The sequence below is a fragment of the Leucopleurus acutus genome (genome assembly GCF_964270905.1).
Source record: "Leucopleurus acutus genome assembly, chromosome: 4".
Lineage (NCBI taxonomy): Eukaryota > Metazoa > Chordata > Mammalia > Artiodactyla > Delphinidae > Leucopleurus > Leucopleurus acutus.
In genome coordinates this window covers 101,838,925-101,911,013 of record NC_139146.1, presented here as the reverse complement: position 1 = coordinate 101,911,013, position 72,089 = coordinate 101,838,925, and positions in this window count along the sequence as shown.

The following is a 72,089-nucleotide window of genomic DNA, read 5'->3' as shown; positions in this document are numbered from 1 at the left end:
ATGGGAATGGGAACCTGGCTGGAGTGTCCTCGCACCACTGGGCGCACATCAGAAAATGGGGGGAGCCCACCATTTAGGGCCTGATGCCAGAGGGCCGTCATCACCGAGAGGAGGAGGCGCCCTGCACGCTCCAACTGCCACCAGAGGGCTCACGTCTCCAAGGTGACGTGTGCCAGCCAGGCAGGAGTGACCTCACAGCAGAGGGCCTACCTCACAGAACGTTGAGGAACCCAGCCAGGATTAGACTCTCGCCAGAGGGCCCACCTCACCAAGGGGATGGGAACCAGGCAGGAGTGTCCTCACACGAGTGGGGTCACATCATCGAAAGGAGGAACGCAGCACATGTGGCCTCAAGCCATAGGACAGTCATCACCAAGGGGCTGGCAGTGAGGCAGGCAGGAGGAGCCTCACAACAGAGGGCACATAGAATAAAAAAGTTGAGGAATCCAGCAGTTGGAACCTCCCAGCAGGCGGCTCAGAGCACCGATGATAAGGGATCCTTGCCGGAGTGAACTCACAGCAGAGGGCCCACATCTTGGTACTGTGAGCAAGCCAGCCGTTTTGACCTCAGAGCAGAAGGCCCATATCGCCATGGGGATGGGAACCTGGCAAGAGTCTCCTCACTCACTTGGCGCACATCAGAAAATGTGGGGAGCCCAGCAGTTATGGCCTAAGGCAAGAGGGCCCTCATCACCGAGGGGAGGAGGATCCCAGCACACTCCAACTGCCACCAGAGGGCCCACGTCGCCAAGGTGACGTGTGCCAGACAGGCATGATTGACCTCACAGCAGAGGGCCCACCTCACAGAAGGGTGAGGAACCCAGCCAGGATCAGACTCTCACCTGAGGGCCCACATCAGCAAGGGGATGGGAACCAGTCAGGACTGTCTTCCCTCCAGTGGGGTCACATCATCGAAAGGTGCGGAACCCAGCACATGTGGCCTCAAATCAGAGGACACATATCACAAAGGGAATGGGAGTGAGGCAGGCAGGAGTAGCCTAAAAACAGAGGGCCCAAAGAATAAGAAAGGTGAGGAATCCAGCAGTTGGAACCTCCCAGCAGGCGGCCCAGAGCACAGAAGCTATGGGATGCAGGCAGGAGTGAACTAATACCAGAGAGCCCACATCATGAAACTGTGAGCAACCCAGGCTTTGGGACCTCAGAGCAGAAGGCCCACATCCCAATGGGGATGTGAACCTGGCTGGAGTGTCCTCGCACCACTGGGCGCACATCACAAAATGTGGGGAGCCCAGCAGTTAGGGCCTGACGCCAGAGGGCCCTCATCACCCAGGAGAGGAGGCTCCCAGCAGGCTCCAAGTGCCACCAGAGGGCTCATGTCCACAAGGCGAGGTGAGCAAGCCAGGCAGGAGTGACCTCACAGCAGACGGCCCACCTCACAGATGGGTGAGGAACCCAGCCAGGATCAGACTCTCAACAGAGGGCCCACATCACCAAGGGGATGTGAACCAGGCAGGAGTCTCCTAAGACCATTGGTCCCACATCATCGAAAGGTGAGGAACCCAGCACATGTGGCCTCAAACCAGACGACACACATCACGAAGGGGCTGGGAGTGAGGCAGGCAGGAGGATCCTCACAACAGAGGGCCCAAAAAATTAAAAAAGTGAGGAATCCAGCAGTTGGAACCTCCCAGCAGGCGGCCAAGAGCACAGAGGCTATGGGATCCAGGCCTCTGTGAACACCAGAGAGCCCACATCATGAAAATGTGAACAACCCAGCCGTTGGGACCTCAGAGCAGAAGGCCCACATCTCCATGGAGATGGGATCCTAAGAGGAGTGCCAAAGCATCACTGGGCTCCCTAAGAAAAGTTGGTGAGCCCAGCAGTTAGGGCCTGACGCAAGAGGGCCCTCATCACCGGGGGGAGGAGATTCCCAGCACGCTCCAACTGCCACCACACGGCTGACTTCACCAAGGCAATGTGTGCCAGCCATGCAGGAGTGACCTATCAGCAGAGGGTCTCCCTCACAGGTGGGTGAGGAACAAAGCCAGGAACAGACTCTCACCAGGGGGTCCACATAACCACGTGGATGAGAACCAGGCAGGAGTGTCCTCACACTAGTGGGGCCACATCATCGAAAGGTGAGGAACCCAGAAAAGGTGGCCACAAACCAGAGGACCCACATCACCAAGGGGTTGAGAGTGAGGTAGGTGTCTGGACGGGCATATTTAACACTCATTTCCCACCAGGAAGAGGAATTAACCAAAGGCTCAGCGTGCCCTGCCAGAAGCAGATTAGGGCCCGAAGCAGTCTTGCGGTGTTGCGGCCAGCTCACAAGAAAGCGAGTTGAAGAAAGGAGCTCAGGGGCACTGTAATTCACAAACCTGCAGAGTTATAAATGACAGCCATCTTCCAAAAATATATTAAAGTAAGGCTGCCAAGAGGAGTTGAAAGCGGGGCAGAATTGCAGGAAACCGATTTCAGGAGGTAGACTGGAATTGCATGTAAAGCATAGGAAAAGAGGCAGAATGTCCACAATGATGCACTTGGCCAAAAAGGGCGTATGCGTTTTTTCCTGAATATATTCAGGAAAAAACGCATACGCCCTTTTTGGCCAACCAAGCAAGCTTGCAAAGGAAATCTGCACTACAATGAAGTCTCACTGCCCCCCGGTCAAAAGGGTCATCTGTAAAAAGTGTAAAATCCAGAAAGGCAGGACAGGCCATGGAGAACTGGGAACCTTGTTATGCTGATGGGCGGGATGTAAATTGCCAACAGCCACTCTGGAGAAGTGTATGGTGTTTCCTGAAACATCCAAAAAACCAAGCAACAGAGCCTAGGGCATTTCCACTTATGGTCGTATAGCTTAGGGAAATAATAATCAAAAAGACACAGCCTCCCCAAAGTTTGGGATGGCTCTGTTTACAAGAACCTCGTTTACGGTACAGGTTCAATATCGCAGAAAGCGAAAAATGGATAAAGAAATTGTGGTACTTACGTACAATGCAATATCACTCAGCAAAGAAATCTATGTCATCAGGCCCGTGACAGCATAATGAGTGGATTCAGGTATGATGATTCTAAGAGAAATAAGTCACACAGAAAAAGAAACATCATAAGATATCACTACTACACGGAATGTAAACTTGGCTACACAGAAACTGAATTACAAAACAGAACAGCGTCTCAAATGTAGAAAACCAACTTATGCTTGCTTAAGGGGAAAGGTGAGTTGGGGTGCGGCATAAAATCAGAGATTGAAATTAGCACAGATACTGTTCCATAAGCCAAATATGTAATAGACAAGAGCTACTCCTTGCTCAACGAAGTGGACTCAACACCCCACATTAAACGCCTAAGGATATACCTGACTAGTAAGAATCTTAAAACCTATGGATTTATATGTCTCCGAAAGAGAATCAAGCGTGTGTACAGTGGCATAAACGCAGCAGTGATAGGATTGGTGAGGTTCGGTGAGCAAATGCAGACTCTTTGAAGTCATATTGCATGGTACCCATTCCATGGGTCTCAACTCTCCATGTTTAAGGGATTCTTCCTTCAGCTAAAACATGCATGTGGAACCCAGAGTATGATCCACCGTGTGATCGGAAAACGTGTTCAAATGTGTCTCAGTTTTCGTCCCCTGGTACTCGGGTGCAACATTCCAGACGCTTTACTAACACTCTCCCCACTTGGAGAGTCGGTGCCTTTAACCTCCTGTTTGGCCCAGTTTGCAATTTCTGTGGAAAATGAACAGGAATAGGGAGAACCAATGAGAGACTAGGTGGAGGTGTCTGGACGGGCAAATTTAACTCTCATTTCCCACCAGGAAGAGGAATTAACCAAAGGCTCAACATGCCATGCCGGAACCACACTAGGGCCCGAAGCAATCCTGCAGTGTTGCGGCCAGCTCACAAGAAAGCGAGTTGAAGAAAGGAGCTCAGGGGCACTGTAATTCACAAACCTGCAGAGTTATAAATGACAGCCATCTTCCAAAAATATATTAAAGTAAGGCAGCCAAGAATAGTTGAAAGCGGGGCAGAATTGCAGGAAACCGATTTCAGGAGGTAGACTGGAATTGCATGTAAAGCATAGGAAAAGAGGCAGAATGTCCACAATGATGCACTTGGCCAAAAAGGGCATATGCGTTTTTTCCTGAATATATTCAGGAAAAAACGCATACGCCCTTTTTGGCCAACCAAGCAAGCTTGCAAAGGAAATCTGCACTACAATGAAGTCTCACTGCCCCCCGGTCAAAAGGGTCATCTGTAAAAAGTGTAAAACCCAGAAAGGCAGGACAGGCCATGGAGAACTGGGAGCCTTGTTATGCTGATGGGCGGGATGTAAATTGCCAACAGCCACTCTGGAGAAGTGTATGGTGTTTCCTGAAACATCCAAAATACCAAGCAACAGAGCCTAGGGCATTTCCACTTATGGTCGTATAGCTTAGGGAAATAATAATCAAAAAGACACAGCCTCCCCAAAGTTTGGGATGGCTCTGTTTACAAGAACCTCGTTTACGGTACAGGTTCAATATCGCAGAAAGCGAAAAATGGATAAAGAAATTGTGGTACTTACGTACAATGCAATATCACTCAGCAAAGAAATCTATGTCATCAGGCCCGTGACAGCATAATGAGTGGATTCAGGTATGATGATTCTAAGAGAAATAAGTCACACAGAAAAAGAAACATCATAAGATATCACTACTACACGGAATGTAAACTTGGCTACACAGGAACTGAATTACAAAACAGAACAGGGTGTCAAATGTAGAAAACCAACTTATGCTTGCTTAAGGGGAAAGGTGAGTTGGGGTGCGGCATAAAATCAGAGATTGAAATTAGCACAGATACTGTTCCATAAGCCAAATATGTAATAGACAAGAGCTACTCCTTGCTCAACGAAGTGGACTCAACACCCCATATTAAACGACTAAGAATATACCTGACTAGTAAGAATCTTAAAACCTATGGATTTATATGTCTCCGAAAGAGAATCAAGCGTGTGTACAGTGTCATAAACGCAGCAGTGATAGGATTGGTGAGGTTCGGTTAGCAAATGCAGACTCTTTGAAGTCATATTGCATGGTACCCATTCCATGGGTCTCAACTCTCCAGGTTTAAGGGATTCTTCCTTCAGCTAAAACATGCATGTGGAACCCAGAGTATGATCCACCGTGTGATCAGGAAACGTGTTCAAATGTGTCTCAGTTTTCGTCCCCTGGTACTCGGGTGCAACATTCCAGACGCTTTACTAACACTCTCCCCACTTGGAGAGTCAGTGCCTTTAACCTCCTGTTTGGCCCAGTTTGCAATTTCTTCGGAAGATGAACAGGAATAAGGAGAAGCAATGGGAGACTATCTGTAGGTGTCTGGACGGGCAAATTTAACTCTCATTTCCCACCAGGAAGATAAATGAACCAAAGGCTCCGTGTGCCATGCTGGAACTAGATTAGGGCCTGAGGAGATCCTGCGGTGTTGCGGCCAGCTCACAAGAAAGTGAGTTGAAGAAAGGAGCTCAGGGGCACTGTAATTCAGAAACCTGCGGAGTTATAAATGACAGCTATCATCCAAAATTATACTGAAGTAAGGCTGCGAAGAGGACTTGAATGCGGGGCAGAATTGCTGGAAACTGATTTCAGAACGTACACGGGAGTAGCTCTTAAAGCATAGGAAAAGAGACAGAACTTGGAAAATAATGCACTTGGCAAAAAAGGGCATATGTGTTTTATCCAGAGCTCTCATAACTGAGGGGAGGAGATTCCCAGCAGGCTCCAAGTGCCACCTGAGGGCTCACATTGCCAAGGCAACGTGAGCATGCCAGGCAGGAGTTACCTCACAGCAGAGGTCCCACCTCACAGAAGGGTGAGAAACCCAGCCAACATCAGACTCTCACCAGAGGGCCCACATCACCAAGGGGATGGGAACCAGGCAGGAGTGTCTTCACATCAGTGGGGCCACATCATCGAAAGCTGAGGTACTCAGCACATGTGTCCTCAAACCAGAGGACCCACATCACCAAGGACCTCGGAGTGAGGCAGGCAGGAGTAGCCTCACAACACTGGGCACATAGAATAAAAAAGTGAGGAATCCAGCAGTTGGAACCTCCCAGCAGGCGGCCCAGAGCACCGAGGCTATGGGATCCAGGCCACAGTGAACTCACAGAACAGGGCCCACGTCATGAAACTGAGCAACCCAGCCATTGGGACCTCAGAGCAGGAGGCCCACATCCCCATGGGGATGGAATTCTGGTAGGAGTGTCCTCGCACCACTGAGAACGTATCAGAAAATTTTGGGCGACCAGCAGTTAGGGCCTGACGCCAGAGGGCACTCATCACCGAGAAGAGGAGGCTCCCAGCAGGCTCCAACTGCCACCAGAGGGCTGACGTCGCCAAGGCGATGTGTGCCAACCAGGCACGAATGACCTCACAGCAGAGGGCCCACCTCACAGAAGGGTGAGGAACACAGCCAGGATCAGACTCTCACCAGAGGGCCCACATCACCAAGGGGATGGGAACCAGGCAGGAGTGTCCCCACACCAGTGGGACAACATCATCGAAAGGTGAGGATCCCAGCACATGTGTCCTCAAACCAGAGGAACCACATCACCAAGGGGTTCGGAATGAGGCTGGCAGGACTGGCCTCACAACACAGGGTCCATAGAATATAAAAGTTGAGGAATCCAGCAGTTGGAACCTCCCAGCAAGTGGCCCAGAGCACCGAGGCTATGGGATCCAGGCCGCAGTGAACTCACAGCAGAGGGCCCACATCATGAACCTGTGAGCAGCCCAGCTGTTGGGACCTCAGAACAGAAGGCCCACATCCCCATTGGGATGGGAACCTGGCAGGAGTGGCTTTGCACCACTTAGCACATATCAGAAAATGTTAGGAGCCCAGCAGTTAGGGCCTGATGCCAGGGGGCCCTCATAACTGAGGGGAGGAGACTCCCAGCAGGTTCCAACTGCCAACAGAGGGACCACGTCTACAAGATGGCATGCGCCAGCCAGGCAGTAGTGACCTCACAGCAGAGGGCCTATCTCACAGAAGGGTGAGGAACCGAGGCAGGATGAGACTCTCACCAGAGGGCCCACAACACCAAGGGGATGGGAACCAGTCAGGACTGTCCTCCCACCAGTGGGGCCACATCATCGAAAGGTGAGGAACCCAGCACATGTGGCCTCATATCAGAGGACATACATCACAAAGGGGATGGGAGTGAGGCAGGTAGGAGTAGCCTAAAAACAGAGGGCCCAAAGAATAAAAAAAGTGAGGAATCCAGCATTTGGAACCTCCCAGCAGGCGGCCGAGAGCACAGAAGCTATGGGATGCAGGCAGGAGTTAACTAACACCAGAGAGCCCACATCATGAAACTGTGAGCAACCCAGGCATTGGGACCTCAGAGCAGAAAGCCCACATCCCCATGGGGATGGGAACCTGACAGGAGTGTCCTGGCATCACTGGGCTCACATCAGAAAACGTGGGGAGCCCAGCAGTTAGAGCCTGATGCTAGAGGGCCGTCATCACCGAGGGCAGGAGGCTCCCAGCAGGTTCCATGTGCCAACAGAGGGCCCACGTCGCCAAGGTGATGTGTGCAAGTCAGGCAGGATTGACCTCACAGCAGAGGGCCTACCTCACAGAAGAGTGAGGAACCCAGCCAGGATAAGACTGTCACCAGAAGGCCCACATCACCAAGGGGATGGGAACCAGGCAGGAGTGTCCTCACACCAGTGGGGCCACGTCATTGAAAGTTGCCTAACCCAGCACATGTGGCCTCAAACCAGAAGACCCACATCACGAAGGGGTTGCGAGTGAGGCAGGCAGGAGGAGCATCACAACACAGGACCCATAGAATACAAAAGTTGAGGAATCGAGCAGTTGGAACCTCCCAGCAGGCAGCCAAGACCACAGAGGCTATGGGATCCAGGCCACAGTGAACTAACACCAGAGAGCCCACATCATGAAATTGTGATCAACCCAGCCGTTGGAACCTCAGAGCAGAAGGCCCACATCCCCATGGGGATGGGAACCTAAGAGGAGTGCTTGAGCAACACTGGGCTCACTAAGAAAAGTTGGGGAGCCCAGCAGTTAGGGCCTGACGTCAGAGGGCCCTCATCACAGAGCTGAGGAGGCTCCCAGCAGGGTCCAATTGCCACCAGAGGGCTCATGTCAACAAGGCGAGGTGAGCAACCCAGGCAAGAGTTACCTGATAGTAGAGGGCCCACCTCACAGATGGGTGAGGAACCCAGCCAGGATCAGACTCTCACCAGAGGGCCCACATCACAAAGGGGATGGGACCCAGTCAGGATTATCCTCACACCAGTGGGGCCTCATCATCTTAAGGTGAGGAACCCAGCACATGTGTCCTCAAACCAGAGGACCCACATCACCAAGGGCCTTGGAGTGAGGCAGGCAGGAGTAGCCTCACAACACAGGGCACATAATATAAAAAAACGTGAGGATTCCAGCATTTAGACCTTCCAGCAGGCGGCCCAGAACACCGAGGCTATGGGATCCAGGCCACAGTGAACTCACAGCAGAGGGCCCACATCACAAAACTGTGAGCAACCCAGGAGTTGAGACCTCAGCGCAGAAGGACCACATCCCCATGGGAATGGGAACCTGGCTGGAGTGTCCTCGCACCACTGGGCGCACATCAGAAAATGGGGGGAGCCCACCATTTAGGGCCTGATGCCAGAGGGCCGTCATCACCGAGAGGAGGAGGCGCCCTGCACGCTCCAACTGCCACCAGAGGGCTCACGTCTCCAAGGTGACGTGTGCCAGCCAGGCAGGAGTGACCTCACAGCAGAGGGCCTACCTCACAGAACGTTGAGGAACCCAGCCAGGATTAGACTCTCGCCAGAGGGCCCACCTCACCAAGGGGATGGGAACCAGGCAGGAGTGTCCTCACACGAGTGGGGTCACATCATCGAAAGGAGGAACGCAGCACATGTGGCCTCAAGCCATAGGACAGTCATCACCAAGGGGCTGGCAGTGAGGCAGGCAGGAGGAGCCTCACAACAGAGGGCACATAGAATAAAAAAGTTGAGGAATCCAGCAGTTGGAACCTCCCAGCAGGCGGCTCAGAGCACCGATGATAAGGGATCCTTGCCGGAGTGAACTCACAGCAGAGGGCCCACATCTTGGTACTGTGAGCAAGCCAGCCGTTTTGACCTCAGAGCAGAAGGCCCATATCGCCATGGGGATGGGAACCTGGCAAGAGTCTCCTCACTCACTTGGCGCACATCAGAAAATGTGGGGAGCCCAGCAGTTATGGCCTAAGGCAAGAGGGCCCTCATCACCGAGGGGAGGAGGATCCCAGCACACTCCAACTGCCACCAGAGGGCCCACGTCGCCAAGGTGACGTGTGCCAGACAGGCATGATTGACCTCACAGCAGAGGGCCCACCTCACAGAAGGGTGAGGAACCCAGCCAGGATCAGACTCTCACCTGAGGGCCCACATCAGCAAGGGGATGGGAACCAGTCAGGACTGTCTTCCCTCCAGTGGGGTCACATCATCGAAAGGTGCGGAACCCAGCACATGTGGCCTCAAATCAGAGGACACATATCACAAAGGGAATGGGAGTGAGGCAGGCAGGAGTAGCCTAAAAACAGAGGGCCCAAAGAATAAGAAAGGTGAGGAATCCAGCAGTTGGAACCTCCCAGCAGGCGGCCCAGAGCACAGAAGCTATGGGATGCAGGCAGGAGTGAACTAATACCAGAGAGCCCACATCATGAAACTGTGAGCAACCCAGGCTTTGGGACCTCAGAGCAGAAGGCCCACATCCCAATGGGGATGTGAACCTGGCTGGAGTGTCCTCGCACCACTGGGCGCACATCACAAAATGTGGGGAGCCCAGCAGTTAGGGCCTGACGCCAGAGGGCCCTCATCACCCAGGAGAGGAGGCTCCCAGCAGGCTCCAAGTGCCACCAGAGGGCTCATGTCCACAAGGCGAGGTGAGCAAGCCAGGCAGGAGTGACCTCACAGCAGACGGCCCACCTCACAGATGGGTGAGGAACCCAGCCAGGATCAGACTCTCAACAGAGGGCCCACATCACCAAGGGGATGTGAACCAGGCAGGAGTCTCCTAAGACCATTGGTCCCACATCATCGAAAGGTGAGGAACCCAGCACATGTGGCCTCAAACCAGACGACACACATCACGAAGGGGCTGGGAGTGAGGCAGGCAGGAGGATCCTCACAACAGAGGGCCCAAAAAATTAAAAAAGTGAGGAATCCAGCAGTTGGAACCTCCCAGCAGGCGGCCAAGAGCACAGAGGCTATGGGATCCAGGCCTCTGTGAACACCAGAGAGCCCACATCATGAAAATGTGAACAACCCAGCCGTTGGGACCTCAGAGCAGAAGGCCCACATCTCCATGGAGATGGGATCCTAAGAGGAGTGCCAAAGCATCACTGGGCTCCCTAAGAAAAGTTGGTGAGCCCAGCAGTTAGGGCCTGACGCAAGAGGGCCCTCATCACCGGGGGGAGGAGATTCCCAGCACGCTCCAACTGCCACCACACGGCTGACTTCACCAAGGCAATGTGTGCCAGCCATGCAGGAGTGACCTATCAGCAGAGGGTCTCCCTCACAGGTGGGTGAGGAACAAAGCCAGGAACAGACTCTCACCAGGGGGTCCACATAACCACGTGGATGAGAACCAGGCAGGAGTGTCCTCACACTAGTGGGGCCACATCATCGAAAGGTGAGGAACCCAGAAAAGGTGGCCACAAACCAGAGGACCCACATCACCAAGGGGTTGAGAGTGAGGTAGGTGTCTGGACGGGCATATTTAACACTCATTTCCCATCAGGAAGAGAAATTAACCAAAGGCTCAGCGTGCCCTGCCAGAAGCAGATTAGGGCCTGAAGCAGTCTTGCGGGTTTGCGGCCAGCTCACAAGAAAGCGAGTTGAAGAAAGGAGCTCAGGGGCCCTGTAATTCACAAACCTGGAGAGTTATAAATGACAGATAACGTCCAAAAATATATTGAAGTAAGGCTGCGAAGAGGACTTGAAAGCGGGGCAGAATTTCAGGAAACCGATTTCAGGAGGTAGACTGGATTTGCATTTAAAGCATAGGAAAAGAGGCAGAACATCGACAATGATGCACTTGGCGAAAAAGGGCGTATGCGTTTTTTCCTGAATATATTCAGGAAAAAACGCATACGCACTTTTTGGCCAACAAAGCAAGCTTGCAAAGGAAATCTGCACTACAATGAAGTCTCACTGCCCCCCGGTCAAAAGGGCTATCTGAAAAAGTGTAAAATCCAGAAAGGCAGGACAGGCCATGGAGAACTGGGAGCCTTGTTATGCTGATGGGCGGCATGTAAATTGCCAACAGCCACTCTGGAGAAGTGTATGGTGTTTCCTGAAACATCCAAAAAACAAAGCAACAGAGCCTAGGGCACTTCCACTTATGGTCCTATAGCTTAGGGAAATTAAAATCAAAAAGACACAGCCACCCCAAAGTTTGGGCCGGCTCTGTTTACAAGAACCTCGTTTACGGTACAAGTTCAATATCACAGAAAGCGAAAAATGGATAAAGAAGTTGTGGTACTTACGTACAATGCAATATCACTCAGCAATGAAATCTATGTCATCAGGCCCGTAGCAGCATAATGAGTGGATTCAGGTACGATGATTCTAAGTGAAATAAGTCACACAGAAAAAGAAACATCATAAGATATCACTACTACACGGAATGTAAACTTGGCCAGACAAGAACTGAATTACAAAACAGAACAGGGCCTCAAATGTAGAAAACCAACTTATGCTTGCTTAAGGGGAAAGGTGAGTTGGGGTGCGGCATAAAATCAGAGATTGAAATTAGCACAGATACTGTTCCATAAGCCAAATATGTAATAGACAAGAGCTACTCCTTGCTCAACGAAGTGGACTCAACACCCCATATTAAACGACTAAGAATATACCTGACTGGTAAGAATCTTAAAACCTATGGATTTATATGTCTCCGAAAGAGAATCAAGCGTGTGTACAGCGGCATAAGCGCAGCAGTGATAGCATTGGTGAGGTTCGGTGAGCAAATGCAGACCCTTTGAAGTCATATTGCATGGTACCCATTCCATGGGTCTCAACTCTCCAGGTTTAAGGGATTCTTCCTTCAGCTAAACATGCATGTGGAACACAGAGTACGATCCACCGTGTGATCGGGAAACGTGTTCAAATGTGTCTCAGATTTCGTCCCCTGGTACTCGGGTGCAACATTCCATACGCTTTACTAACACTCTCCCCACTTGGAGAGTCAGTGCCTTTAACCTCCTGTTTGGCCCAGTTTGCAATTTCTGCGTAAGATGAACAGGAATAGGGAGAACCAATGAGAGACTAGGTGGAGGTGTCTGGACGGGCAAATTTAACTCTCATTTCCCACCAGGAAGAGGAATTAACCAAAGGCTCAGCGTAGCATGCCAGAAGCACACTAGGGCCTGAAGCAATCCTGCGGTGTTGCGGCCAGCTCACAAGAAAGCGAGTTGAAGGAAGGAACTCAGGGGCACTATAATTCACAAACCTGCAGAGTTATAAATGACAGCTTTCGTCCAAAAATATATTGAAGGAAGGCTGCCAAGAGTACTTGAAAGCGGGGCAGAATTGCAGGAAACCGATTTCAGGAGGTAGACTGGAATTGCATGTAAAGCATAGGAAAAGAGGCAGAACGTCCACAATGATGCACTTGGCCAAAAAGGGCGTATGCGTTTTTTCCGGAATATATTCAGGAAAAAACGCATACGCCCTTTTTGGCCAACCAAGCAAGATTGCAAAGGAAATCTGCACTACAATGAAGTCTCACTGCCCCCCGGTCAAAAGGGCCATCTGAAAAAAGTGTAAAATCCAGAAAGGCAGGACAGGCCATGGAGAACTGGGAGCCTTGTTATGCTGATGGGCGGGATGTAAATTGCCAACACCCACTCTGGAGAAGTGTATGTGGTTTCCTGAAACATCCAAAAAACAAAGCAACAGAGCCTAGGGCACTTCCACTTATGGTCCTATAGCTTAGGGAAATTAAAATCAAAAAGACACAGCCACCCCAAAGTTTGGGCCGGCTCTGTTTACAAGAACCTCGTTTACGGTACAAGTTGAATATCACAGAAAGCGAAAAATGGATAAAGAAGTTCTGGTACTTACGTACAATGCAGTATCACACAGCAATGAAATCTATGTCATCAGGGCCATAGCAGCATAATGAGTGGATTCAGGTACGATGATTCTAAGTGAAATAAGTCACACAGAAAAAGAAACATCATAAGGTATCACTAACACAGGGAATGTAAACTTGGCTGCACAGGAACTGAATTACAAAACAGAACAGGGTCTCAAATGTAGAAAACCAACTTATGCTTGCTTAAGGGTAATGGTGAGTTGGGGTGCTGTATGAAACCAGAGATTGAAATTGGCACAGATACCGTTCCATAAGCCAAATATGTAATAGACAAGAGCTACTCCTTGCTCAACGAAGTGGACTCAACACCCCATATTAAACGCCTAAGAATATACCTGACTAGTAAGAATCTTAAAACCTATGGATTTATATGTCTCCGAAAGAGAATCAAGCGTGTGTACAGCGGCATAAGCGCAGCAGTGATAGGATGGGTGAGGTTCGATGAGCAAACGCAGACCCTTTGAAGTCATATTGCATGGTACCCATTCCATGGGTCTCAACTCTCCATGTTTAAGGGATTCTTCCTTCAGCTAAAACATGCATGTGGAACCCAGAGTATGATTCACGGTGTGATCGGGAAACGTGTTCAAATGTGTCTCAGTTTTCGTCCCCTGGTACTCGGGTGCAACATTCCAGACGCTTTACTAACACTCTCCCCACTTGGAGAGTCAGTGCCTTTAACCTCCTTTTTGGCCCAGTTTGCAATTTCTGTGGAAAATGAACAGGAATAGGGAGAACCAATGAGAGACTAGGTGGACGTGTCTGGACGGGCAAATTTAACTCTCATTTCCCACCAGGAAGAGGAATTAACCAAAGGCTCAGCATGCCGTGCCGGAACCAAACTAGGGTCTGAAGCAATCCTGCGGTGTTGCAGCCAGCTCACAAGAAAGCGAGTTGAAGAAAGGAGCTCAGGGGCACTGTCATTCACAAACCTGCAGAGTTATAAATGACAGCTATCTTCCAAAAATATATTGAAGTAAGGCTGCCAAGAGTAGTTGAAAGCGGGGCAGAATTGCAGGAAACCGATTTCAGGAGGTAGACTGGAATTGCATGTAAAGCATAGGAAAAGAGGCAGAACGTCCACAATGATGCACTTGGCTAAAAAGGGCGTATGCGTTTTTTCCGGAATATATTCAGGAAAAAACGCATACGCACTTTTTGGCCAACCAAGCAAGCTTGCAAAGGAAATCTGCACTACAATGAAGTCTCACTGCCCCCAGGTCAAAAGGGCTATCTGAAAAAAGTGTAAAATCCAGAAAGGCAGGACAGGCCATGGAGAACTGGGAGCCTTGTTATGCTGATGGGCGGGATGTAAATTGCCAACAGCCACTCTGGAGAAGTGTATGGTGTTTCCTGAAACATCTAAAAAATAAAGCAACAGAGCCTAGGGCACTTCCACTTATGGTCCTATAGCTTAGGGAAATTAAAATCAAAAAGACACAGCCACCCCAAAGTTTGGGACGGCTCTGTTTACAAGAACCTCATTTACGGTACAAGTTTAATATCACAGAAAGCAAAAAATGGATAAAGAAGTTGTGGGAATTACGTACAATGCAATATCATTCAGCAATGAAATCTATGTCATCAGGCCCGTAGCAGCATAATGAGTGGATTCAGGTACGATAATTCTAAGTGAAATAAGTCACACAGAAAAAGAAATATCATAAGTTATCACTAATACACGGAATGTAAACTTGGCTACACAAGAACTGAATTACAAAACAGAACAGTGTCTCAAAAGTAGAAACCCAACTTATGCTTGCTTAAGTGGAAAGGTGAGTTGGGGTGGTGCATAAAACCAGAGATTGAAATTAGCACAGATACCGTTCCATAAGCCAAATATGTAATAGACAAGAGCTACTCCTTGCTCAACGAAGTCGACTCAACACCCCATATTAATCGCCTAAGAATATACCTGACTAGTAAGAATCTTAAAACCTATGGATATATATGTCTCTGAATGAGAATCAAGCGTGTGTACAGCGGCATAAACGCAGCAGTGATAGGATTGCTGAGGTTCGGTGAGCAAATGGAGACCCTTTGAAGTCATATTGCATGGTACCCATTCCATGGGTCTCAACTCTCCAGGTTTAAGGGATTCTTCCTTCAGCTAAAACATGCATGTGTTACCCAGAGTATGATCCACCGTGTGATCGGGAAACGTGTTCAAATGTGTCTCAGTTTTTGTCCCCTGTTACTCGGGTGCAACATTCCAGACGCTTTACTAACACTCTCCCCACTTGGAGAGTCAGTGTCTTTAACCTCCTGTTTGGCCCAGTTTGCAATTTCTGTGGAAAATGAACAGGAATAGGGAGAACCAATGAGAGACTAGGTGGAGGTGTATGGACGGGCAAATTTAACTCTCATTTCCCACCAGGAAGAGGAATTAACCAAAGGTTCAGCATGCCGTGCCGGAACCAAACTAGGGCCTGAAGCAATCCTGCAGTGTTGCGGCCAGCTCACAAGAAAGCGAGCTGAAGAAAGGAGCTCAGGGGCACTGTAATTCACAAACCTGCAGAGTTATAAATGACAGCTTTCGTCCAAAAATATATTGAAGGAAGGCTGCCAAGAGGACTTGAAAGCGGGGCAGAATTGCAGGAAACCGATTTCAAGAGGTAGACTGGAATTGCATGTAAAGCATAGGAAAAGAGGCAGAACGTCCACAATGATGCACTTGGCCAAAAAGGGCGTATGCGTTTTTTCCGGAATATATTCAGGAAAAAACGCATACGCACTTTTTGGCCAACCAAGCAAGCTTGCAAAGGAAATCTGCACTACAATGAAGTCTCACTGCCCCTGGTCAAAAGGGCTATCTGAAAAAAGTGTAAAATCCAGAAAGGCAAGACAGGCCATGGAGAACTGGGAGCCTTGTTATGCTGATGGGCGGGATGTAAATTGCCAACACCCACTCTGGAGAAGTGTATGTTGTTTCCTGAAACATCCAAAAAACAAAGCAACAGAGCCTAGGGCACTTCCACTTATGGTCCTATAGCTTAGGGAAATTAAAATCAAAAAGACACAGCCACCCCAAAGTTTGGGCCGGCTCTGTTTACAAGAACCTCGTTTACGGTACAAGTTGAATATCACAGAAAGCGAAAAATGGATAAAGAAGTTGTGGTACTTACGTACAATGCAGTATCACACAGCAATGAAATCTATGTCATCAGGGCCGTAGCAGCATAATGAGTGGATTCAGGTACGATGATTCTAAGTGAAATAAGTCACACAGAAAAAGAAACATCATAAGGTATCACTAACACAGGGAATGTAAACTTGGCTACACAGGAACTGAATTACAAAACAGAACAGGGTCTCAAATGTAGAAAACCAACTTATGCTTGCTTAAGGGGAAGGGTGAGTTGGGGTGCTGCATGAAACCAGAGATTGAAATTGGCACAGATACCGTTCCATAAGCCAAATATGTAATAGACAAGAGCTACTCCTTGCTCAACGAAGTGGACTCAACACCCCATATTAAACGCCTAAGAATATACCTGACTAGTAAGAATCTTAAAACCTATGGATTTATATGTCTCCGAAAGAGAATCAAGCGTGTGTACAGCGGCATAAGCGCAGCAGTGATAGGATTGGTGAGGTTCGGTGAGCAAATGCAGACCCTTTGAAGTCATATTGCATGGTACCCATTCCATGGGTCTCAACTCTCCAGGTTTAAGGGATTCTTCCTTCAGCTAAAACATGCATGTGGAACCCAGAGTATGATCCACCGTGTGATCGGGAAACGTGTTCAAATGTGTCTCAGTTTTCGTCCCCTGTTACTCGGGTGCAACATTCCAGACGCTTTACTAACACTCTCCCCACTTGGAGAGTCAGTGCCTTTAACCTCCTGTTTGGACCAGTTTGCAATTTCTGCGTAAGATGAACAGGAATAGGGAGAACCAATGAGAGACTAGGTGGAGGTATCTGGACGGGCAAATTTAACTCTCATTTCCCACCAGGAAGAGGAATTAACCAAAGGCTCAGCGTGGCATGCCAGAAGCACACTAGGGCCTGAAGCAATCCTGCGGTATTGCGGCCAGCTCACAAGAAAGCGAGTTGAAAGAAGGAACTCAGGGGCACTGTAATTCACAAACCTGCAGAGTTATAAATGACAGCTTTCGTCCAAAAATATATTGAAGGAAGGCTGCCAAGAGGACTTGAAAGCGGGGCAGAATTGCAGGAAACCGATTTCAGGAGGTAGACTGGAATTGCATGTAAAGCATAGGAAAAGAGGCAGAACGTCCACAATGATGCACTTGGCCAAAAAGGTCGTATGCGTTTTTTCCGGAATATATTCAGGAAAAAACGCATACGCCCTTTTTGGCCAACCAAGCAAGCTTGCAAAGGAAATCTGCACTACAATGAAGTCTCACTGCCCCCTGGTCAAAAGGGCTATCTGAAAAAAGTGTAAAATCCAGAAAGGCAGGACAGGCCATGGAGAACTGGGAGTCTTGTTATGCTGATGGGCGGGATGTAAATTGCCAACACCCACTCTGGAGAAGTGTATGTTGTTTCCTGAAACATCCAAAAAACAAAGCAACAGAGCCTAGGGCACTTCCACTTATGGTCCTATAGCTTAGGGAAATTAAAATCAAAAAGACACAGCCACCCCAAAGTTTGGGCCGGCTCTGTTTACAAGAACCTCGTTTACGGTACAAGTTGAATATCACAGAAAGCGAAAAATGGATAAACAAGTTGTGGTACTTACGTACAATGTAGTATCACACAGCAGTGAAATCTATGTCATCAGTCCAGTAGCAGCATAATGAGTGGATTCAGGTACGATGATTGTAAGTGAAATAAGTCACACAGAAAAAGAAACATCATAAGATATCACTAATACACGAAATGTAAACTTGGCTACAAAGGAACTGAATTACAAAACAGAACAGTGTCTCAAATGTAGAAAACCAACTTATGCTTGCTTAAGGGGAAAGGTGAGTTGGGGTGCTGCATAAAACCAGAGATTGAAATTAGCACAGATACTGTTCCATAAGCCAAATATGTAACAGACAAGAGCTACTCCTTGCTCAACGAAGTGGACTCAACACCCCATATTAAAAGCCTAAGAATATACCTGACTAGTAAGAATCTTAAAACCTATGGATTTATATGTCTCCGAAAGAGAATCAAACGTCTGTACAGCGGCATAAACGCAGCAGTGATAGGATTGGTGACGTTCGGTGAGCAAATGCAGACGCTTTGAAGTCATATTGCATGGTACCCATTCCATGGTTCTCAACTCTCCAGGTTTAAGGGATTCTTCCTTCAGCTAAACATGCATGTGGAACCCAGAGTATGATCCACCGTGTGATCGCGAAACGTGTTCAAATGTGTCTCAGTTTTCGTCCCCTGGTACTCGGGTGCAACATTCCAGACGCTTTACTAAAACTCTCCCCACTTGGAGAGTCAGTGCCTTTCACCTCCTGTTTGGCCCAGTTTGCAATATCTGCGTAAGATGAACAGGAATAGGGAGAACCAATGAGAGACTAGGTGGAGGTGTCTGGACGGGCAAATTTAACTCTCATTTCCCACCAGGAAGAGGAATTAACCAAAGGCTCAGCATGTCGTGCCGGAACCAAACTAGTGCCCAAAGCAATCCTGCGGTGTTGCGGTCAGCTCACAAGAAAGTGAGTTGAAGAAAGGAGCTCAGTGGCACTGTAATTCACAAACCTGCAGTGTTATAAATGACAGCTATCTTCCAAAAATATATTGAAGTAAGGCTGCCAAGAGGAGTTGAAAGCGGGGCAGAATTGCAGGAAACCGATTTCAGGAGGTAGACTGGAATTGCATGTAAAGCATAGGAGAAGAGGCAGAACGTCCACAATGATGCACTTGGCCAAAAAGGGCGTATGCGTTTTTTCCTGAATATATTCAGGAAAAAACGCATACGCCCTTTTTGGCCAACCAAGCAAGCTTGCAAAGGAAATCTGCACTACAATGAAGTCTCACTGCCCCCGGTCAAAAGGGCCATCTGAAAAAAGTGTAAAATCCAGAAAAGCAGGAGAGGCCCTGGAGAACTGGGAGACTTGTTATCCTGATGGGCGGGATGTAAATTGCCAGAAGCCACTCTGGAGAAGTGTATGGTGTTTCCTGAAACATCCAAAAACAAAGCAACAGAGCCTAGGGCACTTCCACTTATGGTCCTATAGCTTAGGGAAATTAAAATCAAAAAGACACAGCCACCCCAAAGTTTGGGCCGGCTCCGTTTACAAGAACCTCGTTTACGGTACAAGTTGAATATCACAGAAAGCGAAAAATGGATAAAGAAGTTGTGGTACTTACGTACAATGCAGTATCACACAGCAATGAAATCTATGTCATCAGGGCCGTAGCAGCATAATGAGTGGATTCAGGTACGATGATTCTAAGTGAAATAAGTCACACAGAAAAAGAAACATCATAAGGTATCACTAACACAGGGAATGTAAACTTGGCTACACAGGAACTGAATTACAAAACAGAACAGTGTCTCAAATGTAGAAAACCAACTTATGCTTGCTTAAGGGGAATGGTGAGTTGGGGTGCTGCATGAAACCAGAGATTGAAATTGGCACAGATACCATTCCATAAGCCAAATATGTAATAGACTAGAGCTACTCCTTGCTCAACGAAGTGGACTCAACACCCCATATTAAACGCCTAAGAATATACCTGACTAGTAAGAATCTTAAAACCTATGGATTTATATGTCTCCGAAAGAGAATCAAGCGTGTGTACAGCGGCATAAGCGCAGCAGTGATACGACTGGTGAGGTTCGATGAGCAAACGCAGACCCTTTGAAGTCATATTGCATGGTACCCATTCTATGGGTCTCAACTCTCCAGGTTTAAGGGATTCTTCCTTCAGCTAAAACATGCATGTGGAACCCAGAGTATAATTCACGGTGTGATCGGGAAATGTGTTCAAATGTGTCTCAGTTTTCGTCCCCTGGTACTCGGGTGCAACATTCCAGACGCTTTACTAACACTCTCCCCACTTATAGAGTCAGTGCCTTTAACCTCCTGTTTGGCCCAGTTTGCAATTTCTGTGGAAAATGAACAGGAGTAGGGAGAACCAATGAGAGACTAGGTGGACGTGTCTGGACGGGCAAATTTAACTCTCATTTCCCACCAGGAAGAGGAATTAACCAAAGGCTCAGCATGCCGTGCCGGAACCAAACTAGGGTCTGAAGTAATCCTGCGGTGTTTCGGCCAGCTCACAAGAAAGCGAGTTGAAGAAAGGAGCTCAGGGGCACTGTCATTCACAAACCTGCAGAGTTATAAATGACAGCTATCTTCCAAAAATATATTGAAGTAAGGCTGCCAAGAGGAATTGAAAGCGGGGCAGAATTGCAGGAAACCGATTTCAGGAGGTAGACTGGAATTGCATGTAAAGCATAGGAAAAGAGGTAGAACGTCCACAATGATGCACTTGGCCAAAAAGGGTGTATGCGTTTTTTCATGCATATATTCAGGAAAAAACGCATACGCCCTTTTTGGCCAACCAAGCAAGCTTGCAAAGGAAATCTGCACTACAATGAAGTCTCACTGCTCCCCGGTCAAAACGGCCATCTGAAAAAAGTGTAAAATCCAGAAAGGCAGGACAGGCCCTGGAGAACTGGAAGACTTTTTATGCTGATGGGCGGGATGTAAATTGCCAGAAGCCACTCTGGAGAAGTGTATGGTGTTTCCTGAAACATCCAAAAAACAAAGCAACAGAGCCTAGGGCATTTCCACTTATGGTCCTATAGCTTAGGGAAATTAAAATCAAAAAGACACAGCCACCCCAAAGTTTGGGCCGGCTCTGTTTACAAGAACCTCATTTACGGTACAAGTTCAATATCACAGAAAGCAAAAAATGGATAAAGAAGTTGTGGTAATTACGTACAATGCAATATCACTCAGCAATGAAATCTATGTCATCAGGCCCATAGCAGCATAATGAGTGGATTCAGGTACGATGATTCTAAGTGAAATAAATCACACAGAAAAAGAAACATCATAAGATATCACTACTACACGGAATGTAAACTTGGCTACACAGGAACTGAATTACAAAACAGAAAAGGGTCTCAAATGTAGAAAACCAACTTATGCTTGCTTAAGGGGAAAGATGAGTTGGGGTGCTGCATAAAACCAGAGATTGAAATTAGCACAGATACCGTTCCGTAAGCCAAATATGTAATAGACAAGAGCTACTCCTTGCTCAACGAAGTGGACTCAACACCCCATAATAAACGCCTAAGAATATACCTGACTAGTAAGAATCTTAAAACCTATGGATTTATATGTCTCCAACAGAGAATCAATCGTGTGTACAGCGGCATAAACGCAGCAGTGATAGGATTGGTGAGGTTCGGTGAGCAAATGCAGACCCTTTGAAGTCATATTGCATGGTACCCATTCAATGGTTCTCAACTCTCCAGGTTTAAGGGATTCTTCCTTCAGCTAAACATGCATGTGGAACACAGAGTATGATCCACCGTGTGATCGGGAAACGTGTTCAAATGTGTCTCAGTTTTCGTCCCCTGGTACTCGGGTGCAACATTCCAGACGCTTTACTAACACTCTCCCCACTTGGAGAGTCAGTGCCTTTAACCTCCTGTTGGGCCCAGTTTGCAATTTCTGCGTAAGATGAACAGGAATAGGGAGAACCAATGAGAGACTAGGTGGAGGTGTATGGACGGGCAAATTTAACTCTCATTTCCCACCAGGAAGAGGAATTAACCAAAGGCTCAGCGTGGCATGCCAGAAGCACACTAGGGCCTGAAGCAATCCTGCGGTGTTGCGGCCAGCTCACAAGAAAGCGAGTTGAAGGAAGGAACTCAGGGGCACTGTAATTCACAAACCTGCAGAGTTATAAATGACAGCTTTCGTCCAAAAATATATTGAAGGAAGGCTGCGAAGAGGACTTGAATGCGGGGCAGAATTGCAGGAAACCGATTTCAGGAGGTAGACTGGAATTCCATGTAAAGCATAGGAAAAGAGGCAGAACGTCCACAATGATGCACTTGGCCAAAAAGGGCGTATGCGTTTTTTCCTGAATATATTCAGGAAAAAACGCATACGCCCTTTTTGGCCAACCAAGCAAGCTTGCAAAGGAAATCTGCACTACAATGAAGTCTCACTGCCCCCGGTCAAAAGGGCCATCTGAAAAAACTGTAAAATCCAGAAAGGCAGGACAGGCCCTGGAGAACTGGGAGACTTGTTATGCTGATGGGCGGGATGTAAATTGCCAGAAGCCACTCTGGAGAAGTGTATGGTGTTTCCTGAAACATCCAAAAAACAAAGCAACAGAGCCTAGGGCACTTCCACTTATGGTCCTATAGCTTAGGGAAATTAAAATCAAAAAGACACAGCCACCCCAAAGTTTGGGCCGGCTCTGTTTACAAGAACCTCGTTTACGGTACAAGTTGAATATCACAGAAAGCGAAAAATGGATAAAGATGTTGTGGTACTTACGTACAATGCAGTATCACACAGCAATGAAATCTATGTCATCAGGGCCGTAGCAGCATAATGAGTGGATTCAGGTACGATGATTCTAAGTGAAATAAGTCACACAGAAAAAGAAACATCATAAGGTATCACTAACACAGGGAATGTAAACTTGGCTACACAGGAACTGAATTACAAAACAGAACAGTGTCTCAAATGTAGAAAACCAACTTATGCTTGCTTAAGGGGAATGGTGAGTTGGGGTGCTGCATGAAACCAGAGATTGAAATTGGCAGAGATACTGTTCCATAAGCCAAATATGTAATAGACAAGAGCTACTCTTTGCTCAACGTAGTGGACACAACACCCCATATGAAACGCCTAAGAATATACCTGACTAGTAAGAATCTTAAAACCTATGGATTTATATGTCTCCGAAAGAGAATCAAGCGTGTGTACAGCGGCATAAGCGCAGCAGTGATACGACTGGTGAGGTTCGATGAGCAAACGCAGACCCTTTGAATTCATATTGCATGGTACCCATTCCATGGGTCTCAACTCTCCATGTTTAAAGGATTCTTCCTTCAGCTAAAACATGCATGTGGAACCCAGAGTATGATTCACGGTGTGATCGGGAAACGTGTTCAAATGTGTCTCAGTTTTCGTCCCCTTGTACTCGGGTGCAACATTCCAGACGCTTTACTAACACTCTCCCCACTTGGAGAGTCAGTGCCTTTAACCTCCTGTTTGGCCCAGTTTGCAATTTCTGTGGAAAATGAACAGGAATAGGGAGAACCAATGAGAGACTAGGTGGACGTGTCTGGACGGGCAAATTTAACTCTCATTTCCCACCAGGAAGAGGAATTAACCAAAGGCTCAGCATGCCGTGTCGGAACCAAACTAGGGCCTGAAGCAATCCTGCGGTGTTGCGGCCAGCTCACAAGAAAGCGAGTTGAAGAAAGGAGCTCAGGGGCACTGTAATTCACAAACCTGCAGAGTTATAAATGACAGCTATCTTCCAAAAATATATTGAAGTAAGGCTGCCAAGAGGACTTGAAAGCGGGGCAGAATTGCAGGAAACCGATTTCAGGAGGTAGACTGGAATTGCATGTAAAGCATAGGAAAAGAGGCAGAACGTCCACAATGATGCACTTGGCCAAAAAGGGCGTATGCGTTTTTTCCTGAATATATTCAGGAAAAAACGCATACGCCCTTTTTGGCCAACCAAGCAAGCTTGCAAAGGAAATCTGCACTACAATGAAGTCTCACTGCCCCCAGGTCAAAAAGGCTATCTGAAAAAAGTGTAAAATCCAGAAAAGCAGGACAGGCCATGGGGAACTGGGAGCCTTGTTATGCTGACGGCCGGGATGTAAATTGCCAACAGCCACTCTGGAGAAGTGTATGGTGTTCCCTGAAACATCTAAAAAACAAAGCAACAGAGCCTAGGTCACTTCCACTTACGGTCCTATAAGTTAGGGAAATTAAAATCAAAAAGACACAGCCACCCCAAAGTTTGAGCCGGCTCTGTTTACAAGAACCTCGTTTACGGTACAAGTTTAATATCACAGAAAACGAAAAATGGATAAAGAAGTTGTGGTAATTACGTACAATGCAATATCATTCAGCAATGAAATCTATGTCATCAGGCCCGTAGCAGCATAATGAGTGGATTCAGGTACGATGATTCTAAGTGAAATAAGTCACACAGAAAAAGAAACATCATAAGATATCACTACTACACGGAATGTAAACTTGGCTACACAGGAACTGAATTACAAAACAGAACAGGGTCTCAAATGTAGAAAACCAACTTATGCTTGCTTAAGGGAAAAGGTGAGTTGGGGTGCGGCATAAAACCAGAGATTGAAATTAGCACATATACTGTTCCATAAGCCAAATATGTAATAGACAAGAGCTACTCCTTGCTCAACGAAGTGGACTCAACACCCCATATTAAACGCCTAAGAATATACCTGACTAGTAAGAATCTTAAAACCTATGGATTTATATGTCTCCGAAAGAGAATCAAGCGTGTGTACAGTGTCATAAACGCAGCAGTGATAGGATTGGTGAGGTTCGGTGAGCAAATGCAGACTCTTTGAAGTCATATTGCATGGTACCCATTCCATTGGTCTCAAATCTCCAGGTTTAAGGGATTCTTCCTTCAGCTAAAACATGCATGTGGAACCCAGAGTATGATCCACCGTGTGATCGGGAAACGTGTTCAAATGTGTCTCAGTTTTCGTCCCCTGGTACTCGGGTGCAACATTCCAGACGCTTTACTAACACTCTCCCCACTTGGAGAGTCAGTGCCTTTAACCTCCTGTTTGGCCCAGTTTGCAATTTCTGCGTAAGATGAACAGGAAGAGGGAGAACCAATGAGAGACTAGCTGCAGGTGTCTGGACGGACAAATTTAACTCTCATTTCCTACTAGGAAGAGGAATTAACCAAAGGCTCAGCATGCGATGCTGAAACCAAACTAGGGCCTGAAGCAATCCTGCGGTGTTGCGGTCAGCTCACAAGAAAGCGAGTTGAAGAAAGGAGCTCAGGGGCACTGTAATTCACAAACCTGCAGAGTTATAAATGACAGCTATCTTCCAAAAATATATTGAAGGAAGGCTGCCAAGAGGACTTGAAAGCGGGGCAGAATTGCAAGAAACCGATTTCAGGAGGTAGACTGGAATTGCATGTAAAGCATAGGAAAAGAGGCAGAACGTCCACAATGATGCACTTGGCCAAAAAGGGCGTATGCGTTTTTTCCCAGGAAAAAACGCATACGCCCTTTTTGGCCAACCAAGCAAGCTTGCAAAGGAAATCTGCACTACAATGAAGTCTCACTGCCCCCGGTCAAAAGGGCCATCTGAAAAAAGTGTAAAATCCAGAAAGGCAGGACAGGACATGGAGAACTGGGAGCCTTGTTATGCTGATGGGCGGGATGTAAATTGCCAACAGCCACTCTGGAGAAGTGTATGTTGTTTCCTGAAATATCCAAAAAACAAAGCAACAGAGCCTAGGGCACTTCCACTTATGGTCCTATAGCTTAGGGAAATTAAAATCAAAAAGACACAGCCACCCAAAAGTTTCGGCCGGCTCTGGTTACAAGAACCTCCTTTACGGTACAAGTTCAATATCACAGAAAGCGAAAAATGGATAAAGAAGTTGTGGTACTTACGTACAATGCAATATCACTCAGCAATGAAATCTATGTCATCAGGCCCGTAGCAGCATAATGAGTGGATTCAGGTACGATGATTCTAACTGAAATAAGTCACAAAGAAAAAGAAACATCATAAGATATCACTACTACACGGAATGTAAACTTGGCTACACAGGAACTGAATTACAAAACAGAACAGGGTCTCAAATGTAGAAAACCAACTTATGCTTGCTTAAGGGGAAAGGTGACTTGGGGTGCGGCATAAAACCAGAGATTGAAATTAGCACAGATACCGTTCCATAAGCCAAATATGTAATAGACAAGAGCTACTCCTTGCTCAACGAAGTGGACTCAACACCCCATATTAAACGCCTAAGAATATACCTGACTAGTAAGAATCTTAAAACCTATGGATTTATATGTCTCCGAAAGAGAATCAAGCGTGTGTACAGCGGCATAAACGCAGCAGTGATAGGATTGGTGAGGTTCGGTGAGCAAATGCAGACCCTTTGAAGTCATATTGCATGGTACCCATTCCATGGTTCTCAACTCTCCAGGTTTAAGGGATTCTTCCTGCAGCTAAAACATGCATGTGGAACCCAGAGTATGATCCACCCTGTGATCGGAAAACGTGTTCAAATGTGTCTAAGTTTTCGTCCCCTGGTACTCGGGTGCAACATTCCAGACGCTTCACTAACACTCCCCCTCTTGGAGAGTCAGTGCCTTTAACCTCCTGTTTGGCCCAGTTTGCAATTTCTGTGGAAAATGAACAGGAATAGGGAGAACCAATGAGAGACTAGGTGGAGGTGTCTGGACGGGCAAATTTAACTCTCATTTCCCACCAGGAAGAGGAATTAACCAAAGTCGCAGCATGCCGTGCCGGAACCAAACTAGGGCCTGAAGTAATCCTGCGATGTTGCGGCCAGCTCACAAGAAAGTGAGTTGAAAAAAGGAGCTCAGGGGCACTGTAATTCACAAACCTGCAGAGTTATAAATGACAGCTATCTTCCTAAAATATATTGAAGTAAGGCTGCCAAGAGGAGTTGAAAGCGGGGCAGAATTGCAGGAAACCGATTTCAGGAGGTAGACTGGAATTGCATGTAAAGCATAGGAAAAGAGGCAGAACGTCCACAATGATGCACTTGGCCAAAAAGGGCGTATGCGTTTTTTCCTGAATATATTCAGGAAAAAACGCATACGCCCTTTTTGGCCAACCAAGGAAGCTTGCAAAGGAAATCTGCACTACAATGAAGTCTCACTGCCCCCCTGTCAAAAGGGCCATCTGAAAAAAGTGTAAAACCCAGAAAGGCAGGACAGGCCATGGAGAACTGGGAGCCTTGTTATGCTGATGGGCGGGATGTAAATTGCCAGCAGCCACTCTGGAGAAGTGTATGGTGTTTCCTGAAACATCCAAAAAACAAAGCAACAGAGCCTTGGGCACTTCCACTTATGGTCCTATAGCTTAGGGAAATTAAAATCAAAAAGACACAGCCACCCCAAAGTTTGGGACGGCTCTGTTTACAAGAACCTCGTTTACGGTACAAGTTGAATATCACAGAAAGCGAAAAATGGATAAAGAAGTTGTGGTACTTACGTACAATGCAATATCACTCAGCAATGAAATCTATGTCATCAGGCCCGTAGAAGCATAATGAGTGGATTCAGGTACGATGATTCTAAGTGAAATAAGTCACACAGAAAAAGAAACATCATAAGATATCACTACTACACGGAATGTAAACTTGGCTACACAGGAACTGAATTACAAAACAGAACAGGGTGTCAAATGTAGAAAACCAACTTATGCTTACTTAAGTTGAAAGGTGAGTTGGGGTGCTTCATAAAACCAGAGATTGAAATTAACACAGATACCGTTCCATAAGCCAAATATGTAATAGACAAGAGCTACTCCTTGCTCAACGAAGTGGACTCAACACCCCATATTAAACGCCTAAGAATATACCTGACTAGTAAGAATCTTAAAACCTATGGATTTATATGTCTCCGAAAGAGAATCAAGCGTGTGTACAGTGTCATAAACGCAGCAGTGATAGGATTGGTGAGGTTCGGTGAGCAAATGCAGACTCTTTGAAGTCATATTGCATGGTACCCATTCCATTGGTCTCAAATCTCCAGGTTTAAGGGATTCTTCCTTCAGCTAAAACATGCATGTGGAACCCAGAGTATGATCCACCGTGTGATCGGGAAACGTGTTCAAATGTGTCTCAGTTTTCGTCCCCTGGTACTCGGGTGCAACATTCCAGACGCTTTACTAACACTCTCCCCACTTGGAGAGTCAGTGCCTTTAACCTCCTGTTTGGCCCAGTTTGCAATTTCTGCGTAAGATGAACAGGAAGAGGGAGAACCAATGAGAGACTAGCTGGAGGTGTCTGGACGGACAAATTTAACTCTCATTTCCTACCAGGAAGAGGAATTAACCAAAGGCTCAGCATGCGATGCTGAAACCAAACTAGGGCCTGAAGCAATCCTGCGGTGTTGCGGTCAGCTCACAAGAAAGCGAGTTGAAGAAAGGAGCTCAGGGGCACTGTAATTCACAAATCTGCAGAGTTATAAATGACAGCTATCTTCCAAAAATATATTGAAGGAAGGCTGCCAAGAGGACTTGAAAGCGGGGCAGAATTGCAAGAAACCGATTTCAGGAGGTAGACTGGAATTGCATGTAAAGCATAGGAAAAGAGGCAGAACGTCCACAATGATGCACTTGGCCAAAAAGGGCGTATGCGTTTTTTCCCAGGAAAAAACGCATACGCCCTTTTTGGCCAACCAAGCAAGCTTGCAAAGGAAATCTGCACTACAATGAAGTCTCACTGCCCCCGGTCAAAAGGGCCATCTGAAAAAAGTGTAAAATCCAGAAAGGCAGGACAGGACATGGAGAACTGGGAGCCTTGTTATGCTGATGGGCGGGATGTAAATTGCCAACAGCCACTCTGGAGAAGTGTATGGTGTTTCCTGAAACATCCAAAAAACAAAGCAACAGAGCCTAGGGCACTTCCACTTATGGTCCTATAGCTTAGGGAAATTAAAATCAAAAAGACACAGCCACCCAAAAGTTTCGGCGGGCTCTGGTTACAAGAACCTCCTTTACGGTACAAGTTCAATATCACAGAAAGCGAAAAATGGATAAAGAAGTTGTGGTACTTACGTACAATGCAATATCACTCAGCAATGAAATCTATGTCATCAGGCCCGTAGCAGCATAATGAGTGGATTCAGGTACGATGATTCTAACTGAAATAAGTCACAAAGAAAAAGAAACATCATAAGATATCACTACTACACGGAATGTAAACTTGGCTACACAGGAACTGAATTACAAAACAGAACAGGGTCTCAAATGTAGAAAACCAACTTATGCTTGCTTAAGGGGAAAGGTGACTTGGGGTGCGGCATAAAACCAGAGATTGAAATTAGCACAGATACCGTTCCATAAGCCAAATATGTAATAGACAAGAGCTACTCCTTGCTCAACGAAGTGGACTCAACACCCCATATTAAACGCCTAAGAATATACCTGACTAGTAAGAATCTTAAAACCTATGGATTTATATGTCTCCGAAAGAGAATCAAGCGTGTGTACAGCGGCATAAACGCAGCAGTGATAGGATTGGTGAGGTTCGGTGAGCAAATGCAGACCCTTTGAAGTCATATTGCATGGTACCCATTCCATGGTTCTCAACTCTCCAGGTTTAAGGGATTCTTCCTGCAGCTAAAACATGCATGTGGAACCCAGAGTATGATCCACCCTGTGATCGGAAAACGTGTTCAAATGTGTCTAAGTTTTCGTCCCCTGGTACTCGGGTGCAACATTCCAGACGCTTCACTAACACTCCCCCTCTTGGAGAGTCAGTGCCTTTAACCTCCTGTTTGGCCCAGTTTGCAATTTCTGTGGAAAATGAACAGGAATAGGGAGAACCAATGAGAGACTAGGTGGAGGTGTCTGGACGGGCAAATTTAACTCTCATTTCCCACCAGGAAGAGGAATTAACCAAAGTCGCAGCATGCCGTGCCGGAACCAAACTAGGGCCTGAAGTAATCCTGCGATGTTGCGGCCAGCTCACAAGAAAGTGAGTTGAAAAAAGGAACTCAGGGGCACTGTAATTCACAAACCTGCAGAGTTATAAATGACAGCTATCTTCCTAAAATATATTGAAGTAAGGCTGCCAAGAGGAGTTGAAAGCGGGGCAGAATTGCAGGAAACCGATTTCAGGAGGTAGACTGGAATTGCATGTAAAGCATAGGAAAAGAGGCAGAACGTCCACAATGATGCACTTGGCCAAAAAGGGCGTATGCGTTTTTTCCTGAATATATTCAGGAAAAAACGCATACGCCCTTTTTGGCCAACCAAGCAAGCTTGCAAAGGAAATCTGCACTACAATGAAGTCTCACTGCCCCCCTGTCAAAAGGGCCATCTGAAAAAAGTGTAAAACCCAGAAAGGCAGGACAGGCCATGGAGAACTGGGAGCCTTGTTATGCTGATGGGCGGGATGTAAATTGCCAGCAGCCACTCTGGAGAAGTGTATGGTGTTTCCTGAAACATCCAAAAAACAAAGCAACAGAGCCTTGGGCACTTCCACTTATGGTCCTATAGCTTAGGGAAATTAAAATCAAAAAGACACAGCCACCCCAAAGTTTGGGACGGCTCTGTTTACAAGAACCTCGTTTACGGTACAAGTTGAATATCACAGAAAGCGAAAAATGGATAAAGAAGTTGTGGTACTTACGTACAATGCAATATCACTCAGCAATGAAATCTATGTCATCAGGCCCGTAGAAGCATAATGAGTGGATTCAGGTACGATGATTCTAAGTGAAATAAGTCACACAGAAAAAGAAACATCATAAGATATCACTACTACACGGAATGTAAACTTGGCTACACAGGAACTGAATTACAAAACAGAACAGGGTGTCAAATGTAGAAAACCAACTTATGCTTACTTAAGTGGAAAGGTGAGTTGGGGTGCTTCATAAAACCAGAGATTGAAATTAACACAGATACCGTTCCATAAGCCAAATATGTAATAGACAAGAGCTACTCCTTGCTCAACGAAGTGGACTCAACACCCCATATTAAACGCCTAAGAATATACCTGACTAGTAAGAATCTTAAAACCTATGGATTTATATGTCTCCGAAAGAGGATCAAGCGTGTGTACAGCGGCATAAACGCAGCAGTGATAGGATTGGTGAGGTTCAGTGAGCAAATGCAGACCCTTTGAAGTCATATTGCATGGTACCCATTCCATGGGTCTCAACTCTCCATGTTTAAGGGATTCTTCCTTCAGCTAAAACATGCTTGTGGAACCCAGAGTATGATCCACCGTGTGATCGGAAAACGTGTTCAAATGTGTCTCAGTTTTCGTCCCCTGGTACTCGGGTGCAACATTCCAGACGCTTTACTAACACTCTCCCCACTTGGAGAGTCGGTTCCATTAACCTCCTGTTTGGCCCAGTTTGCAATTTCTGTGGAAAATGAACAGGAATAGGGAGAACCAATGAGAGACTAGGTGGAGGTGTCTGGACGCGCAAATTTAACTCTCATTTCCCACCAGGAAGAGGAATTAACCAAAGGCTCAACATGCCATTCCGGAACCAAACTAGGGCCTGAAGCAATCCTGCGGTGTTGCGGCCAGCTCACAAGAAAGCGAGTTGAAGAAAGGAGCTCAGGGGCACTGTAATTCACAAACCTGCAGAGTTATAAATGACAGCTATCTTCCAAAAATATATTGAAGTAAGGCAGCCAAGAATAGTTGAAAGCGGGGCAGAATGGCAGGAAACCGATTTCAGGAGGTAGACTGGAATTGCATGTAAAGCATAGGAAAAGAGGCAGAACGTCCACAATGATGCACTTGGCCAAAAAGGGCGTATGCGTTTTTTCCTGAATATATTCAGGAAAAAACGCATACGCCCTTTTTGGCCAACCAAGCAAGCTTGCAAAGGAAATCTGCACTACAATGAAGTCTCACTGCCCCCCGGTCAAAAGGGCCATCTGAAAAAAGTGTAAAACCCAGAAAGGCAGGACAGGCCATGGAGAACTGGGAGCCTTGTTATGCTGAAGGGCGGGATGTAAATTGCCAGCAGCCACTCTGGGGAAGTGTATGGTGTTTCCTGAAACATCCAAAAAACAAAGCAACAGAGCCTAGGGCACTTCCACTTATGGTCCTATAGCTTAGGGAAATTAAAATCAAAAAGACACAGCCACCCCAAAGTTTGGGACGGCTCTGTTTACAAGAACCTCGTTTACGGTACAAGTTGAATATCACAGAAAGCGAAAAATGGATAAAGAAGTTTTGGTACTTACGTACAATGCAATATCACTCAGCAATGAAATCTATGTCATCAGGCCCGTAGCAGCATAATGAGTGGATTCAGGTATGATGATTCTAAGTGAAATAAGTCACACAGAAAAAGAAACATCATAAGATATCACTAACACACGGAATGTAAACTTGGCTACACAGGAACTGAATTACAAAACAGAACAGGGTGTCAAATGTAGAAAACCAACTTATGCTTGCTTAAGGGGAAAGGTGAGTTGGGGTGCTGCATACAACAAGAGATTGAAATTAGCACAGATACCGTTCCATAAGCCAAATATGTAATAGACAAGAGCTACTCCTTGCTCAACGAAGTGGACTCAACACCCCATATTAAACGCCTAACAATATACATGACTAGTAAGACTCTTAAAACCTATGGATTTATATGTCTCCGAAAGAGAATCAAGCATGTGTACAGTGGCATAAACGCAGGTGTGATAGGATTGGTGAGGTTCGGTGAGCAAATGCAGACCCTTTGAAGTCATATTGCATGGTACCCATTCCATGGGTCTCAACTCTCCATGTTTAAGGGATTCTTCCTTCAGCTAAAACATGCATGTGGAACCCAGAGTATGATCCACCGTGTGATCGGAAAACGTGTTCAAATGTGTCTCAGTTTTCGTCCCCTGGTACTCGGGTGCAACATTCCAGACGCTTTACTAACACTCTCCCCACTTGGAGAGTCGGTGCCTTTAACCTCCTGTATGGCCCAGTTTGCAATTTCTGTGGAAAATGAACAGGAATAGGGAGAACCAATGAGAGACTAGGTGGAGGTGTCTGGACGGGCAAATTTAACTCTCATTTCCCACCAGGAAGAGGAATTAACCAAAGGCTCAACATGCCATGCCGGAACCAAACTAGGGCCTGAAGCAATCCTGCGGTGTTGCGGCCAGCTCACAAGAAAGCGAGTTGAAGAAAGGAGCTCAGGGGCACTGTAATTCACAAACCTGCAGAGTTATAAATGACAGCTATCTTCCAAAAATATATTGAAGTAAGGCAGCCAAGAATAGTTGAAAGCGGGGCAGAATTGCAGGAAACCGATTTCAGGAGGTAGACTGGAATTGCATGTAAAGCATAGGAAAAGAGGCAGAACGTCCACAATGATGCACTTGGCCAAAAAGGGCGTATGCGTTTTTTCCGGAATATATTCAGGAAAAAACACATACGCACTTTTTGGCCAACCAAGCAAGCTTGCAAAGGAAATCTGCACTACAATGAAGTCTCACTGCCCCCCTGTCAAAAGGGCCATCTGAAAAAAGTGTAAAACCCAGAAAGGCAGGACAGGCCATGGAGAACTGGGAGCCTTGTTATGCTGATGGGCGGGATGTAAATTGCCAGCAGCCACTCTGGAGAAGTGTATGGTGTTTCCTGAAACATCCAAAAAACAAAGCAATAGAGCCTAGGGCACTTCCACTTATGGTCCTATAGCTTAGGGAAATTAAAATCAAAAAGACACAGCCACCCCAAAGTTTGGGCCGGCTCTTTTTACAAGAACCTCGTTTACGGTACAAGTTCAATATCACAGAAAGCGAAAAATGGATAAAGAAGTTGTGGTACTTACGTACAATGCAATATCACTCAGCAAAGAAATCTATGTCATCAGGCCCGTGACAGCATAATGAGTGGATTCAGGTATGATGATTCTAAGAGAAATAAGTCACACAGAAAAAGAAACATCATAAGATATCACTACTACACGGAATGTAATCTTGGCTACACAGGAACTGAATTACAAAACAGAACAGGGTGTCAAATGTAGAAAACCAACTTATGCTTGCTTAAGGGGAAAGGTGAGTTGGGGTGCTGCATACAACAAGAGATTGAAATTAGCACAGATACCGTTCCATAAGCCAAATATGTAATAGACAAGAGCTACTCCTTGCTCAACGAAGTGGACTCAACACCCCATATTAAACGCCTAACAATATACATGACTAGTAAGACTCTTAAAACCTATGGATTTATATGTCTCCGAAAGAGAATCAAGCGTGTGTACAGTGGCATAAACGCAGCAGTGATAGGATTGGTGAGGTTCGGTGAGCAAATGCAGACCCTTTGAAGTCATATTGCATGGTACCCATTCCATGGGTCTCAACTCTCCATGTTTAAGGGATTCTTCCTTCAGCTAAAACATGCATGTGGAACCCAGAGTATGATCCACCGTGTGATCGGAAAACGTGTTCAAATGTGTCTCAGTTTTCGTCCCCTGGTACTCGGGTGCAACATTCCAGACGCTTTACTAACACTCTCCCCACTTGGAGAGTTGGTGCCTTTAACCTCCTGTATGGCCCAGTTTGCAATTTCTGTGGAAAATGAACAGGAATAGGGAGAACCAATGAGAGACTAGGTGGAGGTGTCTGGACGGGCAAATTTAACTCTCATTTCCCACCAGGAAGAGGAATTAACCAAAGGCTCAACATGCCATGCCGGAACCAAACTAGGGCCTGAAGCAATCCTGCGGTGTTGCGGCCAGCTCACAAGAAAGCGAGTTGAAGAAAGGAGCTCAGGGGCACTGTAATTCACAAACCTGCAGAGTTATAAATGACAGCCATCTTCCAAAAATATATTAAAGTAAGGCTGCCAAGAGGAGTTGAAAGCGGGGCAGAATTGCAGGAAACCAATTTCAGGAGGTAGACTGGAATTGCATGTAAAGCATAGGAAAGGAGGCAGAATGTCCACAATGATGCACTTGGCCAAAAAGGGCGTATGCGTTTTTTCCTGAATATATTCAGGAAAAAACGCATACGCCCTTTTTGGCCAACCAAGCAAGCTTGCAATGGAAATCTGCACTACAATGAAGTCTCACTGCCCCCCGGTCAAAAGGGTCATCTGTAAAAAGTGTAAAATCCAGAAAGGCAGGACAGGCCATGGAGAACTGGGAGCCTTGTTATGCTGATGGGCGGGATGTAAATTGCCAACAGCCACTCTGGAGAAGTGTATGGTGTTTCCTGAAACATCCAAAATACCAAGCAACAGAGCCTAGGGCATTTCCACTTATGGTCGTATAGCTTAGGGAAATAATAATCAAAAAGACACAGCCTCCCCAAAGTTTGGGATGGCTCTGTTTACAAGAACCTCGTTTACGGTACAGGTTCAATATCGCAGAAAGCGAAAAATGGATAAAGAAATTGTGGTACTTACGTACAATGCAATATCACTCAGCAAAGAAATCTATGTCATCAGGCCCGTGACAGCATAATGAGTGGATTCAGGTATGATGATTCTAAGAGAAATAAGTCACACAGAAAAAGAAACATCATAAGATATCACTACTACACGGAATGTAAACTTGGCTACACAGGAACTGAATTACAAAACAGAACAGGGTGTCAAATGTAGAAAACCAACTTATGCTTGCTTAATGGGAAAGGTGAGTTGGGGTGCGGCATAAAATCAGAGATTGAAATTAGCACAGATACTGTTCCATAAGCCAAATATGTAATAGACAAGAGCTACTCCTTGCTCAACGAAGTGGACTCAACACCCCATATTAAACGACTAAGAATATACCTGACTAGTAAGAATCTTAAAACCTATGGATTTATATGTCTCCGAAAGAGAATCAAGCGTGTGTACAGTGTCATAAACGCAGCAGTGATAGGATTGGTGAGGTTCGGTTAGCAAATGCAGACTCTTTGAAGTCATATTGCATGGTACCCATTCCATGGGTCTCAACTCTCCAGGTTTAAGGGATTCTTCCTTCAGCTAAAACATGCATGTGGAACCCAGAGTATGATCCACCGTGTGATCGGGAAACGTGTTCAAATGTGTCTCAGTTTTCGTCCCCTGGTACTCGGGTGCAACATTCCAGACGCTTTACTAACACTCTCCCCACTTGGAGAGTCAGTGCCTTTAACCTCCTGTTTGGCCCAGTTTGCAATTTCTTCGGAAGATGAACAGGAATAAGGAGAAGCAATGGGAGACTATCTGTAGGTGTCTGGACGGGCAAATTTAACTCTCATTTCCCACCAGGAAGATAAATGAACCAAAGGCTCCGTGTGCCATGCTGGAACTAGATTAGGGCCTGAGGAGATCCTGCGGTGTTGCGGCCAGCTCACAAGAAAGCGAGTTGAAGAAAGGAGCTCAGGGGCACTGTAATTCAGAAACCTGCGGAGTTATAAATGACAGCTATCATCCAAAATTATACTGAAGTAAGGCTGCGAAGAGGACTTGAATGCGGGGCAGAATTGCTGGAAACTGATTTCAGAACGTACACGGGAGTAGCTCTTAAAGCATAGGAAAAGAGACAGAACTTGGAAAATAATGCACTTGGCAAAAAAGGGCATATGTGTTTTATCCAGAGCTCTCATAACTGAGGGGAGGAGATTCCCAGCAGGCTCCAAGTGCCACCTGAGGGCTCACATTGCCAAGGCAACGTGAGCATGCCAGGCAGGAGTTACCTCACAGCAGAGGTCCCACCTCACAGAAGGGTGAGAAACCCAGCCAACATCAGACTCTCACCAGAGGGCCCACATCACCAAGGGGATGGGAACCAGGCAGGAGTGTCTTCACATCAGTGGGGCCACATCATCGAAAGCTGAGGTACTCAGCACATGTGTCCTCAAACCAGAGGACCCACATCACCAAGGACCTCGGAGTGAGGCAGGCAGGAGTAGCCTCACAACACTGGGCACATAGAATAAAAAAGTGAGGAATCCAGCAGTTGGAACCTCCCAGCAGGCGGCCCAGAGCACCGAGGCTATGGGATCCAGGCCACAGTGAACTCACAGAACAGGGCCCATGTCATGAAACTGAGCAACCCAGCCATTGGGACCTCAGAGCAGGAGGCCCACATCCCCATGGGGATGGAATTCTGGTAGGAGTGTCCTCGCACCACTGAGAACGTATCAGAAAATTTTGGGCGACCAGCAGTTAGGGCCTGACGCCAGAGGGCACTCATCACCGAGAAGAGGAGGCTCCCAGCAGGCTCCAACTGCCACCAGAGGGCTGACGTCGCCAAGGCGATGTGTGCCAACCAGGCACGAATGACCTCACAGCAGAGGGCCCACCTCACAGAAGGGTGAGGAACACAGCCAGGATCAGACTCTCACCAGAGGGCCCACATCACCAAGGGGATGGGAACCAGGCAGGAGTGTCCCCACACCAGTGGGACAACATCATCGAAAGGTGAGGATCCCAGCACATGTGTCCTCAAACCAGAGGAACCACATCACCAAGGGGTTCGGAATGAGGCTGGCAGGACTGGCCTCACAACACAGGGTCCATAGAATATAAAAGTTGAGGAATCCAGCAGTTGGAACCTCCCAGCAAGTGGCCCAGAGCACCGAGGCTATGGGATCCAGGCCGCAGTGAACTCACAGCAGAGGGCCCACATCATGAACCTGTGAGCAGCCCAGCTGTTGGGACCTCAGAACAGAAGGCCCACATCCCCATTGGGATGGGAACCTGGCAGGAGTGGCTTTGCACCACTTAGCACATATCAGAAAATGTTAGGAGCCCAGCAGTTAGGGCCTGATGCCAGGGGGCCCTCATAACTGAGGGGAGGAGACTCCCAGCAGGTTCCAACTGCCAACAGAGGGACCACGTCTACAAGGTGGCATGCGCCAGCCAGGCAGTAGTGACCTCACAGCAGAGGGCCTATCTCACAGAAGGGTGAGGAACCGAGGCAGGATGAGACTCTCACCAGAGGGCCCACAACACCAAGGGGATGGGAACCAGTCAGGACTGTCCTCCCACCAGTGGGGCCACATCATCGAAAGGTGAGGAACCCAGCACATGTGGCCTCATATCAGAGGACATACATCACAAAGGGGATGGGAGTGAGGCAGGTAGGAGTAGCCTAAAAACAGAGGGCCCAAAGAATAAAAAAAGTGAGGAATCCAGCATTTGGAACCTCCCAGCAGGCGGCCGAGAGCACAGAAGCTATGGGATGCAGGCAGGAGTTAACTAACACCAGAGAGCCCACATCATGAAACTGTGAGCAACCCAGGCATTGGGACCTCAGAGCAGAAAGCCCACATCCCCATGGGGATGGGAACCTGACAGGAGTGTCCTGGCATCACTGGGCTCACATCAGAAAACGTGGGGAGCCCAGCAGTTAGAGCCTGATGCTAGAGGGCCGTCATCACCGAGGGCAGGAGGCTCCCAGCAGGTTCCATGTGCCAACAGAGGGCCCACGTCGCCAAGGTGATGTGTGCAAGTCAGGCAGGATTGACCTCACAGCAGAGGGCCTACCTCACAGAAGAGTGAGGAACCCAGCCAGGATAAGACTGTCACCAGAAGGCCCACATCACCAAGGGGATGGGAACCAGGTAGGAGTGTCCTCACACCAGTGGGGCCACGTCATTGAAAGTTGCCTAACCCAGCACATGTGGCCTCAAACCAGAAGACCCACATCACGAAGGGGTTGCGAGTGAGGCAGGCAGGAGGAGCATCACAACACAGGACCCATAGAATACAAAAGTTGAGGAATCGAGCAGTTGGAACCTCCCAGCAGGCAGCCAAGACCACAGAGGCTATGGGATCCAGGCCACAGTGAACTAACACCAGAGAGCCCACATCATGAAATTGTGATCAACCCAGCCGTTGGAACCTCAGAGCAGAAGGCCCACATCCCCATGGGGATGGGAACCTAAGAGGAGTGCTTGAGCAACACTGGGCTCACTAAGAAAAGTTGGGGAGCCCAGCAGTTAGGGCCTGACGTCAGAGGGCCCTCATCACAGAGCTGAGGAGGCTCCCAGCAGGGTCCAATTGCCACCAGAGGGCTCATGTCAACAAGGCGAGGTGAGCAACCCAGGCAAGAGTTACCTGATAGTAGAGGGCCCACCTCACAGATGGGTGAGGAACCCAGCCAGGATCAGACTCTCACCAGAGGGCCCACATCACAAAGGGGATGGGACCCAGTCAGGATTATCCTCACACCAGTGGGGCCTCATCATCTTAAGGTGAGGAACCCAGCACATGTGTCCTCAAACCAGAGGACCCACATCACCAAGGGCCTTGGAGTGAGGCAGGCAGGAGTAGCCTCACAACACAGGGCACATAATATAAAAAACGTGAGGATTCCAGCATTTAGACCTTCCAGCAGGCGGCCCAGAACACCGAGGCTATGGGATCCAGGCCACAGTGAACTCACAGCAGAGGGCCCACATCACAAAACTGTGAGCAACCCAGGAGTTGAGACCTCAGCGCAGAAGGACCACATCCCCATGGGAATGGGAACCTGGCTGGAGTGTCCTCGCACCACTGGGCGCACATCAGAAAATGGGGGGAGCCCACCATTTAGGGCCTGACGCCAGAGGGCCGTCATCACCGAGAGGAGGAGGCGCCCTGCACGCTCCAACTGCCACCAGAGGGCTCACGTCTCCAAGGTGACGTGTGCCAGCCAGGCAGGAGTGACCTCACAGCAGAGGGCCTACCTCACAGAACGTTGAGGAACCCAGCCAGGATTAGACTCTCGCCAGAGGGCCCACCTCACCAAGGGGATGGGAACCAGGCAGGAGTGTCCTCACACGAGTGGGGTCACATCATCGAAAGGTGAGGAACGCAGCACATGTGGCCTCAAGCCATAGGACAGTCATCACCAAGGGGCTGGCAGTGAGGCAGGCAGGAGGAGCCTCACAACAGAGGGCACATAGAATAAAAAAGTTGAGGAATCCAGCAGTTGGAACCTCCCAGCAGGCGGCTCAGAGCACCGATGATAAGGGATCCTTGCCGGAGTGAACTCACAGCAGAGGGCCCACATCTTGGTACTGTGAGCAAGCCAGCCGTTTTGACCTCAGAGCAGAAGGCCCATATCGCCATGGGGATGGGAACCTGGCAAGAGTGTCCTCACTCACTTGGCGCACATCAGAAAATGTGGGGAGCCCAGCAGTTAGGGCCTGACGCCAGAGGGCCCTCATCACCGAGGAGAGGAGGCTCCCAGCAGGCTCCAAGTGCCACCAGAGGGCTCATGTCCACAAGGCGAGGTGAGCAAGCCAGGCAGGAGTGACCTCACAGCAGACGGCCCACCTCACAGATGGGTGAGGAACCCAGCCAGGATCAGACTCTCAACAGAGGGCCCACATCACCAAGGGGATGTGAACCAGGCAGGAGTCTCCTAAGACCATTGGTCCCACATCATCGAAAGGTGAGGAACCCAGCACATGTGGCCTCAAACCAGACGACACACATCACGAAGGGGCTGGGAGTGAGGCAGGCAGGAGGATCCTCACAACAGAGGGCCCAAAAAATTAAAAAAGTGAGGAATCCAGCAGTTGGAACCTCCCAGCAGGCGGCCAAGAGCACAGAGGCTATGGGATCCAGGCCTCTGTGAACACCAGAGAGCCCACATCATGAAAATGTGAACAACCCAGCCGTTGGGACCTCAGAGCAGAAGGCCCACATCTCCATGGAGATGGGATCCTAAGAGGAGTGCCAAAGCATCACTGGGCTCCCTAAGAAAAGTTGGTGAGCCCAGCAGTTAGGGCCTGACGCAAGAGGGCCCTCATCACCGGGGGGAGGAGATTCCCAGCACGCTCCAACTGCCACCACACGGCTGACTTCACCAAGGCAATGTGTGCCAGCCATGCAGGAGTGACCTATCAGCAGAGGGTCTCCCTCACAGGTGGGTGAGGAACAAAGCCAGGAACAGACTCTCACCAGGGGGTCCACATAACCACGTGGATGAGAACCAGGCAGGAGTGTCCTCACACTAGTGGGGCCACATCATCGAAAGGTGAGGAACCCAGAAAAGGTGGCCACAAACCAGAGGACCCACATCACCAAGGGGTTGAGAGTGAGGTAGGTGTCTGGACGGGCATATTTAACACTCATTTCCCACCAGGAAGAGAAATTAACCAAAGGCTCAGCGTGCCCTGCCAGAAGCAGATTAGGGCCTGAAGGAGTCTTGCGGGTTTGCGGCCAGCTCACAAGAAAGCGAGTTGAAGAAAGGAGCTCAGGGGCCCTGTAATTCACAAACCTGGAGAGTTATAAATGACAGATAACGTCCAAAAATATATTGAAGTAAGGCTGCGAAGAGGACTTGAAAGCGGGGCAGAATTTCAGGAAACCGATTTCAGGAGGTAGACTGGATTTGCATTTAAAGCATAGGAAAAGAGGCAGAACATCGACAATGATGCACTTGGCAACAAAGGGCGTATGAGTTTGTTCCTGAATATATTCAGGAAAAAACACATACGCCCTTTTTGGCAAACCAAGCAAGCTTGCAATGGAAATCCGAACTACTATGAAGTGTCACTTCCCCCCGGTCTAAAGGGCCATCTGAGAAAAGTGTAAAATCCAGAAAGGCAAGACAGGCCATGGGGAAAAAGGAGCCTTGTTATGCTGATGGGCGGGATGTACATTGCCAACAGCCACTCTGGAGAAGTGTATGGTGTTTCCTGATACATCTGAAAAACAAAGCAACAGAGTCTAGGGCATTTCCACTTATGGTCCTATAGCTTAGGGAAATTAAAATCAAAAAGACACAGCCACCCCAAAATTTGGGACGGCTCTGTTTACAGGAACCTCTTCTACAGTACGAGTTAAATATCCCAGAGAACAAATAATTGATAAAGAAGTTGCGGTACTTACGTACAACAGAATACCACTCAGCAATGAAATCTGTGTCACCAGGCCTGTACCAGCATAATGAGTGGATTGAGGCATGATGATTCTAAGTGAAATAAGTCACACAGAAAAAGAAACATCATAAGGTATCACTAATGCACGGAATGTAAACTTGGCTACACATGAACTGAATTACAAAACAGAACAGGGTCTCAAGATTAGAAAACCAACTTATGCTTGCTTAAGGGGAAAGGTGAGTTAAGGGGGTGCTGCATAAAACCAGAGTTTGAAATTAGCACAGATACCGTTCCATAAGCCAAATATGTAATAGACAAGACCTACCCCCTGCTCAACGAAATGGACTCAACAATGAGGTATCACCTCACACCTGTTAGAATGGGCATCATCTGAAAATCTACAAACAACAAATGCTGGAAAGGGTGTGGAGAAAAGGAACCCTCTTCCACTATTGTTGGGAATATAAATTGATACATTCACTATGGAGAACAATATGGAGTTTCTTAAGAAACTAATAATAGAATTACCATATGATACAGCAATCCCAGGACTGGACATATACCCAGACAAAACCATAAATCAAAAAGAGACATTCACCGCAATGTTCATTGCATCACTATTTATAATATCGAGGTAATGGAAGCAACCTAAATGCCCACAGACAGACGAATGCATAAAGCTGTGGTACATATATAAAATGGAATATTACTAAGCCATGAAAGGAATGAAATTGGGTCATTTGTAGAGACGTCGATGGATCTAGAGACTGTCATACAGAGTGAAGTAAGTCAGAAAGAGAAAAACAAATCTTGTATATTCATGCATATATGTGGAACCTAGAAAAACTGTACAGATTAACCATTTTGCAAGGCATAAATAGAGCAACAGATGTAGACAACAATCGTATGGACAACAAGGGGGGAAAGCTCTTGGAGGGGTGGTGGTGGGAGGAATTGAGAGATTGGGATTGGCATGTAAACATTTATATGTATAAAATAGATAACCAATGAGAACCTGCTGTATAAAAATATAAAATAAAATTCAAAATTAAAAAGAAATAAAATTTAAAAAATAAAACAGAAAAAACAATTATTCCCTTCACATACATGTATTTATATGAATAAATTATTTCCATGCTTATATCTGTAAATACAAAAAAGAGGAATAAAATCTACCTTGAACCAAAAACAAAAAAGAGAAAAAAAAAAAACAGAACCCACCAGTTACTCAGAGGAAAACCGTATCAGGGCACTTGCTCCAGTTGTAAACAATTCTGAAGTTGGTCAGTGGTGGGGAATCGTCTCCCATTCAGCCAGCAGCCCCCACACAACAAGCGTCCTCATTGCAAAGCTGGGGCACTGTGCCGAGGCATCTGTGAGTAAACGTGAGCTGAGCCCCAGGCCAGTTGCTGCTGAACTGTTCCCGCCCTTCCCAGGTAAAACACCTGAATATATACAAGGACTTGAAAGCCTAGAGGAAGGGCCATGGAGCCACACGAGTGACAGCATGCCAGCTGACTTGGTGCCTGCAGGCCAGCCAGGATGGTCCTGGCCCTGGGTGCTCTTCTGGAAGATTTCCATTTCCCTGCCTGAGATACCCGTCCTGTCCCTGCCCCCACTGCTTTTTTCCTTCCTCACCTCTGCTCAGGGAGAAATTCCAGCAGCAGGTATGGGTGACACATCCTCTTCTTTAGCAGGTGGCAGCCTGGCAACTGCTGCAGAAAGTCCAGCAGAGCCCCACTCACACTGGGCCACCCACAAAGCCGTGGCCTCTCACTCCCTCCCACCAGCCCAGCCCCGAGACTGCTGACAGGGCAGAGAAAATGGCGTCAGGCACAGCTGCAGGGGCTTTTGCTGCCTGGAGTGGTATTTATATTGATCTCAACCCAGGCACACCTGGGGAGGGCTGGCCGGCATGGTAAGGCTGCCCAGGTAGCCAATCATCACCCCTCAGGGGCTCACAGTTGCAGAAAATGGAACTTGCTGAACCGGCCAGGTCCAAGGAACAGGTGTGGGCTCCTGAGAGTCAGGATAGACAAGGGGCTGCAGCTTTGGCTTGTTTTCTAATCATTTTATCTGGCCCATGAGTGGGAGACAACTTCAAGAAAACCCTCTCCTAATGAGAGGAACCCAGGAGTCAGGGAGAGGAGGGGTGGGTGGTGGTTGGAGACAGAGGCCTGGTGCCCTGGGTGCAGTGGAAGTCTCTGGAAGACCAGGTGGAGGGAGGCCACACAGAGTGATGCCCAGGGTCACAGACCTGTCGGAGCTGCTGTTTGTTAGTTCAAGTCCTGCTCTGAGGTGCTCTGTGTCAGCTCTGAGCGACAGGTGAGCTGGGGGTGCTCTTCAATGAGGGCTATGTGCACGGTTCCTGTGTGCCCAGCCCTGCCACGGTACCTGCAAGGGTAGCTCTGTATCCTGGGAGGGGCCTGACCATGAGAGCCCCGTGGGCTGGGTTGGGGGTGGGGTACCTGCCCAGGAGAGCTCCATATCCTGGGATTGGCCTGACCACGAGAGCCCCATGGGCTGCTGGGGACCTGGTAAAGGATGTCAGGACAGTCAGTGAAGCCACCGAGGATATACCTCCAGTTACTCCTGATTCCTACACCCTGCTGGTCATTCTACCAACCACCAGGACATGGTATTCTGTATTAGTCTTCAATGATGCCTTCTTTTGTATTCCATTAGTCCCAGAGTCACAAGAAATTTTGGCTTGTGAGTGGCAGGACTCAACATACAACTAAAACAATACTTCCGGGCCGTCTTGCCCCAAGGGTTCAAAAATTCCCACACCATCTTTGGGGAAAGCTTAGCTAACGACCGAAAAGTTCTACCTCTGGAAAAGGAAACCCTCCTTCAATATGCAGACGACATTCTGATCGCCAGCCCTACTAAGGAGGCCTCTGAACTACCAAGCCAATAAAGGATAGAAGTTGTCCAAGAAAAAGCTCAAATATCACAGACTGCAGTGACCTGCCTGGGATTCATTCTCACACAAGGTCAGAGAAGCCCATCCCAGGAAAGGGAAGAAACCATTTGCAGCCTTACCCCTTTCTAAAACTAGAAGACAGCTTAGGGGTTCCTGGGGAGGCCAGGGTTTGCTGCTTTTGGATCCCTAACTACAGTCTACTAGCTGGGCCTCTATATGAAACACTGAAAGGAAAAGATGATGATCCTTTGGAACAGAATCCAGAAGTGGCCTTTCAAGAATGGAAAGAGCAGTCAATTCAGACCCTTGCCCTGGAACTCCCTAATTGAGCTAAACCCTTTGACCTTTCCATTCCCGGTGAAAGGTGAATCGCCATTGGAGAATTAGTGCAAAAACTGGGACCACTTGAAATGGAACAACGCAAGAATGCCATCCAGGTAGGATAAACTACAGTCACCAAGGGGCTTGGCCCACTGCCACATCTGGCCAAGATACTGGCGGTATCTAAAAACCTGGAAATCAGCAGCCCAAAAGGCCACCTCCCTCCTAAGGGAAAAGGACCCCACGTGGTGATCCTAATCACCAACCATGCCCTGAAGTTGCAGGGTTCGCTCCGTGGGCACACCGACCTCGAGTGAGGAGGCCCTCCAACTCCAACATCCAGAGAGATAACCGGGGGCAACAGGGCACCATGACGACTCGTGTGAACATCACTTGACCTGGAGTTTCTCTCATAAAACAACAATAGCGTGTCCCGAAGGAGTAGACTACTGCTTGCAGGACTTCCTGCACCCAGAGGGGAGCTAATAATCTTGGCGGGGGAACCGTATATCACACTGTCACCATAGAAAAGCCTACAGACACCGTGATGATGGTGGCCAATAAGACCGGCTGGACTCCTGTTTACTTCAAAAGGCTGTTAACTCAGTGGCCATCATGGTCCTTGATCACCACTGACCCTGGACTGTCTGGGAGTTGAGCGGGCAGGGCTCTGACACCTGGTGCTGTTTTTACGTTAATTCAGGGGCCTAATTGAAGAAAGAGCAGACTACTGGTCAGAGCATCTAGGCTGGCAGAAACGGTCAGCCTAAGGTGGCCGAACAAATGTGGGGCGGGGTGAAACCGGCCCCCACAGCGTCTCTGCACATCTCTTTCCTGGACCCTTAAAGGTCATTAGAATCTATAACACTTCCAATGCTGGTGCTCAGGCGGACGAGCAGGGAGGCAGGGGTCCTGGGGCCAATCAACGTCACCTGGAGGCTGCTGGGGAGAAGTTCTGACCCTCGTCCCCTGGTATGAGGGCTCCCAACTCAGCACTCAGCAGTTACAGAAGAAGGGTCTGCACCCTCAGCACTCCAAGAATGAGGAACGGGACAAAAGGCAGAGGAGGGGTTTGTCCCCAGCAAAGCCCATTAAAAATCCCTGGGAGATAAAAATAGAATCTGGGCAATAAAGTCAAGTCTGCCCTTTTTTATCCTTTGTGCTTTGTCTAATTTCACGTGCTCCTAGGGTCCCGCATGCAGAGGTTCCACACCCGGCACTTCAGACCAGATTTCCTGGTGCAGAATGGCTGGGTCGACACCTCAGCTCCTGGGGCCCAGTGCAGACTCCGAGATATAGAGCCTGAGCTGCAGCCAACCCGGCCCTTGAGAGCTCCGCCCCCTCCCTCCCACTGACTCTGACAGGATCTCTACACAGCAGCCCAGCCCACAGCCCACGGGGTAGTGCATGCTCTCACCTCTCCATTCTCTGATGAAAATATAAAGTTTCCTTTGCTTGGGAACCAAACTCAGTCTCGATCTGTTGGCCCCAATGACACTGGGCAGGAGGACCCTTGTTGGGGTCCACTCTGGAGGATCAGTAACAGAAATTGAGACTATTGTAACTTCAATGAACAGATGTGTGAGCCAAAATGTAGTTAACATAGAACAGTTTATAAGGCTCGGGTAAAATAAGATGTTTCTAACACTTCCATTTGATATTTCCATCACTTTATTATAAGCAAGTTCAGTGAAAAGGTTTGTCTTATTTGTCAGGTCAATATTAGAGAAATGAAGTGATTTCTTTCCAAGGATGTACATCTAATAATCTTGGTTAAAGCTTCAATCTTGTTTTAAATGCTTTTCCATTGAAAATGATACCTCTCTTTCAGCTCCCCCATTTCTGAGAAGTATAAAATCTTATAATTTATTATTACCAAAGGGGAAAGGTGGGAGGAGGGATAAATTAACAGTTTGGAATTAACACATACACACTGCTATGTATAAAATAGATCATCAACAAGGAACTACTGTATAGCACAGGGAACTACACTCAATATTGTGCAATAACCTATAAGGGGAAATAATCGGAAAAAGAACAGATATTTTTATTGACATCATCTATCAATGACAGTTAAAGTGTAACCTAAGGGAAGCCAGTGGTGAGTGCTTCTGACCCTGAAGACTTCAGTCATCTAAAGTTTGCACTCTGCCTACTTCCCAAGGCCCTTAATGAACATATGTGTAGCCGTAGCTTAAAAAACTCCCCAGTTTGGGTTTCGGGGAGACACTGATTTTGAAAAAGCCCTGGTGTTCTCCTTACATGAATGGGACTCTTCCTACTGCTAAAACATGTCTGTCACATCCAGAGGATGGTATACCGTCTGATCGGGAAGAGTTTGGAAAAGGCATCTCATTTCCTCATCTCCTGGTGCTCGGGTTCACCCCTCCAGCGTCTTTACTAACAGTCTCCCCACTTGGAGATGTCAACACTGTCAACATCCCGTTGCGTACAGTTTGGAATTTGTCCAGAGGATGAAGCGGAAGGATGAGGAACAATGAGAGACAAGTCCTAGGTGTTCAGACAGGCACATGTCACTCTAATTTCCAATCAGGAAGATGAATTGACCAAAGGCTAGGGTTGCCCATGGAAACAGTATAGGGCTTGAGGAAATCCCACTGCTTTGTGGCCAGTTCCCATAAACACAAGTTGAACAATGGAACTCAGGGGCAGTAAAATTCACGAAACTGCAGAGTTGAAAATATCTATCACTGAAAAATGTCTTGAGGAAAGTCAGAGAAAAGGATTGGCAAGCAAGGGAGAATGGCAGGAAAGGGATTTGAGGAGGTAGAAAGGACTCGCCATTAAGCACAAGAATAGGGGCTGAACATTGCCAACATTGCAGTTGGCCAAAAAGGCTGTATGCGTTTTTTTCTGTATATATTCAAGAAAAGGGCATACACTTTTTTAGCCAACCAAACAGGTGGGCACTGGAAATCAATACTACAAAAGATATCACTTCGCATCAGTCAGAAGAGCCATCCTCATAAAGTGTAAACGCCAGAAATGCAGGACAGGGCAAGGAGAAGAGGGAGCCCTGTGAGGCTTATAGTGGAAATGTATATTGCCAACGGCCATTCTGGAGAAGTGTATTGTGTTTACTAAAGCATCTAAAAAATGAGCTACAGAGCATAGGGCACTTGCACTCATGGGCGTATATCTTGGGAAAAACAAAAATCGAGAGGACACAGGCACCCCAATGTTTACTGCCTCTCTGTTTAAAAGATCCTCGACTGGGATATAACTTAAATGTCTCTGGAGGGAAAAAATGAATAGAGATGTGGTACTTATGTAGAGTGGAATATTACTCAGCCTGGAAATCAATGAAATATGGCCAGTTGTAACAACTCCGGAGGAGTTACGTATGATCATTCTAAGTGACATAATTCAAAAAGAAAAAGACACATATCATAAGATATCACTTAAAGGTGGAATCCAAAATGGCTACACATGAAATAAATTACAAAACAAAAACATAGTCAAATATGTAGAAAACACGCGTGAGGCTGCTAAACGGGAAAGGTGGGGAGGGGTGAGGCATCATCCAGGAGGTTGAAACTAGCAAAGATACCATTCCAAATACCAAACTGATAATCAACAAGGCCTACACGGTAGCTAAAAGAACTGCACTCAGCACACTCAAGTCACCGGAAAAGAATATCTATGACTGGTAAGAATCTGAAAAAGAATTTATTGATGTCTCTCTGTACGTGAATCAAGTGGATGTACAGCAGCAAGAAACAGAGCTTTGAAAATCAGCTGTAACCAATATAGTAATAAATTGAAAAAAATAAACGACAGAGAGACAGAGAAAACCTCTTACAACTTTTCCTCAGGGACGGTGATGCAACATGGATTGAACACATCTAGACCCACAGCAGGATGAGACATAAGGCTGGAAACTGTTCGCGCTAAGAGAAATGTGAGGTTGGGTGAGGAAATGCACACCCTTTAAAGTAATACTACCTGGTACCCATTCAATGGGTCCCAAATCTGCAGGTTCAAGGAATCTTCCTACAGCTAAAACATGCATGGAAAACCCAGAGGACTGTACACCATGTGATCGGGAGATGTGTCTAAAATGCACCTCATTTATCCTCTCCTGGTGCTCCTGTTCATCATTCCAGCCACGTTACTTAGAATCTCCCCACTTAGAGAATCAGCACATTTAAACTTCTGTTTCACACATTTTGCAAATTGTGAGGAGGATGAACGGGAACAGGGGGAACCAATGAGAGAATAGTTGTAGGGGTTTGGACGGGCACATGTCACTCTAATTTCCCATTAAGAATAAGAATTAAAAAAAGGCTCAGCCCGCCTCGCCGGAGCCAAAATAGGGCCTGAAGCAATCCTGCGGTTTTGAGGCCAGCTCACAAAAGAGCAACTTAAAAAATGGAGCTCAGGGTCACTGCAATTCACAAACCTGCAGAGTTATAAATGAAAACTAACGTCCAAAAATATGTTGAGGTAAGGCAAAGAAGAGGATCTGAATGCAAGACAGAATTGCAAGAAACAGATTTCAAGAGATAGATTGGACTCGCCTTTAAAGCACATGAAAAGTGACAGAATTTTGACAATGATGCGGTTGGCCCAAAAGGGAGTATGCGTTTTTTCCTGAATATATCCAGGAAAAAACGCATACGCACTTTATGGGCAACCAAGCAAGCAAGCAATGCAAATGTGCACAATAAAGAAGTCTCATTTCCCACTGGTCAAAAGGGCCATCCGAAAAAATTGTAAAAACCAGAAATGCAGGACAGGCCATGGAGAACAGGAAGCCTTTATACGCTGATGGACAGTGTGTGAACTGCCGAGAGCCACTCTGGAGAAGTGTATGGTGGTTCCTAAATCATCTAAAAAACAGAGCGACAGAGCATAGGGCACTTCCAATCACGGGAGTATATCTAGGGAAGTCTAAAAATCAACAAGACACAAGCACACCACAGTTTAGGGCTACTCTGTTTACAAGAACCTCAACTTCAGTACACCTTAAATATCCCAGGAAAGAGAGCAATGGATAAAGAAAATGTGGTACTTATGTACAATGGAATATCTCTTCACCATGAAATCAATGTAATAAGGCTAGTAGAAGGATAAAGAGTGGATTGAGGTCCGATAATACTACTTGAAATAAGTCAAACAGAAAAAGAAACATATCATCAGATATCACTTATAGAGGGAGGATAAATATGGCTGCACAAAAAATGAATTACAAAACAGAACAGTGTCTCACATTTAGAAAACACACTTATGTCAGCTTAAGGGGAAAGGAGAGGTGGGGTGATGCATAAAACCAGAGTTTGAAATTAGCACAGATACCGTTCAATAAACCAAAATAGGTATCAGAAAAGATCTACACCTTGCTCAATGAACTGGCCTCAACACACCCTATACACCGCAGAGAAATATATCTGAGTAATAAGAATCTTAAAACCCATGTATTGATATATCTCCATAAGGGAATCAAGTGTGCGCAGAGCGGCACAAACACAGCAGTGAAAATGAGCTAAACCCCTTTATAGAAATAAATTTTAAAACCAAAACGCAGAAACAATGAAAGAGAGAAAAATTCTTACAAAATTCGCTCAGGGGCTGTGATGCAACCTGGAATGACCACATATAAACCCACAGCTGGATAAGACATAAGGCTGGACACTTGGGGCTGAAAGGATTGGTGAGCTTTGGTGAGCAACTGCTGAAAGTTTAATGCAATACTTCATGCTACTCATTCCAAGGGTCCCAACACTCCAGGTTGAAGGGAATCTTCCTACAGCTAAACCATGCATGGGAAATCCAGCGGATGGTATACCATATGATCGGGAAAGGTTTCTAAAATGCACCTCATTTTCCTCTCCTGGGGCTCCGGATCAACATTCCAGCCACTTTACTAACAACATCTCCACATGGAGAGTCAATGCCTTTAAGTTCCGGTATCGCACAGTCTGCAGTTAGTGCGGAGGATGAATGGGAATAGGGGGAACCAGTGAGAAAATAGCTGTAGCGGTTTCAATGGGCACATGTCACTCTAATTTCACATCAGGAAGAAGAATTAACCAAAGGCAGAGCAAGGCGTCCCAGAAGAAGAATAGGGCCTGAAGAAATCCTGTGGATATGAGGCAAGATCACAAAAATAAGAGCAGAAAAATGGAGCTAAGGGCCACTGCAATTCAAAAACCTGCAGAGTTATAAAGGCCAACTATTTTCCAAACGTATATTGAGGTAAGGCTATGAAGAGGCACTGAGAGCAAGGCAGAACTGCAGGAAACCGATTTCAGGAGGTAGACTGGAATTGCATGTAAAGCATAGGAAAAGAAGCAGAATGTCCACAATGATGCACTTGGCCAAAAAGGGCGTATGCGTTTTTTCCTGAATATATTCAGGAAAAAACGCATACGCCCTTTTTGGCCAAACAAGCAAGCTTGCAAAGGAAATATGCACTACAATGAAGTCTCACTTCCCCCCCGGTCAAAAGGGACATCTGAAAAAAGTGTAAAATCCAGAAAGGCAGGACAGGCCATGGAGAACTGGGAGCCTTGTTATGCTGATGGGCGGGATGTAAATTGCCAACAGCCACTCTGGAGAAGTGTATGGTGTTTCCTGAAACATCTAAAAAACAAAGCAACAGAGCCTAGGGCACTTCCACTTATGGTCCTATAGCTTAGGGAAATTAAATCAAAAAGACACAGCCACCACGAAGTTTGGGCCGGCTCTGTTTACAAGCACCTCCTTTAAGGTATAAATTCAATATCACAGAAAGTGAAAAATGCATAAAGAAGTTTTGGTACTTACGTACAATGCAATATCACTCAGCAATGAAATCTATGTCATCAGGCCCGTAGCAGCATAATGAGTGGATTCAGGTACAATGATTCTAAGTGAAATAAGTCAAACAGAAAAAGAAACATCAAAAGTTATCACTAATACACGGAATGTAAACTTGGCTACACAGGAACTGAATTACAAAACAGAACAGGGTCTCAAATGTAGAAAAACAACTTATGCTTGCTTAAGGGGAAAGGTGAGTTGGGGTGCTGCATAAAACCAGAGATTGAAATTAGCACAGATACCGTTCCATAAGCCAAATATGTAATAGACAAGAGCTACTCCTTGCTCAACGAAGTGGACTCAACACCCCATATTAAACGCCTAAGAATATACCTGACTAGTAAGAATCTTAAAACCTATGGATTTATATGTCTCCGAAAGAGAATCAAGCGTGTGTACAGCGGCATAAACGCAGCAGTGATAGGATTGGTGAGGTTCGGTGAGCAAATGCAGACCCTTTGAAGTCATATTGCATGGTACCCATTCCATGGGTCTCAACTCTCCAGGTTTAAGGGATTCTTCCTTCAGCTAAAACATGCATGTGGAACCCAGAGTATGATCCACCGTGTGATCGGGAAACGTGTTCAAATGTGTCTCAGTTTTTGTCCCCTTGTACTCGGGTGCAACATTCCAAACGCTTTACTAAAACTCTCCCCACTTGGAGAGTCACTGCCTTTAACCTCCTGTTTGGCCCAGTTTGCAATTTCTGTGGAAAATGAACAGGAATAGGGAGAACCAATGAGAGACTAGCTGGAGGTGTCCGGACGGGCAAATTTAACTCTCATTTTCCACCAGGAAGAGGAATTAACCAAAGGCTCAGCGTGCCATGCCGGAACCACACTAGGGCCAGAAGGAATCCAGCTGTGTTGCGGCCAGCTCACAACAAAGCGAGTTGAAGAAAGGAGCTCAGGGGCACTGTAATTCACAAACCTGCAGAGTTTTAAATGACAGCTATCTTCCAAAAATATATTGAAGTAAGGCCGCCAAGAGGAGTTGAAAGCGTGGCAGAATTGCAGGAAACTGATTTCAGGAGGTACACTGGAATTGCATGTAAATCATAGGAAAAGAGGCTGAACGTCCAAAATGATGCACTTGGCCAAAAAGGGCGTATGCGTTCTTTCCTGAATATATTCAGGAAAAAACGCATACGCCCTTTTTGGCCAACCAAGCAAGCTTGCAAAGGAAATCTGCACTACAATGAAGTCTCACTGCCCCCCTGGTCAAAAGGGCCATCTAAAAAAAGTGTAAAATCCAGAAAGGCAGGACAGGCCATGGAGAACTGGGAGCCTTGTTATGCTGATGGGCGGGATGTAAGTTGCCAGCAGCCACTCTGGAGAAGTGTATGGTGTTTCCTGAAACATCCAAAAAACAAAGCAAAAGAGCCTAGGGCACTTCCACTTATGGTCCTATAGCTTAGGGAAATTAAAATCAAAAAGACACAGCCACCCCAAAGTTTGGGACGGCTCTGTTTACAAGAACCTCGTTTATGGTACAAGTTCAATATCGCAGAAAGCGAAAAATGGATAAAGAAGTTGTGGTACTTACGTACAATGCAATATCACTCAGCAATGAATTCTATGTCATCAGGACCGTAGCAGCATAATGAGTGGATTCAGGTACGATGATTCTATGTGAAATAAGTCACACAGAAAAAGAAACATCATAAGATATCACTACTACACGGAATGTAAACTTGGCTACACAGGAACTGAATTACAAAACAGAACAGGGTCTCAAATGTAGAAAACCAACTTATGTTTGCTTAAGGGGAATGGTGAGTTGGGGTGCTGCATGAAACCAGAGATTGAAATTGGCACAGATACCGTTCCATAAGCCAAATATGTAATAGACAAGAGCTACTCTTTGCTCAACGAAGTGGACTCAACACCCCATATTAAACGCCTAAGAATATACCTGACTAGTAAGAATCTTAAAACCTATGGATTTATATGTCTCCGAAAGAGAATCAAGCGTGTGTACAGCGGCATAAACGCAGCAGTGATAGGATTGGTGAGGTTCGGTGAGCAAATGCAGACCCTTTGAAGTCATATTTCATGGTACCCATTCCATGGGTCTCAACTCTCCAGGTTTAAAGGATTCTTCCTTCAGCTAAAACATGCATGTGGAACCCAGAGTATGATCCACCGTGTGATCAGGAAACGTGTTCAAATGTGTCTCAGTTTTCGTCCCCTGGTACTCGGGTGCAACATTCCAGACGCTTTATTAACACTCTCCCCACTTGGAGAGTGAGTGCCTTTAACCTCCTGTTTGGCCCAGTTTGCAATTTCTGCGTAAGATGAACAGGAATAGGGAGAACCAATGAGAGACTAGGTGGAGGTGTCTGGACGGGCAAATTTAACTCTCATTTCCCACCAGGAAGAGGAATTAACCAAAGGCTCAGCATGCCATGCCGGAACCAAACTAGGGTCTGAAGCAATCCTGCGGTGTTACGGCCAGCTCACAAGAAAGCGAGTTGAAGAAAGGAGCTCAGGGGCACTGTAATTCACAAACCTGCAGAGTTATAAATGACAGCTATCTTCCAAAAATATATTGAAGGAAGGCTGCCAAGAGGAGTTGAAAGCGGGGCAGAATTGCAGGAAACCGATTTCAGGAGGTAGACTGGAATTGCATGTAAAGCATAGGAAAAGAGGCAGGACGTCCACAATGATGCACTTGGCCAAAAAGGGCGTATGTGTTTTTTCCGGAATATATTCAGGAAAAAACGCATACGCCCTTTTTGGCCAACCAAGCAAGCTTGCAAAGGAAATCGACACTACAATGAAGTCTCACTGCCCCCGGTCAAAAGGGCCATCTGAAAAAAGTGTAAAATCCAGAAAGGCAGGACAGGCCATGGAGAACTGGGAGCCTTGTTATGCTGATGGGCGGGATGTAAATTGCCAGCAGCCACTCTGGAGTAGTGTATGGTGTTTCCAGAAACATCCAAAAAACAAAGCAACAGAGCCTAGGGCATTTCCACATATGGTCCTATAGCTTAGGGAAATTCAAATCAAAAAGCCACAGCCACCCCAAAATTTGGGCCGGATCTGTTTACAAGAACCTCGTTTACGGTACAAGTTGAATATCACAGAAAGCGAAAAATGGATAAAGAAGTTGTGGTACTTACGTATAATGCAGTATCACACAGCAATGAAATCTATGTCATCAGGGCCGTAGCAGCATAATGAGTGGATTCAGGTAAGATGATTCTAAGTCACACTGAAAAAGAAACATCATAAGGTATCACTAACACACGGAATGTAAACTTGGCTACACAGGAACTGAATTACAAAACAGAACAGGGTCTCAAATGTAGAAAACCAACTTATGCTTGCTTAAGGGGAATGGTGAGTTGGGGTGCTGCATGAAACCAGAGATTGAAATTAGCACAGATACCGTTCCATAAGCCAAATATGTAATAGACAAGAGCTACTCCTTGCTCAACGAAGAGGACACAACACCCAATATTAAACGCCTAAGAATATACCTGACTAGAAAGAATCTTAAAACCTATGGATTTATATGTCTCCGAAAGAGAAACAAGCGTGTGTACAGCGGCATAAACGCAGCAGTGATAGGATTGGTGAGGTTCGGTGAGCAAATGCAGACCCTTTGAAGTCATATTTCATGGTACCCATTCCATGGGTCTCAACTCTCCAGGTTTAAAGGATTCTTCCTTCAGCTAAAACATGCATGTGGAACCCAGAGTATGATCCACCGTGTGATCAGGAAACGTGTTCAAATGTGTCTCAGTTTTCGTCCCCTGGTACTCGGGTGCAACATTCCAGACGCTTTATTAACACTCTCCCCACTTGGAGAGTGAGTGCCTTTAACCTCCTGTTTGGCCCAGTTTGCAATTTCTGTGGAAAATGAACAGGAATAGGGAGAACCAATGAGAGACTAGGTGGAGGTGTCTGGACGGGCAAATTTAACTCTCATTTCCCACCAGGAAGAGGAATTAACCAAAGTCTCAGCATGCCATGCCGGAACCAAACTAGGGTCTGAAGCAATCCTGCGGTGTTGCGGCCAGCTCACAAGAAAGCGAGTTGAAGAAAGGAGCTCAGGGGCACTGTAATTCACAAACCTGCAGAGTTATAAATGACAGCTATCTTCCAAAAATATATTGAAGGAAGGCTGCCAAGAGGAGTTGAAAGCGGGGCAGAATTGCAGGGAACCGATTTCAGGAGGTAGACTGGAATTGCATGTAAAGCATAGGAAAAGAGGCAGAACGTCCACAATGATGCACTTGGCCAAAAAGGGCGTATGCGTTTTTTCCGGAATATATTCAGGAAAAAACGCATACGCACTTTTTGGCCAACCAAGCAAGCTTGCAAAGGGAATCTGCACTACAATGAAGTCTCACTGCCCCTTGTTCAAAAGGGCTATCTGAAAAAAGTGTAAAATCCAGAAAGGCAGGACAGGCCATGGAGAACTGGGAGCCTTGTTATGCTGATGGGCGGGATGTAAATTGCCAGCAGCCACTCTGGAGTAGTGTATGGTGTTTCCAGAAACATCCAAAAAACGAAGCAACAGAGCCTAGGGCATTTCCACATATGGTCCTATAGCTTAGGGAAATTAAAACCAAAAAGACACAGCCACCCCAAAGTTTGGGCCGGCTCTGTTTACAAGAACCTCGTTTACGGTACAAGTTGAATATCACAGAAAGCGAAAAATGGATAAAGAAGTTGTGGTACTTACATACAATGCAGTATCACACAGCAATGAAATCTATGTCATCAGGGCCGTAGCAGCATAATGAGTGGATTCAGGTAAGATGATTCTAAGTCACACTGAAAAAGAAACATCATAAGGTATCACTACCACACGGAATGTAAACTTGGCTACACAGGAACTGAATTACAAAACAGAACAGGGTCTCAAATGTAGAAAACCAACTTATGCTTGCTTAAGGGGAATGGTGAGTTGGGGTGCTGCATGAAACCAGAGATTGAAATTGGCACAGATACCGTTCCATAAGCCAAATATGTAATAGACAAGAGCTACTCCTTGCTCAACGAAGTGGACTCAACACCCCATATTAAACGCCTAAGAATACACCTGACTAGTAAGAATCTTAAAACCTATGGATTTATATGTCTCCGAAAGAGAATCAAGCGTGTGTACAGCGGCATAAGCGCAGCAGTGATAGCATTGGTGAGGTTCGATGACCAAATGCAGACCCTTTGAAGTCATATTGCATGGTACCCATTCCATGGGTCTCAACTCTCCAGGTTTAAGGGATTCTTCCTTCAGCTAAACATGCATGTGGAACACAGAGTATGATCCACCGTGTGATCGGGAAACGTGTTCAAATGTGTCTCAGTTTTCGTCCCCTGGTACTCGGGTGCAACATTCCAGACGCTTTACTAACACTCTCCCCACTTGGAGAGTCGGTGCCTTTAACCTCCTGTTTGGCCCAGTTTGCAATTTCTGCGTAAGATGAACAGGAATAGGGAGAACCAATGAGAGACTAGGTGGAGGTGTCTGGACGGGCAAATTAAAATCTCATTTCCCACCAGGAAGAGGAATTAACCAAAGGCTCAGCGTGCCATGCCAGAAGCACACTAGGGCCTGAAGCAATCTTGGGGTGTTGCGGCCAGCTCACAAGAGAGCGAGTTGAAGAAAGGAACTCAGGGGCACTGTAATTCACAAACCTGCAGAGTTATAAATGACAGCTTTCGTCCAAAAATATATTGAAGGAAGGCTGCCAAGAGGACTTGAAAGCGGGGCAGAATTGCAGGAAACCGATTTCAGGAGGTAGACTGGAATTGCATGTAAAGCATAGGAAAAGAGGCAGAACGTCCACAATGATGCACTTGGCCAAAAAGGGCATATGTGTTTTTTCCTGAATATATACAGGAAAAAATGCATACGCCCGTTTTGGCCAACCAAGCAAGCTTGCAAAGGAAATCTGCACTACAATGAAGTCTCACTGCCCCCCGGTCAAAAGGGCTATCTGAAAAAAGTGTAAAATCCAGAAAGGCAGGACAGGCCATGGAGAACTGGGAAACTTGTTATGCTGATGGGCGGGATGTAAATTGCCAGCAGCCACTCTGTAGAAGTGTATGGTGTTTCCTGAAACATCCAAAAAACAAAGCAACAGAGCCTAGGGCACTTCCACTTATGGTCCTATAGCTTAGGGAAATTAAAATAAAAAAGACACAGCCACCCCAAAGTTTGGGCCGGCTCTGTTTACAACAACCTCGTTTACGGTACAAGTTGAATATCACAGAAAGCGAAAAATGGATAAAGAAGTTGTGGTACTTACGTACAATTCAATATCACTCAGCAATGAAATCTATGTCATCAGGCCGGTAGCAGCATAATGAGTGGATTCAGGTACGATGATTCTAAGTGAAATAAGTCACACAGAAAAAGAAACATCATAAGATATCACTACTACACGGAATGTAAACTTGGCTACACAGGAACTGAATTACAAAACAGAAAATGGTCTCAAATGTAGAAAACCAACTTATGCTTGCTTAAGGGGAAAGGTGAGTTGGGGTGCGGCATAAAACCAGAGATTGAAATTAGCACAGATACCGTTCCATAAGCCAAATATGTAATAGACAAGAGCTACTCCTTGCTCAACGAAGTGGACTCAACACCCCATATTAAACGCCTAAGAATATACCTGACTAGTAAGAATCTTAAAACCTATGGATTTATATGTCTCCGAAAGAGAATCAAGCATGTGTACAGTGGCATAAACGCAGCAGTGATAGGATTGGTGAGGTTCGGTGAGCAAATGCAGACTCTTTGAAGTCATATTGCATGGTACCCATTCCATGGGTCTCAACTCTCCAGGTTTAAGGGATTCTTCCTTCAGCTAAAACATGCATGTGGAACCCAGAGTATGATCCACCGTGTGATCGGGACACGTGTTCAAATGTGTCTCAGATTTCGTTCCCTGGTACTCGGGTGCAACATTCCACACGCTTTACTAACACTCTCCCCACTTGGAGAGTCAGTGCCTTTAACCTCCTGTTTGGCCCAGTTTGCAATTTCTGTGGAAAATGAACAGGAATAGGGAGAACCAATGAGAGACTAGGTGGAGTTGTCTGAACAGGCAAATTTAACTATCATTTCCCACCAGGAAGAGGAATTAACCAAAGGCTCAACATGCCATGCCGGAACCAAACTAGGGCCTGAAGCAATCCTGTGGTGTTGCGGCCAGCTCACAAGAAAGCGAGTTGAAGAAAGGAGCTCAGGGGCACTGTAATTCACAAACCTGCAGAGTTATAAATGACAGCTATCGTCCAAAAATATATTGAAGGAAGGCTGCCAAGAGGAGTTGAAAGTGGGGCAGAATTGCAGGAAACCGATTTCAGGAGGTAGACTGGAATTGCATGTAAAGCATAGGAAAAGAGGCAGAACGTCCACAATGATGCACTTGGCCAAAAAGTGCGTATGCGTTTTTTCCTGAATATATTCAGGAAAAAACGCATACGCCCTTTTTGGCCAACCAAGCAAGCTTGCAAAGGAAATCTGCACTACAATGAAGTCTCACTGCCCCCCTGTCAAAAAGGCCATCTGAAAAAAGTGTAAAATCCAGAAAGGCAGGACAGGCCATGGAGAACTGGGAGCCTTGTTATGCTGATGGGCGGGATGTAAATTGCCAACAGCCACTCTGGAGAAGTGTATGGTGTTTCCTGAAACATCCAAAAAACAAAGCAACAGAGCCTAGGGCACTTCCACTTATGGTCCTATAGCTTAGGGAAATTAAAATAAAAAAGACACAGCCACCCCAAATTTTGGGCCGGCTCTGTTTACAACAACCTCGTTTACGGTACAAGTTGAATATCACAGAAAGCGAAAAATGGATAAAGAAGTTGTGGTACTTACGTACAATGTAGTATCACACAGCAATGAAATCTATGTCATCAATCCGGTAGCAGCATAATGAGTGGATTCAGGTACGATGATTGTAAGTGAAATAAGTCACACAGAAAAAGAAACATCATAAGATATCACTAATACACGAAATGTAAACTTGGCTACAAAGGAACTGAATTACAAAACAGAACAGTGTCTCAAATGTGGAAAACCAACTTATGCTTGCTTAAGGGGAAAGGTGAGTTGGGGTGCTGCATAAAACCAGAGATTGAAATTAGCACATATACTGTTCCATAAGCCAAATATGTAACAGACAAGAGCTACTCCTTGCTCAACGAAGTGGACTCAACACCCCATATTAAACACCTAAGAATATACCTGACTAGTAAGAATCTTAAAACCTATGGATTTATATGTCTCCGAAAGAGAATCAAACGTCTGTACAGTGGCATAAACGCAGCAGTGATAGGATTGGTGAGGTTCGGTGAGCAAATGCAGACGCTTTGAAGTCATATTGCATGGTACCCATTCCATGGGTCTCAACTCTCCAGGTTTAAGGGATTCTTCCTTCAGCTAAACATGCATGTGGAACACAGAGTATGATCCACCGTGTGATCGCAAAACGTGTTCAAATGTGTCTCAGTTTTCGTCCCCTGGTACTCGGGTGCAACATCCAGACGCTTTACTTACACTCTCCCCACTTGGAGAGTCAGTGCCTTTAACCTCCTGTTTGGCCCAGTTTGCAATATCTGCGTAAGATGAACAGGAATAGGGAGAACCAATGAGAGACTAGGTGGAGGTGTCTGGACGGGCAAATTTAACTCTCATTTCCCACCAGGAAGAGGAATTAACCAAAGGCTCAGCATGTCGTGCCGGAACCAAACTAGGGCCTGAAGCAATCCTGCGGTGTTGCGGTCAGATCACAAGAAAGCGAGTTGAAGAAAGGAGCTCAGGGGCACTGTAATTCACAAACCTGCAGTGTTATAAATGACAGCTATCTTCCAAAAATATATTGAAGTAAGGCTGCCAAGAGGAGTTGAAAGCGGGACAGAATTGCAGGAAACCGATTTCAGGAGGTAGACTGGAATTGCATGTAAAGCATAGGAAAAGAGGCAGAACGTCCACAATGATGCACTTGGCCAAAAAGGGCGTATGCGTTTTTTCCTGACAGGAAAAAACGCATACGCCCTTTTTGGCCAACCAAGCAAGCTTGCAAAGGAAATCTGCACTACAATGAAGTCTCACTGCCCCCGGTCAAAAGGGCCATCTGAAAAAAGTGTAAAATCCAGAAAGGCAGGACAGGCCATGGAGAACTGGGAGACTTGTTATCCTGATGGGCGGGATGTAAATTGCCAGAAGGCACTCTGGAGAAGTGTATGGTGTTTCCTGAAACATCCAAAAAACAAAGCAACAGAGCCTAGGGCACTTCCACTTATGGTCCTATAGCTTAGGGAAATTAAAATCAAAAAGACACAGCCACCCCAAAGTTTGGGCCGGCTCCGTTTTCAAGAACCTCGTTTACGGTACAAGTTGAATATCACAGAAAGCGAAAAATGGATAAAGAAGTTGTGGTACTTACGTACAATGCAGTATCACACAGCAATGAAATCTATGTCATCAGGGCCGTAGCAGCATAATGAGTGGATTCAGGTACGATGATTCTAAGTGAAATAAGTCACACAGAAAAAGAAACATCATAAGGTATCACTAACACAGGGAATGTAAACTTGGCTACACAGGAACTGAATTACAAAACAGAAGAGTGTCTCAAATGTAGAAAACCAACTTATGCTTGCTTAAGGGGAATGGTGAGTTGGGGTGCTGCATGAAACCAGAGATTGAAATTGGCACCTATACCATTCCATAAGCCAAATATGTAATAGACAAGAGCTACTCCTTGCTCAACGAAGTGGACTCAACACCCCATATTAAACGCCTAAGAATATACTTGACTAGTAAGAATCTTAAAACCTATGGATTTATATGTCTCCGAAAGAGAATCAAGCGTGTGTACAGCGGCATAAGCGCAGCAGTGATACGACTGGTGAGGTTCGATGAGCAAACGCAGACCCTTTGAAGTCATATTGCATGGTACCCATTCCATGGGTCTCAACTCTCCAGGTTTAAGGGATTCTTCCTTCAGCTAAAACATGCATGTGGAACCCAGAGTATGATTCACGGTGTGATCGGGAAACGTGTTCAAATGTGTCTCAGTTTTCGTCCCCTGGTACTCGGGTGCAACATTCCAGACGCTTTACTAACACTCTCCCCACTTATAGAGTCAGTGCCTTTAACCTCCTGTTTGGCCCAGTTTGCAAATTCTGTGGAAAATGAACAGGAATAGGGAGAACCAATGAGAGACTAGGTGGACGTGTCTGGACGGGCAAACTTAACTCTCATTTCCCACCAGGAAGAGGAATTAACCAAAGGCTCAGCATGCCGTGCCGGAACCAAACTAGGGTCTGAACCAATCCTGCGGTGTTGCGGCCAGCTCACAATAAAGCGAGTTGAAGAAAGGAGCTCAGGGGCACTGTCATTCACAAACCTGCAGAGTTATAAATGACAGCTATCTTCCAAAAATATATTGAAGTAAGGCTGCCAAGAGGACTTGAAAGCGGGGCAGAATTGCAGGAAACCGATTTCAGGAGGTAGACTGGAATTGCATGTAAAGCATAGGAAAAGAGGCAGAACGTCCACAATGATGCACTTGGCCAAAAAGGGCGTATGCGTTTTTTCCTGCATATATTCAGGAAAAAACGCATACGCACTTTTTGGCCAACCAAGCAAGCTTGTAAAGGAAATCTGCACTACAATGAAGTCTCACTGCCCCCTGGTCCAAAGGGCTATCGGAAAAAAGTGTAAAATCCAGAAAGGCAGGACAGGGCATGGAGAACTGGGAGCCTTGTTATGCTGATGGGCGGGATGTAAATTGCCAACAGCCACTCTGGAGACATGTATGGTGTTTCCTGAAACATCTAAAAAACAAAGCAACAGAGCCTAGGGCACTTCCACTTATGGTCCTATAGCTTAGGGAAATTAAAATCAAAAAGACACAGCCACCCCAAAGTTTGGGCCGGCTCTGTTTAAAAGAAACTCGTTTACGGTACAAGTTTAATATCACAGAAAGCGAAAAATGGATAAAGAAGTTGTGGTAATTACGTACAATGCAATATCATTCAGCAATAAATCTATGTCATCAGGCCCGTAGCAGCATAATGAGTGGATTCAGGTACGATGATTCTAAGTGAAATAAGTCACACAGAAAAAGAAATATCATAAGGTATCACTAATACACGGAATGTAAACTTGGCTACACAAGAACTGAATTACAAAACAGAACAGGGTCTCAAATGTAGAAAACCAACTTATGCTTGCTGAAGGGTAATGGTGAGTTTGGTGCTGCATGAAACCAGAGATTGAAATTGGCACAGATACCGTTCCATAAGCCAAATATGTAATAGACAAGAGCTACACCTTGCTCAACGAAGTGGACTCAACACCCCATATTAAACGCCTAAGAATATACCTGACTAGTAAGAATCTTAAAACCTATGGATTTATATGTCTCTGAAAGAGAATCAAGCATGTGTACAGCGGCATAAGCGCAGCAGTGATACGACTGCTGAGGTTCGATGAGCAAACGCAGACCCTTTGAAGTCATATTGCATGGTACACATTCCATGGGTCTCAACTCTCCATGTTTAAGGGATTCTTCCTTCAGCTAAAACATGCATGTGGAACCCAGAGTATGATTCACGGTGTGATCGGGAAACGTGTTCAAATGTGTCTCAGTTTTCGTCCCCTGGTACTAGGGTGCAACATTCCAGAGGCTTTACTAACACTCTCCCCACTTATAGAGTCAGTGCCTTTAACCTCCTGATTGGCCCAGTTTGCAATTTCTGTGGAAAATGAACAGGAATAGGGAGAACCAATGAGAGACTAGGTGGACGTGTCTGGACGGGCAAATTTAACTCTCATTTCCCACCAGGAAGAGGAATTAACCAAAGGCTCAACATGCCATGTCGGAACCAAACTAGGGCCTGAAGCAATCCTGCGGTGTTGCGGCCAGCTCACAAGAAAGCGAGTTGAAGAAAGGAGCTCAGGGGCACTGTCATTCACAAACCTGCAGAGTTATAAATGACAGCTATCGTCCAAAAATATATTGAAGGAAGGCTGCCAAGAGGAGTTGAAAGTGGGGCAGAATGGCAGGAAACCGATTTCAGGAGGTAGACTGGAATTGCATGTAAAGCATAGGAAAAGAGGCAGAACGTCCACAATGATGCACTTGGCCAAAAAGGGCGTATGCGTTTTTTCCTGAATATATTCAGGAAAAAACGCATACGCCCTTTTTGGCCAACCAAGCAAGCTTGCAAAGGAAATCTGCACTACAATGAAGTCTCACTGCCCCCCGGTCAAAAGGGCCATCTGAAAAAAGTGTAAAATCCAGAAAGGCAGGACAGGGTATGGAGAACTGGGAGCCTTGTTATGCTGATGGGCGGGATGTAAATTGCCAACAGCCACTCTGGAAAAGTGTATGGTGTTTCCTGAAATATCCAAAAAACAAAGCAACAGAGCCTAGGGCTCTTCCACTTATGGTCCTATAGCTTAGGAAAATTAAAATCAAAAAGACACAGCCACCCCAAAGTTTGGGACGGCTCTGTTTACAAGAACCTCGTTTACGGTACAAGTTCAATATCACAGAAAGCGAAAAATGGATAAAGAAGTTGTGGTACTTACGTACAATGCAATATCACTCAGCAATGAAATCTATGTCATCAGTCCAGTAGCAGCATAATGAGTGGATTCAGGTACGATGATTGTAAGTGAAATAAGTCACACAGAAAAAGAAACATCATAAGATATCACTAATACACGAAATGTAAACTTGGCTACAAAGGAACTGAATTACAAAACAGAACAGGGTCTCAAATGTAGAAAGCCAACTTATGCTTGCTTAAGGGGAAAGGTGAGTTGGGGTGCTGCATAAAACCAGAGATTGAAATTAGCACAGATACTGTTCCATAAGCCAAATATGTAATAGACGAGAGCTACTCCTTGCTCAACGAAGTGGACTCAACACCCCTTATTAAACGCCTAAGAATATACCTGACTAGTAAGAATCTTAAAACCTATGGATTTATATGTCTCCAAAAGAGAATCAATCGTGTGTACAGCGGCATAAACGCAGCAGTGATAGGATTGTTGAGGTTCGGTGAGCAAATGCAGACCCTTTGAAGTCATATTGCATGGTACCCATTCCATGGGTCTCAACTCTCCAGGTTTAAGGGATTCTTCCTTCAGCTAAACATGCATGTGGAACACAGAGTATGATCCACCGTGTGATCGGGAAACGTGTTCAAATGTGTCTCAGTTTTCATCCCCTGGTACTCGGGTGCAACATTCCAGAAGCTTTACTAACACTCTCCCCACTTGGAATGTCAGTGCCTTTAACCTCTTGTTTGGCCCAGTTTGCAATTTCTGCGTAAGATGAACAGGAATAGGGAGAACCAATGAGAGACTAGGTGGAGTTGTCTGGACGGGCAAATTTAACTCTCATTTCCCACCAGGAAGAGGTATTAACCAAAGGCTCAGCGTGGCATGCCAGAAGCACACTAGGGCCTGAATCAATCCTGCGATGTTGCGGTCAGCTCACAAGAAAGCGAGTTGAAGAAAGGATCTCAGCGGCACTGTAATTCACAAACCTGCAGTGTTATAAATGACAGCTATCTTCCAAAAATATATTGAAGTAAGGCTGCCAAGAGGAGTTGAAAGCGGGGCAGAATTGCAGGAAACCGATTTCAGGGGGTAGACTGGAATTGCATGTAAAGCATAGGAAAAGAAGCAGAACGTCCACAATGATGCACTTGGCCAAAAAGGGCGTATGTGTTTTTTCCTGAATATATTCAGGAAAAAACGCATACGCCCTTTTTGGCCAACCAAGCAAGCTTGCAAAGGAAATCTGCACTACAATGAAGTCTCACTGCCCCCCGGTCAAAAGGGCCATCTGAAAAAAGTGTAAAATCCAGAAAGGCAGGACAGGCCCTGGAGAATTGGGAGACTTGTTATGCTGATGGGCGGGATGTAAATTGCCAGAAGCCACTCTGGAGAAGTGTATGGTGTTTCCTGAAACATCCAAAAAACAAAGCAACAGAGCCTAGGGCACTTCCACTTATGGTCCTATAGCTTAGGGAAATTAAAATCAAAAAGACACAGCCACCCCAAAGTTTGGGCCGGCTCCGTTTACAAGAACCTCGTTTACGGTACAAGTTGAATATCACAGAAAGCGAAAAATGGATAAAGAAGTTGTAGTACTTACGTACAATGCAGTATCACACAGCAATGAAATCTATGTCATCAGGGCCGTAGCAGCATAATGAGTGGATTCAGGTACGATGATTCTAAGTGAAATAAGTCACACAGAAAAAGAAACATCATAAGGTATCACTAACACAGGGAATGTAAACTTGGCTACACAGGAACTGAATTACAAAACAGAACAGTGTCTCAAATGTAGAAAACCAACTTATGCTTGCTTAAGGGGAATGGTGAGTTGGGGTGCTGCATGAAACCAGAGATTGAAATTGGCACAGATACTGTTCCATAAGCCAAATATGTAATAGACAAGAGCTACTCCTTGCTCAACGAAGTGGACCCAACACCCCATATTAAACGCCTAAGAATATACCTGACTAGTAAGAATCTTAAAACCTATGGATTTATATGTCTCCGAAAGAGAATCAAGCGTGTGTACAGCGGCATAAGCGCAGCAGTGATACGACTGGTGAGGTTCGATGAGCAAACGCAGACCCTTTGAAGTCATATTGCATGGTACCCATTCCATGCGTCTTAACTCTCCATGTTTAAGGGATTCTTCCTTCAGCTAAAACATGCATGTGGAACCCAGAGTATGATTCACGGTGTGATCGGGAAACGTGTTCAAATGTGTCTCAGTTTTCGTCCCCTGGTACTCGGGTGCAACATTCCAGACGCTTTACTAACACTCTCCCCACTTATAGAGTCAGTGACTTTAACCTCCTGTTTGGCCCAGTTTGCAATTTCTGTGGAAAATGAACAGGAATAGGGAGAACCAATGAGAGACTAGGTGGACGTGTCTGGACGGGCAAACTTAACTCTCATTTCCCACCAGGAAGAGGAATTAACCAAAGGCTCAGCATGCCGTGCCGGAACCAAACTAGGGTCTGAAGCAATCCTGCGGTGTTGCGGCCAGCTCACAGGAAAGCGAGTTGAAGAAAGGAGCTCAGGGGCACTGTCATTCACAAACCTGCAGAGTTATAAATGACAGCTATCTTCCAAAAATATATTGAAGTAAGGCTGCCAAGAGGACTTGAAAGCGGGGCAGAATTGCAGGAAACCGATTTCAGGAGGTAGACTGGAATTGCATGTAAAGCATAGGAAAAGAGGCAGAACGTCCACAATGATGCACTTGGCCAAAAAGGGCGTATGCGTTTTTTCCTGCATATATTCAGGAAAAAACGCATACGCACTTTTTGGCCAACCAAGCAAGCTTGTAAAGGAAATCTGCACTACAATGAAGTCTCACTGCCCCCTGGTCAAAAGGGCTATCTGATAAAAGTGTAAAATCCAGAAAGGCAGGACAGGCCATGGAGAACTGGGAGCCTTGTTATGCTGATGGGCGGGATGTAAATTGCCAACAGCCACTCTGGAGAAGTGTATGGTGTTTCCTGAAACATCTAAAAAACAAAGCAACAGAGCCTAGGGCACTTCCACTTATGGTCCTATAGCTTAGGGAAATTAAAATCAAAAAGACACAGCCACCCCAAAGTTTGGGCCGGCTCTGTTTACAAGAACCTCATTTACGGTACAAGTTGAATATCACAGAAAGCAAAAAATGGATAAAGAAGTTGTGGTAATTACGTACAATGCAATATCACTCAGCAATGAAATCTATGTCATCAGGCCCATAGCAGCATAATGAGTGGATTCAGGTACGATGATTCTAAGTGAAATAAATCACACAGAAAAAGAAACATCATAAGATATCACTACTACACGGAATGTAAACTTGGCTACACAGGAACTGAATTACAAAAGAGAAAAGGGTCTCAAATGTACAAAACCAACTTATGCTTGCTTAAGGGGAAAGATGAGTTGGGGTGCTGCATAAAACCAGAGATTGAAATTAGCACAGATACCGTTCCGTAAGCCAAATAAGTAATAGACAAGAGCTACTCCTTGCTCAACGAAGTAGACTCAACACCCCATAATAAACGCCTAAGAATATACCTGACTAGTAAGAATCTTAAAACCTATGGATTTATATGTCTCCAAAAGAGAATCAATCGTGTGTACAGCGGCATAAACGCAGCAGTGATAGGATTGTTGAGGTTCGGTGAGCAAATGCAGACCCTTTGAAGTCATATTGCATGGTACCCATTCCATGGGTCTCAACTCTCCAGGTTTAAGGGATTCTTCCTTCAGCTAAACATGCATGTGGAACACAGAGTATGATCCACCGTGTGATCGGGAAACGTGTTCAAATGTGTCTCAGTTTTCATCCCCTGGTACTCGGGTGCAACATTCCAGAAGCTTTACTAACACTCTCCCCACTTGGAATGTCAGTGCCTTTAACCTCTTGTTTGGCCCAGTTTGCAATTTCTGCGTAAGATGAACAGGAATAGGGAAAACCAATGAGAGACTAGGTGGAGTTGTCTGGACGGGCAAATTTAACTCTCATTTCCCACCAGGAAGAGGAATTAACCAAAGGCTCAGCGTGGCATGCCAGAAGCACACTAGGGCCTGAAGCAATCCTGCGGTGTTGCGGTCAGCTCACAAGAAAGCGAGTTGAAGAAAGGATCTCAGCGGCACTGTAATTCACAAACCTGCAGTGTTATAAATGACAGCTATCTTCCAAAAATATATTGAAGTAAGGCTGCCAAGAGGAGTTGAAAGCAGGGCAGAATTGCAGGAAACCGATTTCAGGGGGTAGACTGGAATTGCATGTAAAGCATAGGAAAAGAGGCAGAACGTCCACAATGATGCACTTGGCCAAAAAGGGCGTATGTGTTTTTTCCTGAATATATTTAGGAAAAAACGCATACGCCCTTTTTGGCCAACCAAGCAAGCTTGCAAAGGAAATCTGCACTACAATGAAGTCTCACTGCCCCCCGGTCAAAAGGGCCATCTGAAAAAAGTGTAAAATCCAGAAAGGCAGGACAGGCCCTGGAGAACTGGGAGACTTGTTATGCTGATGGGCGGGATGTAAATTGCCAGAAGCCACTCTGGAGAAGTGTATGGTGTTTCCTGAAACATCCAAAAAACAAAGCAACCGAGCCTAGGGCACTTCCACTTATGGTCCTATAGCTTAGGGAAATTAAAATCAAAAAGACACAGCCACCCCAAAGTTTGGGCCGGCTCCGTTTACAAGAACCTCGTTTACGGTACAAGTTGAATATCACAGAAAGCGAAAAATGGATAAAGAAGTTGTAGTACTTACGTACAATGCAGTATCACACAGCAATGAAATCTATGTCATCAGGGCCGTAGCAGCATAATGAGTGGATTCAGGTACGATGATTCTAAGTGAAATAAGTCACACAGAAAAAGAAACATCATAAGGTATCACTAACACAGGGAATGTAAACTTGGCTACACAGGAACTGAATTACAAAACAGAACAGTGTCTCAAATGTAGAAAACCAACCTATGCTTGCTTAAGGGGAATGGTGAGTTGGGGTGCTGCATGAAACCAGAGATTGAAATTGGCACAGATACTGTTCCATAAGCCAAATATGTAATAGACAAGAGCTACTCCTTGCTCAACGAAGTGGACCCAACACCCCATATTAAACGCCTAAGAATATACCTGACTAGTAAGAATCTTAAAACCTATGGATTTATATGTCTCCGAAAGAGAATCAAGCGTGTGTACAGCGGCATAAGCGCAGCAGTGATACGACTGGTGAGGTTCGATGAGCAAACGCAGACCCTTTGAAGTCATATTGCATGGTAACCATTCCATGGGTCTCAACTCTCCATGTTTAAGGGATTCTTCCTTCAGCTAAAACATGCATGTGGAACCCAGAGTATGATTCACGGTGTGATCGGGAAACGTGTTCAAATGTGTCTCAGTTTTCGTCCCCTGGTACTCGGGTGCAACATTCCAGACGCTTTACTAACACTCTCCCCACTTGGAGAGTCAGTGCCTTTAACCTCCTGTTTGGCCCAGTTTGCAATTTCTGTGGAAAATGAACAGGAATAGGGAGAACCAATGAGAGACTAGGTGGACGTGTCTGGACGGGCAAATTTAACTCTCATTTCCCACCAGGAAGAGGAATTAACCAAAGGCTCAGCATGCCGTGCCGGAACCAAACTAAGGCCTGAAGCAATCCTGCGGTGTTGCGGCCAGCTCACAAGAAAGCGAGTTGAAGAAAGGAGCTCAGGGGCACTGTAATTCACAAACCTACAGAGTTATAAATGACAGCTATCTTCCTAAAATATATTGAAGTAAGGCTGCCAAGAGGAGTTGAAAGCGGGGCAGAATTGCAGGAAACCGATTTCAGGAGGTAGACTGGAATTGCATGTAAAGCATAGGAAAAGAAGCAGAACGTCCACAATGATGCACTTGGCCAAAAAGGGCGTATGCGTTTTTTCCTGAATATATTCAGGAAAAAACGCATACGCCCTTTTTGGCCAACCAAGCAAGCTTGCAAAGGAAATCTGCACTACAATTAAGTCTCACTGCCCCCAGGTCAAAAGGGCTATCTGAAAAAAGTGTAAAATCCAGAAAAGCAGGACAGGCCATGGGGAACTGGGAGCCTTGTTATGCTGATCGGCGGGATGTAAATTGCCAACAGCCACTCTGGAGAAGTGTATGGTGTTCCCTGAAACATCTAAAAAACAAAGCAACAGAGCCTAGGGCACTTCCACTTATGGTCCTATAACTTAGGGAAATTAAAATCAAAAAGACACAGCCACCCCAAAGTTTGGGCCGGCTCTGTTTACAAGAACCTCGTTTACGGTACAAGTTTAATATCACAGAAAGCGAAAAATGGATAAAGAAGTTGTGGTAATTACGTACAATGCAATATCATTCAGCAATGAAATCTATGTCATCAGGCCCGTAGCAGCATAATTAGTGGATTCAGGTATGATGATTCTAAGTGAAATAAGTCACACAGAAAAAGAAATATCATAAGGTATCACTAATACACGGAATGTAAACTTGGCTACACAAGAACTGAATTACAAAACAGAACAGGGTCTCAAAAGTAGAAACCCAACTTATGCTTGCTTAAGTGGAAAGGTGAGTTGGGGTGGTGCATAAAACCAGAGATTGAAATTAGCACAGATACCGTTCCATAAGCCAAATATGTAATAGACAAGAGCTACTCCTTGTTCAACGAAGAGGACACAACACCCCATATTAAACGCCTAAGAATATACCTGACTAGTAAGAATCTTAAAACCTATGGATTTATATGTCTCCGAAAGAGAATCAAGCGTGTGTACAGCGGCATAAGTGCAGCAGTGATAGGATTGGTGAGGTTCGGTGAGCAAATGCAGACCCTTTGAAGTCATATTGCATGGTACCCATTCCATGGGTCTCAACTCTCCAGGTTTAAGGGATTCTTCCTTCAGCTAAAACATGCATGTGGAACCCAGAGTATGATCCACCATGTGATCGGGAAACGTGTTCAAATGTGTCTCAGTTTTGGTCCCCTGGTACTCGGGTGCAACATTCCAGACGCTTTACTAACACTCTCCCCAGTTGGAGAGTCAGTGCCTTTAACCTCCTGTTTGGCCCAGTTTGCAATTTCTGCGGAAAATGAACAGGAATAGGGAGAACCAATGAGAGACTAGCTGGAGGTGTCTGGACGGGCAAATTTAACTCTCATTTCCCACCATGAAGAGGAATTAACCAAAGGCTCAGCGTGCCATGCCGGAACCACACTAGGGCCTGAAGCAATCCTGTGGTGTTGCGGCCAGCTCACAAGAAAGCGAGTTGAAGAAAGGAGCTCAGAGGCACTGTAATACACAAACTTGCAGAGTTAATAATGACAGCTATCGTCCAAAAATATATTGAAGGAAGGCTGCCAAGAGGACTTGAAAGCGAGGCAGAATTGCAGGAAACCGATTTCAGGAGGTAGACTGGAATTGCATGTAAAGTATAGGAAAAGAGGCAGAACGTCCACAATGATGCACTTGGCCATAAAGGGCGTATGCGTTTTTTCCCAGGAAAAAACGCATACGCCCTTTTTGGCCAACCAAGCAAGCTTGCAAAGGAAATCTGCACTACAATGAAGTCTCACTGCCCCCGGTCAAAAGGGCCATCTGAAAAAAGTGTAAAATCCAGAAAGGCAGGACAGGCCATGGAGAACTGGGAGCCTTGTTATGCTGATGGGCGGGATGTAAATTGCCAACAGCCACTCTGGAGAAGTGTATGGTGTTTCCTGAAACATCCAAAAAACAAAGCAACAGAGACTAGGGCACTTCCACTTATGGTCCTATAGTTTAGGGAAATTAAAATCAAAAAGACACAGCCACCCAAAAGCTTCGGCCGGCTCTCTTTACAAGAACCTCCTTTACGGTACAAGTTCAATATCACAGAAAGCGAAAAATGGATAA